At 37.5% G+C, this 65,580-nt stretch overlaps 1 protein-coding gene, 1 long non-coding RNA gene and 1 pseudogene across 3 annotated transcripts; 2 read left to right on the top strand and 1 right to left on the bottom strand.

Moving 5' to 3' along the window:
* Positions 1 to 5,548: 5,548 nt before the first annotated feature.
* Positions 5,549 to 12,782, bottom strand: LOC123651738. The gene is made up of 3 exons (XR_006740616.1): positions 12,687 to 12,782; positions 12,041 to 12,133; positions 5,549 to 5,747 (listed from the first exon to the last, which is right to left on the bottom strand). It is a non-coding gene; the product is annotated as an uncharacterized LOC123651738 (long non-coding RNA).
* A 114-nt stretch (positions 12,783 to 12,896) lies between these two features.
* HPGD (15-hydroxyprostaglandin dehydrogenase) lies at positions 12,897 to 43,828 on the top strand. Of its 2 annotated transcripts, XM_036423768.2 has the most exons (7): positions 12,908 to 13,105; positions 13,449 to 13,572; positions 17,035 to 17,141; positions 21,367 to 21,463; positions 37,070 to 37,146; positions 40,453 to 40,616; positions 42,026 to 43,828. In XM_036423768.2, the coding sequence occupies exons 1-7, from the start codon at positions 13,013 to 13,015 to the stop codon at positions 42,162 to 42,164; spliced, it is 801 nt and encodes a 266-aa protein (XP_036279661.1). In that variant the 5' UTR covers positions 12,908 to 13,012; the 3' UTR covers positions 42,165 to 43,828. The 2 variants fall into 2 exon arrangements, with proteins under 2 accessions (XP_036279662.1, XP_036279661.1); XM_036423769.2 differs by lacking the exons at positions 37,070 to 37,146; positions 42,026 to 43,828 and having other exon boundaries at positions 12,897 to 13,105; positions 40,453 to 40,577.
* LOC118710936 lies at positions 32,842 to 34,345 on the top strand (annotated as a pseudogene).
* Positions 43,829 to 65,580: the final 21,752 nt, after the last annotated feature.

Below are 65,580 nucleotides of genomic sequence, written 5' to 3'. Positions count from 1 at the left end.
CCGTTAACTATTTGCCTGCCTGCCTGCCTGATCACCCCTAACCATTTCTGCCTGCCTGCCTGATCACCCCTAACCATTCTGCCTGCCTGCCTGGTCATCCCTAACCACCTCTGCCTCAGCCCTGGCTGCCATGGTTTCATTTGGAAGGATATCCAGAATGATGTCTAGTCTAATTAGCATATTATGCTTTTATTATTATAGATTTGTCTATATTTACTTCTCTCTCTTTACCTTTCCTCAGTCTCTTTCATGTGTTTGCTTCTCTAATGTTTCCTTTTTGTTTCCTTTGCCTACCTCTGACACTAGGTAAAGGATATGGGGAGTTGTTGTATTTGACCATCACTATCAATGTTGTACTAATCAACTCAAGATAGTACTTACATGAGATTTGAAAAAAAAAAAAGTTAATGGGGTTTACATGATCATTAATTTTTTATTACACATTTATGAATTCAATGCTCTATGGGTATTTATTCACAATGCTTTTTGTTTAAAGGTGGAAAATCTAAGTGTCTGGAGAAGCCTACAATCTAAATTAGTGTTTCTTACTCAGGTTGGAGAGTGGATAATTGAAGGGCTTTGAAGATTTTCCAGGCTCTCAACCACAGAAAAATGAATGTTCTGGACTTTTTCTCCATTCTTAGGAGACAGAGGTGCAAATATATAATTGATGAAAAGAAAATTACCAACAGCTTCCGTAGGGCTTAATCCAATTAGCTCTTATATGGGCAAGACCTAGGTGACTCCTTAAAAAGAGAAACAAATCTCTCCCTTAATATTTTAGGGAGTTAGAATAAGCTACAATAATCCCTGAACAAAAGAAAGTTAACTACAGGAGTCAATATATATATTCCCTTAATTTATACATGTAAATATAATAAAAAATGATGAAATATTGGCATAGCATTCCTAAGAACTGAGCACATAAATGCATCAGTATATTCCCTCTTTCCATGAAAACAAATAAAATTTGACTGCTATTTGACACCACACATTATGTACACAGATAATTTAATAATTTAATAAAAAAATAAGGGGAAAAATAAAAAATAAAATTAACTAAAAAATTGATTAAATATTTGAAGACCTGAAACTATAAACTATATAGAACAATTACAGGCATCAACTTCTGGGTCTTGATCAGAGAGGGTTTTTTGTGAACTTGACTCCAAAAGAAAAAAATGAATGGGATGGCATCAAACTCAAAGTTTCATTAATAAAACAAAAAGGCAACCAAGTTACTGAAAGGAGATATTTACAAATGATACCTCTGATAAGGGGCTAATACCAAAAATATATAACTAACCCATACAACTCAACAACAACAACGAAAAAAAAAAAAAAACAAGAACAAATAATCTGATTAAAAATGGACAGAGGACCTGAATAGACATATTCCAAACAGGACATACAGGTGGACAACAGGCAAATAAAAAGACACTTGTCAGCACCAGTTTGGCTCAGTGAAGAGAGCGAAGGCCTGCGGACTGAAAGGTCCCGGGTTCGATTCCGGTCAAGGGCATGTACCTTGGTTGCGGGCACATCCCCATTACGGGGTGTGCAAGAGGCAGCTGATCGATGACTCTCTCTCATCGATGTTTCTAACTCTCTATCCCTCTCTCTTCCTCTCTGTAAAAAATCAATAAAATATATTTTTAATAAATAAAAAGACACTCACTAGTTATAAGAGAAAATGCAAATTGAAACCATGAGGAGATACCACCTCACACCTCTTGGAACAACTGATAAGATAAGAAATAACAAATGTTGGAGAGGATATGGTGAAAAGGGGACACTCGCTTATTGCTAGTGGGAATGTAAAATGATGCAGCCACTATGGAAAAATTTAAGAATAAAGCTATCATATGACCCAGGGATCCCTTTTCTGATTATATACCTTAAAAATCTGAAAACACTCTTCATAAAGAAAAGTATGTACCCCTAAGTCCATTGCAGCATTATTCACAATAGTTAAGACATGGATACTATCTGTCTGTCAATGGATATTTGGATAAAGAAGATGTGGTACATATAGACAATGAAATACTAGTTAGCCATAAAAATGATGAAATATTGCCATTTGCAGCAACGTGGGTTTGCAAAGAAATTTAATAGGACTGTTACTCTAGGCATGTCATTGGGAATTAAGAGTGTAGAGAAAGAAAATCATTCTTTCCCCTATAATCATTTTAAGTTCATTGACTGAGGCCTTATAAATCAAAGAAAAATTAACAAGAAAGAGGCAAGCAGGAGCTCATTAACATGTACATTGTATATGCACATGGGAGCACCCAGTAATGAATCACTCCAAGTAGTGATTAGAAGTTGGGTTTACATTGCATCTTAACAAAAGAAAAATGATTTTGTGGAGAAGTGACAACACACATAAAAAAAATATTCTGAGCTTTTAGAGGCAGCAAATTGTGGATAGGCAAATAAATACATGAGGAAACTAATGATAGATAAGGGCTAGTTTTAGCAAAGTTCTGCCTATGGACTGATAAGGGTCTGGAGTTTTCTTTGGTGATTAACCGCTGTTCTTGGGAGAGATAGGAGAGGGGGCACCTTTACAAATGTATGTCCTGTTTTCAGCAAATACAGTGTAGAGAACTTTTTAAATATTTACTTCATTGCTTTAGCCAAAAAAAAAAAAAATCCTTTTGCCAAAGTAGTATATTCTGGGTTGTCATATTCTACTACCCTTCAAGGTCATCACAAACCTTCTTCAATGATGCAATTCAAGAAATGTATTTCTTCATTTTATTAAGGTCTTTGCATGGAAAAAAATAAATTTTATTCTGTGGGTATTTAATTCATGGAAGTTGTTTTAGATTTAAATAAGGAGATAAGCTGCATTTTTTCCACACTTTGCCAAAAACATAAAAAATAAATAATTTTACAGCACCATTCACCCTGAAAGGCTTGTGTGAGTTTTATTTTTCATGTGTATTTTTAAGTATTGAAAGAAAAACATAATAAAACAAGGCCACTCATGATTAATATGTACTCTATGGAATAGCAGATGTTACAAAGTATCCTGAGGGCAAAAGAAGCTGCCAAAATTAAACACATCAGTTTTAATAACTCTGGAACACATTTTTTGCCAAATGTTTTAAGTACAGGAAATGACTTGAGCCACTCTAAACTTCTTTTTATTTAAACAGAGACTAAAGGTTGAGTCTCTAAGAAGATTTGAGGCTACTACCCAAAATTTATAAAGAACTTATAAAACAACACCAAAATAGAACAAACAAACAAAAAAAATCCCAAATAAGGACTTGAGTTGACCATTCTCCAAAGAGGACATATGGATGGCCAGTAGACATATGAAGATATGCTCAATGTCACAAATTATCAGAGAGATGTGAATTAAAACCACAATGAGATATCACTGATAAACTGGGATCCATGTGTATTGCTCTTTCCATTTAGGAAGGCTTACCTTTCCCTTCTTCTTTCTAAAACTCAGCCCCCCAAAATCTGGGTAATCAGCACCACCTAACCATACAGTTACTCAATGCCCAGGATCTTATTCCAAACAATTCTAAAAATTGCCTAAATATATCAACAGTGTCTTCTAGAAATGTTACTCAATGCCAACATAAATCAGAAAAAAAAGTAGTAGGTAGTAGGTAATGAGCATTATACAATGTGGCAGACTTTCAAATGTACAGCAGAATAACATAGCAGCAATGCACAGAATGGTGTCATATTCGACAGCTCTGTCATTTACTAATGGTGTGAAGTTGGATAATTGACTAAATATCTCTAAGCCTCACTTTTCTGTAAATCAGAAGAAATCATAATTGCAACTTCACAGCATCATTTTAGGGAATAAAAGAGACAATGTGTGTAAACCTCTATAAAGCCTATTATAGAGCAAGCCCTTAATAAGTAACTACCATTTTCATTATCATCACCATCATTGCCACTAGTTTGAAAACATGTTCCAGGAAACTAATGCACATCTATTTAACCATATCAAGCCACTGTAACCCTAAACAGAAAAATACAGTCCTCTTCCTAGTCTAATGTGAGGTTTATGGGTAACTTTCAGTACCCATAAATCCCATTAATTTTCTTCAGGAAGATAGTATAAAATGTACTCCCTGGAACTGTGGATATAGCTGATAGAAATCTCCCAGAACAAACAGTTCTTTCCTGTCCTGCTCTCACTCTTTGTTTCTTATTGCAAGGAATTCTAAGCTTGGATGAGAGAGAGCAAGAGAAGAAGAAAAAGAAGAGAAAAGGGGAGAAAAAGTAGGAGGAAGAGGAAGAGGAGAAGAGGAGGAGGAGGAGGAGGAGTAAAAGGAGGAGGAGGAGGAGGAGGAGGAGGAGGAGGAGGAGGAGGAGGAGGAGGAGGAGGGGGCAAGGGATTGGGGAAGGGAGGGCAAGCAACTTCCTTTGAGAGATACATGGGCTCTTATTAAATCAAGCCCCCAAGTTACAGAGAGGAAACCTGAGGATTTCATTCGCAGATGCCCATGTAGCTTGATCTCGTCAGCCTATATTAGGGCAAATTCCCTTGACTTCCAAATCACAGAAGTTCCAATTCTAGACATTCCAAATCTGGTGTTAGATTATGTATTCTAATTCTCAGAACCAAAAATAGCTTCAATGATGAGAGTTTTTCTACCTTAATTTATAAGGGCTATTGCTTTTACTACCTTAATAACACTAAGGATTTATGAAACATGGAAAAGCATGTATTAAAAAATATCTTCAATGCCTAGGCAATGAGCCTCTGAAACTTTGCAGTACCCTCTTCCCTCCTCTCTGGATTGCTCCTAAACTGCTCTTATTCAGGAGAAATAGCACCTACTACAGGAGCCTCCTCTCTCCTCACCCACCTCACTCCATATGTCTTTCTGAATCACACTCCCATACACCTGTCTAGGTCCAAATTATTGTCTGCCTCCCCTAGATTACAAGTGCTATTGAGTGCAACCATTTGTTTTACTTACTGCATGGCTTCACATTCTAGTGCAGGACATATCTATTCCTAACCCTAACCTTAACCCTAACCCTAACCCTAACCCTAACCCTAACGCAAGAAACAGTTTTTTGTATAAATAGTACAACTTATATATGCTTAACATATGATATGCAAATTACTTTGGAGCAGTTGCCACATGATGTGGAAACACAGGTGTAGCAATTATTCAGAGGTTCCTCACTCTCAGTCCTGGGGTCACCTGCAAGAGAGGAATTTCTTCCCCCCACCTTCACCCTCTGTCACATGTCACTGCCACGTTTTTGGCAACTGTAACCTTCAATTCAATTCTGTTCTTACTTCCTTTGCCTTCCACTTCTTACCACTCACAGGAATATATTGTTGTTATGGCAGCCCTGGCCGACTAATACATCATGAAAAGTTAAAATATCTCACCTGTACTTTGGAACTATAAATCTATCCTTATCATCATTGTCTTTTTCATTGCTAACTAAGTGTTTATCTCTGAGTTTAGATATAAATATAAATATTCAGGAAGAATCTAATAATAATAATTTATCGATCACCAAGTAGTGCCAGGCACTATACTGGGAGTTTCATGGAATGTCAATTTATTCCCCACTTAGCAGGAAGCGTAAGAATTAGCCAAGAGGAGGAGACTGCATTTAACAACCATTTGTCTAAGACAGCTGAATCTAGTGGAAACAGCAAAGGCTTTGGAACTGCATGAAGTGGGTTTGAACCCAAGTGTGTCACTAAATTTCAAAGTGGCTTCCATGAGTCTCATCGTTAGCTGTAAAAACAAGAATAATAATATTTACCTTGCAGGGTTGGTAAAATGATGATATGAGATAACATGCAAAGAAACAAAAACATAGAAATAATCAAGAAATAATAGTCAGCTCCTCTGTTGTAACTTGTGGAGGCAAAGCCAAGACAAGAATCCTGCCCTGATATTAGAATAAATTGCCTTATTTATGCAGGTTTTTTTTGTTTGTTTGTGTGTTTGTTTTTTGTTCATTTGTTTCAATAAAGAAAAAAGCCTAGCCCAGCCGGCATGGCCCAGTGGTTGAGCATCGACCAGTTGGATTCCCAGTCAGGGCACATGCCTGGGTTGCAGGCTCAATCCCCAGTATGGGGTATGCAGGAGGCAGCCAAGCAATTATTTTCTCTCATCACTGATGTTTCTATCTCTCTCTCCCTCTCCCGTCCTCCCTGAAATCAATAAAAATATATTTATAATTTTAAAAAAGCCTATTTCTGTATTGATTTATATGTGATTATTTAAAGATTTAAAAAGCTTATGTTTACTAAGTAACTAATGTGTCTGTCTGAGCTGGGCCTGTGCCTAGCTGACACTGGGATGTTGTGCTCACTCCTGGGCACAGGATGAAGGAAAAGCAAGCTCTGCCTTAGCAGGTCAGAACTGAGTCAACTGAGAGTAGCGTGTTTGTGAAAATATATATTTGATCCAGAAATTTTATTTTTAAAAAAAAAGTGCTACTCAGGAGTCAGTCGTATGTTGAGTCAAAGCCACCTTCTTCAATATTAGATAAGTGACCTTGGCCCAACTCCCTCACCTCTTTAAACCTGTCTGCCTTATCTATAAAGCAACCTCAGTAAGAACTACCTTGCAGTTGGGTTGTAAATGCAACTATATAGGCATAGTGCTTAGTGATAATAGCATTTACATAACATTTGCTGTGTGCCAGAAACTGGTCTAAGCACTTGACTTGTATTTATTTAATTCTGTATAGTCTTCATAACACTGTTATGAAGTGGATACTATTATCATGGATGAGGAAGCTGAGATTCAGATAGGTTAAGTAACTTGCTCAAGGTGACACAGTTTGGAGGTGGGGGAGCTGGATTGAAACCCTGGCGGTTTCTCTGAGCCAGGCTGTGCTTTTAACCAGGATGTCTGCTCCTGAATGTTCAACACCCAAGACCTGCAATAGCATGGCAGAACAATCATTCCTCTTAATTTGTCTGTCAGTTCATTTTGCGTAATGTTATTTGTTTTTATTTTTAAAAACTTTAAACAACTAAATAAAATGCAACCTGTAAATAGGAATGCTTTCACAAAATTATATGGATGGTGGTTTGTTTCAGATTTAACTTAGTTTTAGCTAAGAATCTTGTTTTTAATAACTCTAATCATGTTGGGGATAGAAATATATATCTAATGTAAATGAAACTGAGCAATGCTGTAAGAAATGTATATCAAACTCTATCTCTCCCTTTCTCTTCCCCTGCACCTCCCCAGTATGCCCAGCTGGTGTAGCTCAGTAGTTGAGAGATGACCCATGAACCAGGAAGTCATGGTTTGATTCCCAGTCAGGGCACATGTCCAGGGGTTTGCTGGCTCCGTCCCCAGTAGGGGGTGTGCAGGAGGCAGCCAATCAATGATTCTCTCTCATCATTGATGTTTCTATCTCTCTCTCCCTCTGCCTTCCTCTCTCTAAAACAAAAACACACAAAACCCCTTGGTGTGTGTGTGTGTGGTGGTTAGAGATGTGTTTACTGGCATACTATACATAATGTCCTGTAGAAATTTTTAAGTCAATATGGACATTTAATATAAAATATAACAAAATATCAAAACATTCTTCTTCATACCAATGAATTTTTTCTTTTTTCTCTTTGGCATTATACTTATGCTTACAGTGTTATTATAAAGGATACACATAGGATGATGTAAGGCAGGGATGCAGGGCTTCTGTGCTCTCTTCATGAAGTTAGGGCATATCACTAATCCAGCATATTGATGTGTTCACCAACTGTGAAGCTCCACTGAGTTTTGGTGCCCAGAGTGAGGTTTCATTATATAAACATGATTGATTATATCATTGGCCCTGTGATTGAACTCCATCTTCAATACCACCACCACTCCCCAGAGGTAGCACTGGCCCAAAGTTTCAACCCTCTAATCATGTAGTTGGACTTTCTGGTGATCATTTTTGAGGTCCACCTTAAGTCACCTCATTAGCATAACAAAGACATCACTCAGGAAATTCCAAGGCCTTTCCAGTGGTCCATGCCAGAAATCCTGGACCAAGAGGAGACAAATCCTTTGTCATAGCACGGTTGGGAAGATTGCCTGGAAGTTCAGTAGATAGACATTCCAAGTGAGTCACTATTTTAATATGACTGAGGAGCCACTGCCAGTCCTGGCTCCAGGAATCATCTCTCCTCACTCTAGCTACTGACCTCTCTGTAAGCAAAGTGTTGTCATGTGAACAAAACAAGCCCCTATTTCTCTGAGGCCCTGTTAATTGAATCTTCTGTCATATGCATTTGGCCCCTTTTCCTAACAGATATGAGATTTCTATAGGTCTAGAATTCTAAATACTTATTGAAGAGTAATAATGTATAAAGCATTGTGTTCAGTGCACAAATATTGTTAAATATAGTCCTGCCTTCCAGGAATGCACAGCACTGAGAGGAGAAGAGCTCAGGATCCATGGGCATGTTGTATTGTTTGTGAAGTCAGAATGTTTGAATCCAGACTCTGTAACCTTGAGCGAGCTCCTAAGCTTGGTAATCTCATTCACAAAATGGGGGAAATGATACATTCCTTATTGTGAACTGATGTGTGGAGGGTGAGAGTTAAATCTTTTTTAAATTTTATTTTTAAAATTAAATTTATTGGGGTGACATTGGTTAATAAGTTTATATAGTTTTCAAATGTACATTTCTATGATATGTGATCTATATATTTCATCGTATGCCCACCAACCAAAGTCAAATCATTTTCTGACATCATATATTTGGTCCCCTTTACCTTCCCTCTGATAATCATCATATTGTTGTCTGTGTCTATGAATTTCAGTTTTATATCTCACATATGAATGAAATCATATGGTTCTTAGCTTTATCTGACTAACTTATTTAGCTTAGCATAATATTCACAAGGTCCATCCATGTTACTGCAAATGGCAGTATTTCATTTTTTCTTATATCTGAATAGTGTGCCATTGTCTTTGAGAAGATTTTATGAATCTGACCCCAAAGTTAAAAGAAGTAAAGGGAAAAATAAATTAATGGGATTATATCAAACTAAAAAGCTTCTGCACAACCAAAGAAACAGATTTTTAAAAAGGGGAAACCAAACAAATGGGAGATAGTATTTACAAACAACAGCTCCAACAAGGGGTTAATATCCAAAATACTGTATATAGAACTCATACAACTTAACACCAAACAAACAACACAATTTAAAAATGAGGAGAGGACCTGACACTTCTCCCAAGACATACAAATGGCCAACAGATAAATGAAAAGATGCTCAACTTCATTAGCTATTAGGGAAATGTAAATAAAAACTATGATATGCCACCTCACACCTGTTAGAATGGCTGTGGTCAACAAGACGGATAATAGCAAGTGTTGGAGAAGTTGTGAAGAAAAAGGAACTTTCATTCATCGCTGGTAGGAATGCAAATTGGTACAGCCACTATGGAAAACAGTATGATGATTCCTCAAAAAATTAAGAATAGAGTTACCATATGACCCAGCAATTCCTCTTCTAGGCATTCACCTGAAAAATTCGAAAACACCTATTCACAAGGATAAAAATTTGAAAACACTTATTCACACTTATGCACCCCTATGTTCATTGTAGCATTATTCATGTTTCTAAGACATAGAAACAACCAAAATGTCCTTCAATAGATGACTGGATAAAAAAGATGTGGTACATATAGCCAATGTATTTTCTTCAATCTTACTTTTAAGTCACATTAAAAGGAACCACAGTATACAGAAAATCTCATCATCTGGTTCAAATTTTCTGACTTGTCTTGATTGAACATCTATCTTATGTTTAACTGAACTTCATTCATCAAGTACAAGCACATACTTTGAGCTGGATGCTGGGGACATCCAGAGATAAAAACAAAGGTCTCCTTGCAAACATGCAAGAGATAGTGAGATAATTACAATGTGGTTAGTGTAATCACTGTAGAGTTTTCCCAGCTGAGTTGGAAGACATGTGAAGAAAGTAGGAGATGAAGGAAGGTCAGGTGAACAGATGCTGTGAGACATAGGCCTGATCCTGGGAGAGTGGGGAACGTTTTAACCCACGGGGTTTCCCAGTGTGAAAAGAGGGGCTATGGCAAAGACATGGGCATAGAATGCCTCCCAAGTTTAAATATCTTAAGGATTTAAAAATGAATATGTCTGCATGTGATCAGATCTATTTATGTTTTAGAATATCTACTTGGAGGACTTTGGAAACCTTATTTGGTTTAAGAAATTCAGGGTTTAAAACTCAGAAGGCTCACTGCTATTGCTATCATCGCAGGAAAATGTCTAAAGATAATGGGAGTGGAAAATGAAAAGAAAAGGGTTAAGAGGTACAAACTCTTCCTTAAATTCCAGTATTTTCTATGCGCTGAAAACAAAATAAAACAAAAACAACAAACAACCAAAACCTCCCACATTTTCCTCTATCTCATATTTTTTATATGAATCCAGAAGTAATTAGTTAGCATTAATTAATATGGACTGTACCTTGTAAATTTTCTAACACTAATTATTGTCATGAAAACTTCAAAGCATTTCTTTTCCTTATGTTCTTTGGAGCACTTTGCATCATTAACTGCTCTTATCTTCTCAAGACTATTTCTCCCATATGTACTGCAACCCTTTCCTCTCCCAACATGTTCCTTCTCTCTCTCTCTCTCTCTCTCTCTCTCTCTCTCTCTCTCTCTCTCTCTCTCGTATGCCCATGTTATTTTATTTTTTCTTTATTGATTAAGGTATTACATATGTGTCCTTATTGCCCCATTGCCCCCCTATCACTCCACCCCCTCCCCCCTGCCCCCCCCACACTCATGCCCTCACCCCTCTTTGTCTGTGTCCATTGGTTAGGCTAATATGCATGCACACAAGTCCTTTGGTTGATCTCTCCCCCTTACCTCCCACCCTCCTCTACCTTTCCTCCGAGGTTTAATATCTGATTGATGCTTCTTTGTCTATGGATTATATGTTGGTCATTATAATCCACAAATGAGTGAGATCATATGATATCTATCTTTCTCTGCCTGGCTTATTTCACTCAGCATAATGCTCTCCAGTTCCATTCATGCTATTGCAAAAGGTAAGAATTCCTTTTTTACCACAGTGTAGTATTCCATTGTGTAGATGTACCACAGTTTTTTAATCTATTCATCTGCTGATGGGCACTTAGGCTGTTTCCATTCTCCTGTCTCTTTTGTTAGTTCGTTCCTGACAAAGAAACTGTTCCTGTTCTTCTCCTGTGGTCTGTGCATGTGCTAGAGGTGTTGAGCTTTGTTTGTTTTCTCTTATTTTTGTCCACTGCTGTTCCCTTTCAATCTGATACCTCAACTTACTCTTCATATTACAAATTTAATTACATAATAGAAAAGAAATCTCTCTCCTTGTCTTCATTTCTCTATTTTTTCAAGACTCATTTTCTTACTCTTTTAAGATAAAAAATATTTGTATTTATTTCAAAAAGAAAGGGAAAGACAGAGAGAGTTAGAAATATCAATAATGAGAAAGAATCATTGATCAGCTGCCTCTCCCAACAGGGGCACATGCCCTGACTGGGAATTGAACCCATGATCTCTTGGTTCCTAAGTTGAAGCTCAACCACTGAGCCACACTGGGCTGGGCAAGACCCATTTTCAAAACCACTTTGAGGACCTGCTTCAGTGGCTTACTGACAACACCCATCTCTCTTACACAGCATCCCAAGCAGCCTTCTCCACTGAGCCAATCCCCTTCCTTCTGTTTCCTGTAAGCTGCAAAAAAAGTACACAAAAGTCACTTCCACAGCTGCTTAGATTTCTTTGTCCATGAAAATAAATGCCAGCGGGTATTAGACTTATGGAAATAAAACTGAAGCCTGCTGGTGTTAACATGGAACAAAGGGAAGACAAAGAAAGAAAGAAAAAAGTGACTGGATCATCAGTATAAATAGCCCTGGCTGAGCGCATCTCAGCACACAGCTCCCACTCAAGTTCCTGGAGGACAGGGAGCTTCTGTCCCATGCTTAAGTCTGAGCCCTGAAGCAAGCATGATTCAGTGGGTAAGCATTCCATCGGACCCACAATTCACCAGGCTGACAGCGACCTGGAAGTCCTGCGCAAGGGAACGAAAGATGCACATTCTTGCAGGGAGCTCTCAAGACGACCAACAATTGATACTGATCTGAAACAAAAGTGCCAACAGGGTTCTTAAAGAACCAGCCGTGAAATGATAGATTCAAGTTTGTCAAAAACACAACGAAAGTGAAAAACAGTGGTGTTACTTAACTCGGCTCGCCCCCTCCCCACTCCTCCAAAGGCTCAGAATTCAGACAAAAAAAGTCTATTGGGACAAAACTTTTGCTTTGTTTGCCTTTTTCATTATTTTGGGGGGACGGGGGCAGTGAGGAGTGGAGAACCTGGTCTCAGGAGGGAGGGGGGGGTAGGGGGTGAGGTGGGGGGGGGAGGGACGAAGCCCCCCCAGCCCCTTCCCCCACGTACTTTCATGAAGGTGGTCTTTAGCTCACTTAAGGGTCAGATTTCTATTTTTGTTTTCTTTTCCAATGACAGTTGACATTCACTATCACGTTATCACGTTGTATTCACTCCAGGCGTACAGCAGTAGAGTGGTTGACAATCCCATACTTTACAATGTGTCTCCTCCCCCTTGTCCCCCCCCCCCCATGGCCAGCCCAACCCCCCCCCCCCCCCCCCCCGGCACCATACACCGCTATGACCATATTGGCGATGGAGGGCCATCTTATTCAGAAATAAATACCATTTCTGCTCTCCCGGTCCGCTCGCTCGCGGCCAGGAGCGCAGCAGCCCGGGGTGGAGAGGGAAGGCGGCGACCTGGGTTCAGCGAAGAGTCAGGAAGGCAAAGAGCAAGATCGCGCGCGCGGCTGGGCTCCGGAGCGCTCGGGGCAAGGTGACACAGCCCGGGGCCGGCGGGGCTGACGGCTTCCTCCCCGCCCACTCGCAGGCAGGAGGGCGCCGGCCGGGGTGCAGCGCGCCGGGACCATAAAAGCTGCGGAGGCGCGGGACGCCCAGCAGCGGCCGCACCATGCACGTGAACGGCAAAGTGGCGCTGGTGACCGGCGCGGCACAGGGCATCGGCAGGGCCGTGGCGGAGGCGCTGCTGCACAAGGGCGCCAAGGTAAGAGCTCACACTGGCCTGGCTGCGGGAATTTTCTCTGCTCCCCCTCAGAAACTCACCTCCCACTCCCCGCCATCCCGCCTGCCAAGCAAGCGAGGGGGTCCCAGGGGAGATAGGGACGTTGCGCCCCCAAGTGCCCACCGTGCCAACTTCCCAAAGCTGCCTGCGAGGAGGCCGGTGCCCTGTGGAGTAGACCTCCAGAGTGGCTGGAGGGAAAATCCGACCTTGAACCTCTGAGTGTCAGGTGCCCATGGGGAACGTCCTAGTGTTTATTGACTGTTCGCCTGCGCCTCTCCTTCTCCGAGCTGCAAGGGGACCTGGGCTCCTCTTCTTTCCCCCGCAGGTAGCGCTGGTGGATTGGAGCTATGAGGCGGGCATCGAGTGCAAAGCGGCTCTGGATGAGCAGTTTGAGCCCCAGAAAACTCTGTTCATCCATTGCGATGTGTCCGACCAGGAAAAACTGAGAGGTAAGCTAGAGGAGCTCTGTACACCGACACGGGACGCTCCTTCCTTGAACAAGCGATAACCTGAAGGCAGCCCAGCCGGTGCCAGAGAGTCCGCGTGGGGCAGGCAGGCAGCTGGAGAGCAGCTCCCTCTGAGCTCCAGGGGATGGCTTGGAGTGGTATGCTTCCCACGGACATCCCAAGGAGCTACACACACACACACACACACACACACACACACACACAGAGAGAGAGAGAGAGAGAGAGAGAGAGAGAGAGAGAGAGAGAGAGAGAGAGAGAGAGAGAGAGAGAGAGAGAGAGAGAGAGAGAGAGAGAGATAGGGAGCCCAACCCTGAGAAATCCTTTTATTTTAGTCATTTGGCAGCGCATAATGTAATCAAAACCCCTTTGTGTATTCAGAGACAGTGCTGGCGAACAGTAATTATTAAATGATTGAAACTGCAGCTGGAACTTGGAAAGTTAAACATGGGCTAAGAGGCTTCTCCCAGAAAGTTGGAAGACACAGATGACAAGTATGGCCAGTGTCTCTCTTTTAAAAAGTACTAGAGTGCAAGGTCGAGGGTCATCATCACAGACATACTAGATGCTGTTAACCACGTGTTTCATTTGGTTTTTCCCCTATGAGATAGCAGTTTAAAAACAATAATAGCTGCGCTGCAGTGTTAGAATGGCAGAAGGAAAGTTTCTATCAGACTTTTCCTTCAATGCTTTCCTGTTTCCGTCTACTACTCACTTAAAATAGAACAATTGACTTGTGAAATAACAGGAACGATTCTGGCATATGAACGGATTTGGTTATATAGAGGTCCAATAGATATGCCTGGAAAAATGTTTTTCTGGAGAACAAAAAATAGAAAAATAGATATTTGTCTCTCACCAAGTTTTATTGAAAGACTGAGTAAAAAAAAAAAAATCATAAAAGTCACTCTGGCCCTAGCCAGTTTGGCTCAGTGGATAGAGTGTCAGCCTGTAGACTGAAGGGTCCTGGGTTTGATTCTGGTTCGATCATGGTTAAGGGCACATGCCTGGTTGGCTCAATTCCCAATGAGGAGGCATGCAGGATTCTCTCTCATCATTGATGTTTCTATCTCTCTCTCCTTCTCCCTTCCTCTCTGAAGTCAATAAAAAATATATTTTTTAAAAAGTCACTCTGCTACTCCTGTTTTTAAAGGAACACTGAAGTATGGCTTTTTTTTTTTTTTTTTTAATGTAGGGCTATTCTTTAAGAAATTAGAAATAGATAGCATGTTAGGAAGGAGTGTTCCCCTACAGTTAAGGAAAATTGTTTTAAAGGAAGATATGTAATTAAAATCTGAAAATGCTAAGAAAGATTTACAATATGTATTAAAGCGTGAGTAGAAGTGAGCTATAAACACAGTACTGGTGGAACATATTTTGCCAGAGGATAAAGGTTTGTTGATTGCACGTGACATTTTGGATCAAGAATAGAGGCATGTCAAATCTCAACATCCAGGCAGGATGGACTAATCCTTGGTATAGATCATCTGGAAGCTATTTCTGTCTGAATTTGTATAGTTTCCCATGTGACATTTAACCTTCATTGTTTTTGCTTTTCTGTATTTAACATAAGTACCTTGGCTGTAAACACATTCCTTAAGGATAAGTGATTGTGGAGGAGGAAACTTAGACACATAATGAGTGACCAGGAGAAGGCATGTGGTCATGAGAAATCCACACGTTGTCTGGACAGCAGCACGTATCTGCACTTCAGGAAAACACAGCATTGACCCTTCCCGTTTCAGGATTTAGTGCTGCCTTAACTTTTCAAATGGTCTAGACATGTGGCCCAAGGAGACTTCATTGAAATCATGCAAATACAGAGGTGAAGATGTTCTTGGAGAAGAACAAGACAGAACTCATTGTATATATGAATAAATGCTACCCCATGGTGATGGTGGGGGGGAGAGTAGGTACATTATAAAGAGTACCACAGCATATAAACATCACCAAAAGTTAGACTGTAAGTTGCTTGGGCCCAGCATGTAGTGGTATGTCAGAAAGGAGATGGTGTATTATACATTGTTAAGGGCAGAATATAAGAAATGCAGTGGAGACTAAAATGAGAAAAGAAAATTAAAGAAGTAATGAGATATACATATTTTTGTTTATTTTATGATAACTCTATAGACAGTTGATTTATTTTGAAAAAATTCAGTACTCTATTAAAGAGTGTCAATACATCTTAGGATTTTAATTTACTAACTCTCTTCGTACAAAACACTGGACACTTTATACATTAGCACAATTTCACACAATGATGACTAATAGATATACATGTTTAACAACCTAATTTCCTATAGGGTGGATGTGGAGTTCTGAAGGGAACATTCTTAGGATGGAATGCAAAAATAAATAAGCAAAAAGAAAAGTTCTTAAGTGTTTTCTACTAGAGGATCTTTCCTAGAATCAATTTGAGATCTTAAGAATTATTGTAAAAATTCCATGAAAAAGGAAACAGTTTTTATTTTGTTGTTTTCCATTTCAGTATGGTAAAAGGTACTGGAAAGGGCACACATTAAAAAATCATGTCACTATTTTTGACAATTAAATTACATAAGGAATTATCTTTTGGGGGAACTCAATATGCCTAGTGGTTGTCAACAATTCTATGATTTTACTTGGATATACTTTTTTTCAAGAAACTCATAAGTTGGCCTCAAGACCTGAGAACATCTACTGTCATTTGGAAGAGAAACTACAATTGTTTTCATAATCTCAAGTAATAGAACTAGTGCCAATGATACAAGGCCCCACGAAACAGTTTAAATCAATAGAACTACTTAAAAGTCAACTCTGAGGAATGTGTTTCTCACAGAAGAGTAGGAAAACCTAGTATGAACTGGCTAAGGAGGGTTTTCAAGAACTGGATATCTAATTGGACCATGGAATGAGTGACCTTCAGGCTTCAGAATCTATACAAATTAAACCTTGCTTAAACACAGTGGAGATTTTGTGTGTGTGTGTGTGTGTTCTAAAAAAGTATATTTTATTGATTTCAGAAAGGAAGGAAGAGGGAGAGAAAGATAGAGATAGAAACATCAATGTTAAGAGAGTATAATTAATTGGCTGCCTCCTGCACGCCCTGCACAGGGTATTGAGTCCACAACCTGGGCATGTGCCCTGACTGGGAATTGAACCTGGGACTTCCTGATTCATAGATTGATGCTCAATCACTGAACTACACTAGCTGGGCAAAATTAAGGTCCTTGATTCAGTAGATCTGTGGTGGTCATAGATTCTGCCTTTCTAATAAGTTCCCAGGTGATGCTGACTAATGCTGCTGGCTCACAACCACACTCTGAGCAGCAAGGCATTGAGTCACTAATAGTGTAATGTTCACTATCAGGGTGGATACATAAAAATGCATGTCATTGCATAGGATATGACTTACATGTATATGTGGAAAGTAAGAACATACCTGTAATGTCTCTTTTTTGATATTAGATGCTTTCAGAAAAACTGTAGACTACTTTGGAAAACTGGACATTTTGGTCAATAATGCTGGAGTGAATAATGAGAAAAACTGGGAAAAAATGCTGCAAATTAACTTGGTAAGCCATCTTAGACATGTTAATTGCCTAAAAGTGTTTAATAATGTGATTTTTTAAGAAAAATTATTCTTATATTCATAGAAATAATACAGTAACTACAGAAAGCTAGAATAAAAGCATTTTCTTTTATAAATAAGAAGATATTTGAGATTTTTAATTATGAAAATATATGTCTTAAAATATAAAGGAAAATATGAAAGGGAACATAATTTATTGCATAACTCAGGAGTTGGCTGGCTATGGCTCACGGGACACACTAGCCTGCCACTTGTTTTTGTATGGCCTGCAAGCTAAAAATGGCTTTTATATTTTTAAGTGGTTGAAAAAAGTGAAAAGAAATGTAAAAGAAAAAAAGACAGCTGTAGTTATTCATTTACACACTAGAGGCTTGGTGCACAAGATTTGTGCACTGGGAGGTATAGGAGGGTCCCTCAACCCGACCTGCACCCTCTCACAGTCCGGGACCCCTTGGGGAATGTCTGACTACCAGCTTAGGGATTTGGGCCTAAGCCAGCAGTCAGACATCCCTCTCGCAAAGAAATAATTTCCACTCAAACAAAATAGAAATATTGCAAGAAAATAAAATTATAAGCTAGAATCATGTATCTATAAGTAGAGACACAAATACAAAATTAAATTAGTTACAACTAAGCAAACTCAATGGTGCATTAAGCATTGATATGCCATGATAAAGTATTATTTATCCAAGAGATATAAGCATGTTTCACAATTAGAAAATATTTTGTTTTACTTTACTTTCACTAAAGGCCCTAGTGTATTCATAACAGGCACCTACTGTGTCTGACCTCTGAGAAAGCAAATGTCAGAAAAGTGTGCAACAATATAAGAAACATAGAAATAGTAAAGAGATTGTCAAAGGATTCGAATTGTCTGTCTTCATCTAGCTGAGAAAGCATGTTTGGTTGAACATAGCCTAGGTGAATAAACATCTGCTCCAAGCTTGGAAGTTTCCTAAACTTCCTGAAAATAGGAAATTCTGGAAGACCAAGGGCATTTTATTTGACTCCTTTAGTTACAATTCACTCTCCTGGATTCTTCCTCATTGAAATTTAGCTGGCCTGTATTTTTTCTTTGGACTCTTCTGACATAAGCCACTCCTTGGCTTAACATCAGAGGCTGGTAGCATTTGTTTAATCTTACATAGAATAGAACATAACCTTTGTTACCCATATATTACTAAAAACATGTTACTGCCCCACCTACTTAAAACACCCATTGCAAGAGGAGATTAGAGTCTGACCAATCATTGTCCTTCCAACTTGATTATCTCTGTTGGTATAATGCAAATATTTGCGTGTGTTTTATATAATAATATTTTAGACACTGTTCTGAATGTAATTTGCCACACACAACTCTGTGTGTTCTTCTGTACATTTTTCTATATCCTTGTAAGAAAGTAACCACTTAGTTAAAGAACCTTACTACATCTTTCCCTCTTCTGAAATTCCACACAACATATTTATATGATGTACCAATTTTAATTTTTTATTATTTTATTTTAATTTTTTAAAATCTTTACTGTTGAAAGTATTATATATGTCCCCTTTTCCCCCTATCAACCACCTCCTACCCCCTCCCCCAAGCCCTCACTACCCCATTATCTGTTTCTATGGGTTATGCATATATGCATACAAGGTCTTTGGTTGATTGCCTTCGACCCATCTTCAAAGTATTCACTCAATAAATTGCTTTTCTTTCCAAAGTATAAAAATCTACATTTTCTTCTTTCTCACTGTCTCATTTCTATGTGAGTCGATTTCCTCTCTCCTACTCTACCTCAAAATGAAGAGTTGAAGAAATGGATAGAAACATTGTCGTCAAATGCACTCCCTTTTCTTGGTTACCAAGATGTTGATTACCAAATTAAATTAGTGATGACTTTCTATTATTACTACTCTATAATTTCTAAAGATCCAGTTGAACTATTATCATAGTTAAGCAGAGCTAGCTAAATTGTAAGTATTTCTGCAATTGGGAAGACAATAATATTTATCCCCTAAACAAGCAAAAATGGAAAACTATTGACCATAAAAAAAGAATTTCAGGGGGTGGGAGGTGGGAAAGAAAGATAATATATATTACTATATTTCTTGAGAACTGTATTGGAAAAAAGACAAGAACCTGAAAGCAAAGTATTAGACTTTGTCATGTAGAGTTAGTCCAAGAGTGTTTCCATTTGAAAAGTTACTCCTTTCATATCCAGACAATGGATGGGAAAATTACCCTTTGTGCTCCTCCCCCACCAAAGATGTGGAAATCAATCTTGCTTTTTAAAAAAAAATTTACAATAAAACTTACACATTCCCAACTTTTCTAGCCGACTGCATCTTGTAAATGTTGAAAACACAAATGTGAGGTGTCAGCAGAGTATAAATAACTGAGGAAAAGCATAGTGCCAATACGCATAAACAGAAATTCTGCTCAGACGTGCTGGAGGCTTGGGCAAAAGCTAGCAGCATCTAACTAACTTCAGTCATTTCAGCCATTCACATTTTTCCCTTCTTATATAAACCATTCATGTTTTGTTTTTCCATTTTAAGGGAATCATGTGGAGATTATACTCATTATTCCTAAGCCTACTTAATAGCAAAATGATACCTGGCTTATGTGAATAGGACCTTCAATTTACTTTTTTTGTTCTAAACTCCTGTTAGGTAGAGAGGCAACTGTGAACTTCTCAAAAAAAACTCCCAAAGGACTTTTTAAATTAAAAGAAGGTAAACAGTAATAGGTGCCCTCAGTTCCAGACTCATAATTGTATCATTTTCTTTGCTGTATTATAAGGAATGAAAAAGGTAGGCATTAAGATCTCAAAAGAAAATGTCCACCTTTTAGAAATCTGAGTTGGAAGGAAGAGAAGTTCTTAAAAAGGAAAATAAGATTTCAAATATAAGTTTCACATCACAAAAGTGAAATGCTTTGAGTAGTGATGAATTCTTAAATGTTAGAATACAACAGAAAGGGTGTCTACCTATGGCGATGAGCAGGGAAGCAGAGTCAACCAGCAAAAGCACATTGTGTGCCATGATGAGGACAAAAGCACACTGTGTGCCATGATGAGGACAATGACAAACATTATTGAAGACCGTGTATCCCAAGTGACAAAATCTCCCATTGGAAATGGGTAAAAGTTATGTGACCTCACACATCAGAGTTGTAGTGTCAGGACTGTTTGATGTTGCATCTCAGTGATTTCATAAGAACCCAGTTTCTTATCTACTCTTCCACCTGCCATCCTTTATTCTAGTTTCATCATGAGGAAGCTAACCATCGCACCTATAGAAAGCAATAGAAAAGGAATAATATAATCATTTCTTTCTGGTTTTCTTAAAAGTAACAGACATTTTTCCATTAGTATCTTCTCCTACCACCCTTCTCCAACCCAACTCCTTCACTTCCCTCCAGCCAACTGCCCCCCAGGTCTTACTGGCCAGATATGGGTCATATGCCATCTCCTAAACTAGTCTCTGGCAAGGAGAATGGTATTTCCATGACTGAATTAGGTTAATCAGTGTCTACACATAACCTTCAAACACGTGGTATCTACAGACGTGTGAAGTGCAATTAACAAGTTTTGCTTGAAAAAGTTTGTGTTTGGTTTGGTTTTTGTTGCAAAACTAGGGCTAAGAAGATGGCGGATGAAGAGCATATTCGGCACTGCATGCTGGGAGATCACCTTTCTCCGTATTTCCTGGAGGAGGGGGGAGGGAAGTAGATACAATGCAAAATAGAGTTTTTATTTTCTTAAATCTTATAATATATAATAGTGGAAATTAAGAGAATTCGCTATTATATATTGCAAGATCCAAGGGCATTAAACTGAGAAGATGAATGAAGACTCCCCAAGCATGAAGACCATATGCTTCTAATAAGGGTAAATGAATTTTATATCCAATCTTTAGAAAAGAAAAAGAATATATAGAATTCCTGATGATGCTGAACATTGAGTTAAAGTTGACAAAACACCATAAGGTTACAATCTTTATCATAAACTCTCAGATTGGGCAACTAAGTGAAGTTTTGCAGAATGCGATAAGCTCAACTTCACACAAACAAAAGAGAATCTAGGTCAATGCAATTTCAAAACCCTTCATTGATAACAGTTGTTGAACTCTGCTTGGGATAGTAACAAATACATTGATGTATGATTCTATGACAGAGTGTAATGTCTGTGTTGCTTTTCCCATTCACGCTCCTGGGTTAGGTTTCTGTGATCAGTGGAACCTATCTTGGCTTGGATTACATGAGTAAGCAAAATGGAGGTGAAGGCGGCATCATTATCAACATGGCATCTTTGGCAGGTAAGGACACCTGTTTTGCAAATAATAATTTTTTTTAAATAAGTTTTTATTGTTCATATTATTACAAATGTTTTTTCCCCCCACCATTGCTCTCCTCCACCAGGTTCCCACCCCACCCTCTGCCCTTTCCCCACTCCCCATTGTCCTCATCCATAGGTGCACAGTTTATGTTCAGTCTCTTCCCACGCCCCCCTCTCCCCTTTTCCCCAAGAATCGTCAGTTCACTCCCCTTCCATACCTCTGATTCTATTATATTCAACAGTTACTATTGTTCATCAGATTTTTTTTTTTAATTTCCTTGGTTTTTAGCTTCACTTGTTGATAGTTACGTATTTATTGTTCATAATTTTATCTTTGTTTACTTTCTCTTCTGAAAGAACCCCCTTCAGCAATTCATATAATTCTGGTTTGGTGTTGATGAACTCCTTTAGCTTTTTTTTATTAGTGAAACTCTTTATCTGACCTTCGATTCTGAGTGATAGCTTCGCTGGATAGATTATCTTTGGCTGTAGGTTCTTACTATTCATCACCTTGAATATTTCTTGCCATTCCCTTCTGGCCTGCATGGTTTCTGTTGAGAAGTCAGCTGACAATCGTATAGCTGCTCCTTTATAGGTAACTACCTTCTTTGTCCTTGCTTCTTTTAATATTCTCTCTTTGTCTTTTGCTCTTGGAATTTTAAGTATGATGTGTCTTGGTGTGGTCTTTTTTGGATTCCTTTTGTTTGGAGTTCTGTGCGCTTCCTGGACTTGTAAGTCTAATTCTTTCACCAGGTGGGGGAAGTTTTCTGTCACTATAATATTTCTTTCAGTATGTTTTCGATATCTTGCTCTCTCTCATCTTCTGGGACCCCCATAATTCTGATGTTGGTTCGCTTGAAGTTGTCCCAGAGGTTTCTTACATTATCTTCAATTTTCTGGATTCTCTTGCCTTCTAGCTTCTGTGGAGGAGTGTCTTCTGGCTCTTTATGTTCCAAATCTTTGACTTGATTCTTGCAATCTTCCCTTTTAGGACTCTGTAAAATATTTTTTTATTTCAGACAATGTATTCTTTATTTCTTGTTGATCCCTTATCATTTCTTGATGACTCCTTATTAATTCTAGTTGATCTCTTTTCATATCCTCATAGGTCTTATCCATCTTTTCTAGGAAATTCTTGAAAAACCTTATAAGCGTAGATTTGAACTCTATATCCAGATGCTTTTTGTCCTCCATTTCTTTCGTTTGTAATCTATTTCGTTGTCGCATTTCACAGTTACAGATGGGAAGGGGTTTCAGGGTGGAGCCTGCAGCTTTGGCTTCCATCAGCCCCGCCCTATGTGGGTCCTTCAGTGATCGCTGCTGGGCCTCTGAGAGAAAGGTGCCCTCGAATTTCGCCTGCTGCCAAACAGTCTATGCTCTCCCACAATGAGCCCGGTATTGGGGTTCAGTTCAGTTGGAAGTGGAGTTGGAGGTGGCGTTCAGAGCAGTCTGGAGCCCCAGTCTCCTTCCAGCCAGGGCAATCCCACCGCACAGCTGACTGTCCCTTCTCTGCGCACAGTGTGCGTGCCTCCGGGACCTCCTTTCGCCTCTCCCCAGGGTTCCGCCTTACAGCTCGGCTCCCTATGGCTGAGCCTGAGTCCCTGGGGTCTGGCCTAGAACTGGGGTTCAGAGCAGTTGGGGGCCCAGCACAGTCGGAGTTTTATCTCCTTCCCGCTAGGGAACGCCCGCCAGGCACTCCGCCTCCCCCTCCTCTCTGGCTCCGTCCTCTCTGTGGGCCGCGTCTCTGTACCTTGGGCTTTTCCAGCTCCTCTGCGCCTCCTTCTGGTTTTCTCCTTGCTTCTCGCTGTAGAATTTCCAGTCAGTCAACCTTCCTGTAGTTCTGGGCAATTCCGTTTTATATTTTAGTTGTTTTTTAGTGAAATTGTTGTGTGCGGCTGCGGCTAGGTGTTTACCTGGGCGCAGCCATCTTGGATCCTAATAATAATAATTTCTTATTGGTGATTTGGACCACAGAAGTAAATCTTCAAAGTTTACTTATTATCATCTCAGGTTTGACAATGAAAGATTGTTTAATTTTTCTTTGTTTTATCAATGGCTCTATGGAATTTTCTATTGCATAGCAAACGTCTGAACTATATGTTTACTTCTATTATTTTAAATCGTGACTTCTTAAGTTATCTTACTGAAGTACTCTATAAACACACACATGTGTATTTTCCCAGAGTTACTGTTTGTCAAAGGTTATTGTGAGATTCAGTAATATATGTGAAAGCACCTTTGACAAAGTGAAAAGTACAAAAAAAGTTAAGGTATCTCTATGTGATTTTGATCTCACTCATCTAGGGAAAATGGTGAACAACATAGATTGATGAACAAGAACAAACCCAGGGATAAGGAGCATGGGTCAGACTGTTGGACCTCAAAGGGAGGGTGGGGATAAAAGGGAGAGATCAACCAAAGGACAAAATCAACTCATATGTGCATACATATGAGCCTAACCAGTGGTCAAGGACAATAGGGGAATGGGGTCATGAGTGAGGGTGGGGATAGGGGATTAGAATAGGGGGCTGAGGACAAATATGTGATACTTTAATCAATAAAGAAATTTAAAAAATAAAATAAAATGCATTATTTGTAGAAAACATAACAAACAAACAAACAACAACAACAAAAAAAAACATGAAATTTTAAAATATAGCAGAAGTAGTGGTTGGGATATGCTGTTAGGAGGCCAAACTTTACCTCTACTTTCTTAGGGTCTCTAGCTAGGCATGAAAATTAAGCTGACATGAAATAGATTCATTGGAGAAAAACATCCAGACTTTTACTACAGGTACATGGGAACCTCCAATGGAAAATGAAGAGCCAAAGAAGTGGCTAGTCCTAAGCATTTATAAACGAGGTTGAACAAAGCATATCAATTGTGGACAAGTAACTAAAATATACAGGAAGGCTAGAGGAAGATAACAGTTATTTTATTTTAACAAGGTCTGCTTGTGGCATAGTTAGGGGTGGCCTAGCCTGCCACCCTTCAATGCTAATGTGCTCTAATAAATAGACTGAAGCACATAATGCCTAAATATAGGACACTCAGTTCAGGGTGAAGTTCTTTTTGCAGGGAACCTCTGCTGTAGGCAGTCATTTGGAAAACAAAGCTGGCAGATGCTCCATCTTCACTATGGAGCCTTAAAGGTTTTGGTGGCATTGGTGGCCTCCTCTCCAATAGAAAGAGAACAGCGAGGAGGTGTAGGTGCTCTTTTGAACCCCTCTTCCTCATCATCCCTCTCACCCCCCGCCACCCAGAGATGGCAAACTTCACTCTTGCTCACATTCCAGTCTGGATTTGCTCTCGTAGCTCATCTAACTCCTAGAGAGTCTAGGAAGCACAGTCTAGCTGTGTGCCAGTAAACAGTTCATGGTCTCTACCACCACGGGCAATCCAAACTGCTGCACTCAGGGCAGTAGGATCTACTATTAGATGGTATCTTGTTACTCAAAAGTAGCTATCAGCTGTCGGCCAGAACTTTTGGAGCTACTTAGCCAAATCCCTTACTTTTTAAAATTCTAGAAAAGAAGTGAATGGTTCTTAACTAGTTCAAGGGATATTATGAAATTTTAGAAGTCTGATCAATAGTGACAGCAAGTCTAATCTATTCATGTCCACAAATAGTGAGACTTCCTTAAATTATCTGGTTGGTTTCCGTTGGTGTGGTCATTTCACAGTAGGTGCCCTCCGACCTTGTCCCCACCTCCCAGCTCCAATAATATTTGGGTAGTCAAGATTGGAGGTACCTATGACCATACCTATGTCTGATGGTCCTTAAACCACCAAAACCTGCCACCAGTGGAGATTTAGGAATCTTCTTTAGAAGTTCTAAAAAAAAAAAAAAAAAAAACCACAAAAAACAAAACAACAACAAAAAACACCCATTGCTTAAAGACAACATGGCATCTTTAAAGCTATTATAGACCTAATTCTATAATTTGTTCAGGATAATCTGGCTGTAATTCCTAATATGACATCTACTAATTTCAATTCTAAGGCTAGATAAAGAGGTAAGAGCACAGGCCATATGTAAAATATTTTACCTAAAAAAGGAGCAAATTTCAGTTTCTGGGAGGCTAAAACCTTAAAGGTAAATTGTCAAGGCTAAATCTACATGATTTAAAAATAAAGCCATAAGAAATATATAAATGATAGGAAAATTAACAAAAATAATTAATTTTTATTAAAAATGTAAATGTGAATAAATCTGGGCAATGGTCAAGAGACAATGGCATGGACTCTCTCTCCAGCTGGGAGGGTTAGCAAAGCTTGAATCAGGAGCACCATCCAGGAAGCCCCTTGCCTTGTGTCGCTGGGGGCACTGATTTCTTCTTAGGAAGGCTGGAAGCCTCAGGTTGGATCAATTTAGGACTCTCTGGAAGACATTCTGGACAATAAGAGGAGGTTTCCTTCCTTAAAGACCATAAATAGAGAAATGTAATGTATACTGCTTTTTATCCAATAAGAACATTCATTGAGCACTCACTGTTTCCATGATACTAGTTTAAATATTGTGCATGCAATTATCTCATTAATATTCACAACAACCCCATGAAGTAGATTTCATAATCTCCATTTGGTGGATAAGGAAACCTCAACAGGAGAGTTTAAGTTTCTTAAAATAGAGTTTAACATCAAGGAAGCAGTAGAGCTGGAATTCATGTGTAAGCAGCCTGATAAAAGATCTCATGACTTATCTGAATTATCTAATTCTTCTATCTATGGTGTTTCTCTTAATCTCTCTAACCATGTCCATCTTAGCCCATGAAATAAAAATTTTTTAAAAATAATTCTTACAACATGATTAAGCCAGTGTAATTTGCTAGTATCTTCAGGCCTCTTGGGCACTGCTTTAATATATTTTCAATGCATTATTGATATATTGGTGAGATATATTTATTAACAAGAAAATAGTGTAGCTTTCTTTTTTTGGATAATTTTGATATACTCATATAATGAATACTGATCAGCAATAAAATGGAATAAAGTACTAATAAGAAGCAGCAACATGAACACTGGACCCAAGAATATACTAGTACAGACAGTGAGTCTGTTCATATGAAATTCTAGAAGCAATGCTAATCAATGGTAGCAGAAATCATATAAGTGGTTTCTGGAACAAGAAAGGTGTTGGGGTGTGGGGATTGCCTGCAAAGGGGTACAGAATTCTGGGGAGGTAGAAACACACTTTATATTGATTGGGATGGTAGTTACACAGGTGTGCACATACATTTGTCAAAAACATTTAACTAATATGCTTAAAATATTATATGTAAATATTATTTCAAGAAAGTTGACTTAATTAAAAAAGACAATTGGCTTAGAAGAGGTTATGCATTGAGAAAAAACAAAAATTCCTCCATCTCTGTTTCCCTGCCCCCCAAAATGTTTTATTTTACAACATCTTTCTTAAGGTCTATGGATCTTTCTTGTGGAGCAAATATTTCAAATAAAAAATAAAAAAATATTAATATATAATGAGTTAATATGACTGATGATAAACCTCTATATTTTAAATTAAATGGGCAAAAACATAAACCTACAATTCAGAGAACAGATAGAACAAAATGGCTAATAAACAAGAATAAATGGTCAGTCTCATGAGTAATCATGATGATGCCAATGAAAACAAAAATAAAATTTAATGTGTTACCTATCAGATCAAATTGTCCTGACTGGCCAGAATGTGGTGAACAAGGATTGTCAAATACTGCTAGTGTATGTAAGCCACTGCTTTCATCTTACAATTATGTTACTAAACCTTCAGTGGAATCTTGAATCTCCCCCCCCCCATTTCACCCACAGAGTAAAGCCCTGAAAATATTTGGGGTGCTTACCAAAGTCTCAAGTCAAAACATGCCATTGAGAAGAGCAATTTGGGGATTACAATTCAAGTTCCATTTGGCTTTCTTGGCTAACAGCTTGGTTTATCATATTACCCATCCCTGGATGTTAATTCTCTTCTTACCTATCTAAGAGCCAATATTTGAAACCATAATAAACAGTTTATCTTTTTTCTCTTCTGCTTGACTCAGTACCTTCCACCAGTATGAAGGGAGACACCCTCCCTTCTTGATGCTTGGCCTTTACACCTGGTGCATTTACAGTTTCCTGTTGCCAGGACCAACCTGGACAGCCTCTGCTACCTCTCTGCTCACCCAGGGCTTTGTCACTAAGGTGCATCTCAGAGAGAATATTAAAATGTATTATCTTGTATTATGTCTGCTCACCAAGAGCTTCTATTCTCTCCATAATGAGATTAGCTTGACAAAAAAATTCAGAATGTTATAATAGTAGAAGATAAATGTGTGGACCTCTCTGGCTGCACACTTTCCTCAGAAATATTACCAACAATTTTATCCCCTTGAAGTCATAGCACGTTGGGAGAGGTCAGCCAACCAAAAAAGTCTGTGAGAAGTTCTGGAGTCAAATTATTTTTTCACCCAGCTTTATGGGAGTATATTTGACAAAATTGTAGAAAAAGTATTTCCAATGTTTGCTTCCTTTTGTTTTCCGAACTTTTCCTTTCTCACAGACTTGTCCTGTGCCCGTCCTTATGCCCTTCCTCCCCGCCCCCACTCCTACTCCCCGCTCACTCAATTAAAGGCATAGCTGTGGGTTACATTCAACACAACCAGTCTATCATTATGATCTCTTGCATAGATTCAGTGAAGTCCTTCACTGTCATAGTAAAAACCTTGACACACTGGTTTGGGCAGAGAAGTTAATGAGTAATGATCACTGACGCAGAGTATCAAATGCAATTAATAAGTATAACAAACAGAGGAATAAAGTGGAGAGTGATTCCTCAGCATGTTGAGGGAAGGGAGTGCTCCAGTCTGGAGGCCCAGAAGTTGTTTTGATAATCGTAAACCACATAGATGTTTCGATATGAGTTTTTATTTGTAAACATAATATGTAAACCTGCCCTCATTTAGCCTCATTCATCCTTAGCAAAAAAAAAAAAAAAAAAAAAGTTGGAAGAAACAACAGAAAAGAGTGAAGCTGGTTTAATGAGATAATTAAATGCTTGTGTTCCCATAAAACATCCCTTATAAGTCAAATATATTTCTTAACTACTTAGTTGCTAAAATTGGTACGAAGGACAGAGTAGTTGTCACAGGAAAAAGACTCTGTAAACCTGCTTTCATCTGCCTCCATATTCAGCTACTAAGGTCTTGGTATTTGGGGGGCATCCTCTATGCCTCTAAGTCACAAAGTGACATTTTGGAGGAGATCTCATGAAAGTCTTATTTACTCTGAGCTGAAAACATTAGAATCTCAAAAAAAAAACACTTGAAAACCATATATTTTTTTTTAGCATGTCTTAAATATCAATCCAGGGACATACCCACTTGTGCTATAAGTTTTACCTGAAACCAGAGGCCCGATGCATGAAATTTATGCAAGAGTAGGTGTCTCCCCCCCACCCCCGCCCCAGCTGCTGGTACTGGCTTCTCTCTGGCACCCGGAACAGGGCTTCCCTCACAGCCCCAGCTTTGTCCGAAAGGCCTAGTTTAATTAGAATATTATGCTCTAATTATTATAGATGATATCATTAACTTGCAGTTTGTATTAAGGTGGAAGTGCTAAAATTACTACTTTAAGTAACAAATTCAAGTTAAATGTATGTTGAGTATTTACAGAAAGAAAAAGGAAGGGGAGGGCATAAAAATAAGTAGGCAAAGTTTCCACACCAAAATCTATGTAATCAGTATCTTGTATCAATATGGCAGGACGAAAAAGACTAGCACAGGCCATTTAAAGAGAAACAGGACATTGAGTTGCAAGGTCCGGGGACCATAGCCTGAAGAGCAGTGCTTGGACTCACAACAGACCAGAATTTTCAGGCAAAAAATATTGATCACTTTCCTTCATCTCTAGGCTGAAAATAAATCATGCAGTTCCACCTCTGGATATATACCTGATACATGGCACAGGGCCTAACAGAGTTAGCAACTGCTGAGTCCCAAGCTTTATGATAAACTGTTGGCTCTGTTATATCACACTTAACTTTTCAAGTCCCTTTAATAAAGGTCAGTTTAAAAATCTTCAACATATAGTTAAACAACTAATATCCAACCAGCTTCATAACTTGGAAAATATAGTGAGAATTAGCAGTAGTAATAAAAGTAACTTTATTCGCTCTATTTTAGTGTATGTAATGAATGAATGGGCCTATATTTCTGGATCTTAATTGGTCAGATGCCAACAGTTATGAATCTGTGAGCTATTTTTCTTGCTTAGTCCTGGCACAGTTCTCCATGGTGCTCACTTTGTAGTCTTATGGCATAACATTATTAAGAAGACAGACTAGAAGGAATAAGTAAGAATGATTAAATAGTTATAAATTGACATTTTGAGGAATGGATAAATGATGTGGTTTCCTAGCGTGGGGAATGAAATGACTACTAGGTAATATCTTCTAGGACTTACGCTGCATAGATAATGCCTAAGGACATTGTTTGTATGCAGATTCTGACTCAGTAGGTCTGGGAGTGTCTCCTAAAATTCTACTCCTGAAATTCTGATTCTGGTCCTTGAACCATACTTTGAAGAGCCAGCCTCCAATTTGTAGAGGGATCTTCTTTGAGGGGCTAGGAAGCTCATCTCAGCATAGGCAATGACTGAATTTTTAGGAAGGTGGATTTTGGTGGAACATTAGGAGCAATTTTCAGGGAATTAACTATGTTAATTCTTAAAATTACCTTTCTGGAAAGATTTTAATTATAGAAATGTAGTTTTATGAAAGCTTTGTCACTTCTTATGTCAAGTCACACTTCAGACCTTATGGTATTGGTTATGGTGAACATGAGATTGAGGGTAAAAGCAGCATCAGATAACGTGTCCTGTTATGTGGGAAAATCACATAATGGGGAAGTCCACCAGTTACTTTGGTCAGCTTTCTGCATGAACGTTGATGAATAGATTTTCAGTAGTTCTCCTTTTTTCCTCGTATTAGAGAAGTGATGGTTAAAAAAGGAAAGATGGGTAGACTGTTTAGTGTATGTGGAAGGGTTTTTTGGAGACTAAAGAAATGTGAAGGATTAAAATTTCTGCTTTCTGGCACAACAGCTGAGTTTGAGTTGTCAGGGAAAGATCGTTATCCTTATATTCTCAACTTACTTTTCTAAGTTGAATTTCTTTTGCATTTCTATATAGTCTATTTTTTTAGGGCTTCTCTTTATTTAAAAGAAAATGATGATATAGTACACTTGTCCTATCTGGGAAGATACCAGTTTTTAAGATAATTTTTTAAGCTTTTTATCTTCTATAAGAAGTAGGGATTAAAGTTGTCTCTTTTAAATATGGGTAGAAAAAATATTAAAGATAGAAAAACAAATATGGAAATTATGTTTTATTTTTCAAAATGACTTCCTTATTTCTCCTATAATTACACATGTAATTTCCAGGCATTTATTTGTTTATAATTATCTCATTGGTCTGTGGCCATTTGGTGTTATTATCATGAGTGGTTATAGAAAATATGTCTCTGTCTTATGGGTAGACTCTCTCCCTCTATTGATATTTTTTTCTAAATCTATACTTATGATAGACATACACTTGTTACTAATTAGACATGTTATAGTTTTGAAAGCCTTTATACAATTCTATAAGTAAACTTGCACCATGATGGGCCTAGAATAAGTATTGAAAAATGTGTACTTTTAAAATGTAAGTTACTCATTTTTAAGCACAAATAAAAGATTTTTCACAACATTAAACAAAATTATATTTCTTTGGAGACTACTTTTTTATTGTCACAATCCTTTGCTTTGTTATTACCCTTAAGACCTTTAACAGTAAGACAAATAAGTGCCCTGTCCATATGGAAATTAATTTGCAAGATTTAAAAAACCCAAATTAATTCCAGCAAATAATTGGTCCTGTGTTATTCTACTGGCAAACCTTCCCTAAATTTAGATAGAGTTGATCTGGCTTTTCTATCAATGAAATGCTACCCTACCCCTGTACCTGGGATCCTCCCATTGGTTTTATACATTTCAATAGAGTATATTTAAATACTACTTCAGTATACTTTGTACTTGAAAGGTACTATACATAGATCTTAGATAAATGCACTTCTATAAATCCTTTTGAACTACAAGCAACAATTCACAGCTTGCCAATATCCAGTAACTATTCCAAGTTAGGATTTTCTACCAGATTTTAGTGGCATTTAATTAATATTTTTATAAAAAGAATAGCAAATAACAATGCTGATTATTTGCCAGACCCTGATTTCAGTATTTTATGTAAATGATCTCAAGCAAGACTCAACAGTAATTACTATTCCTATTCCAATTCACAGAAGTAAAACACAGTGTTATACAGCAGTTACCCTTCCAAAGCTAACATAGCTCCTTATGGTGGATTCAGGATTTGAACTCAGCCAGTCTGACACCCAAAGTCCAAAACCACTGTGCTGTAATCCCTCTTGATAAACTTGATTGAGAGGACATTTTAAAATGATTAAATATTATAAGAAGTAACACTCTGGTGAAATTTATTGGGGTAACATTGGTTAATAAAAATATATAGGTTTCAAAATGTATAATTCTATGATACATCATATGTATATTGAATTGTGTGTTCACTACCCAAAGTCAAGTCTCTTTCTGTTACTGTTTGTCCCCCTTTATTCTCTTCTACCACCCACCATCCCTCTTTTCCTTCTGGTAATCACTATACTATTGTCTGTGTCTATGAGGTGGGTTTTATTTTTCTTTCTTTCTTAATCCCTTCACATTTTCTCAGTCTCTTTTGCTTAGTCACTTTCCTTTACGGTAGAGGACTGCTCTGTATAGTTGTGTAGGTTGTAAACTGCACACATTAGGGGGCACTGTTTATGCAAACTACCACATGAATGGTGCCCCCAGAATCCATAGCATACACACTTGGCACACTTAGTACAATTCTCCGTGTTGACCCTTATTACCAACACCAGAACACATTTTGTTTGAAGCACATAGGAACATTATATTTTGGTGTGTGGTTTAAGGTAAATAATAGAAGTATGGTTAACCAATATTGAAACTAAACCACAATAGCAATAATGCTATACTTGTAAAGAAAAAAATGTGTCTTAAGAATCAATAGGAGCCGAAACCTGTTTGGCTCAATGGATAGAGTGTCGGCTTGGGGACTGAAGGGACCCCCGGGTTCGATTCTGGTCAAGGGCATGTACCTTGGTTGCGGGCATATCTCCAGTAGGGGGTGTGCAAGAGGCAGCTGATCGATGACTCTCTCTCATCGATGTTTCTAACTCTCTATCTCTCTCCCTTCCTCTCTGTACAACATCAATAAAATATATATTAAAAAAAAAAAAAAAAAGAATCAGTAGGAAATGTTTGGTTTCTGAAAATTTTTCACCTAACTAAAATTTTGGATCCGGTTGATCTGGCTTGAAAAAAGGCTTGAAAACAAGTTTTTCTTCCTCCGTTTATTATACCTTTTCAAAGCAGCAGACTGAGGTAAATAGTAAATCTCTCAATTGAAAGTCAATTGAGCTGCTTAAACCTTTCACCTTCCTCCCCAAACAACATGAGCTTCAGCATCTGCTCCAGCTTCTCCACAAACTACTGGACCGTGAGCTCTGTGCAGTTAGTTGCCAAGCCATCCGGCCCAGCCAGCCAGCAGCCTGTCCAGTGTCTATGCAGGTGCTGGGAGCTCCAGCTCCCAGATTCTTATGTCCCACTCCACCAGCGTATGGGGTGGCTGGGGGCCTGGAGGGTTGGCTTCTGGGATGTCCAGGGAGGGTTATAGGTATCATCCAGAGTGCGAAGGAGACCATGCAGAATGCCTGAATGATCACCCTGCCTCACAACTGGAGAGGGTAAGAAGTCTGAAGGCTGATAATCAGAGACTAGAGAGCAAAATCTGGGACACCTGGAAAAGAAGGGACCTCAAGTCAGAGCCTGGGGGCATTATTTCAAGACCATCGAGGACCTGAGGGCTCAGATCTTTGCAAGTTCAGTGAACTAAGCCCACATCACTCTCCAGAGTGGCAATGCCCATCTTGCTGCGGATGCCTTCAGACTCAAGTATGAGATGGAGTTGGCCATGCACTGGTCTGTGGAGAGTGGGATTCAAAGGCAGTGTGATTGATGATGCCAATATCACTCCACTGCAGCTGGAGACAGAGATCGAGGCTCTCAAGGAGCAGCTACTCTTCATGAAGAAGAACCACAAAGAGGAAGTAAATGGTCTACAAAACCAGATTGATAGCTCTGGGTTGACCATGGAGTTGGAGTTGGATGCCCCAAATCTCAGGACCTCAGCAAGATTATGGCAGATATCTGGGACCAGTATGAAGAGCTGGCTCAGAAGAATCGAGAGGACCCAATCTGGTCCCAGTAGATTGAGGTGAGCATCACAGTGGTACCTTGCAGACCACTGATTTAGGTGCTGCTGAGACTGGTCAAGAAGCTGAGACATATGATCTAGTCCTTGGAGGTCAATCGGGACTCGATAAGAAATCTTAAAACCAGCTTGGAGAACAGCCTGAGGGAGGTGGAGACGGGCTATGCCATGCAGATGGAATGGGATCCTGCTGCAGCTGGAGTCAGACCTGACCCAGCCATGGGCAGAGGGGCAACCGCAGGAGTATGAGGCCCTTCTAAACAAGGTCAAGCTGGAGGCCAAGATCACCACCAACCAGTGCCTGCTGGAAGAAGAGGAGGACTTCAACCTTGGTGATTCCCTGGTCAACAGCAACTCTATACAATTCCATCCAAAAGACCATCACCCATAGGATTGTGGGTGGCAAAGTGGTGTCTGAGGTCAAGGACAACAAAGTTCTGAGGTGTTAAGGCAGCAGACATGGGGCACCCCTTGGGGAAACAGGAGGCCAAGAAGAAGTTTATATTATTGGGGAGTGGGAAAGAAAGTCATTTGGCAAGTTGGGGAAAAAACATTGCAGATCATTAACTCACCCTACCTACTGGACATATAAAAAGCAACAACTAACATCTACATGTATGAATTTATGGAAATAAAGAAAAGCTCTCTAACTAAATTAATTGCAACTTGCCTAAATAAAATAATTGAAAAATATAATTCTTTTTATTTATCATATCCCCAAATTGGAAAGATCTCACATATCTATCAGCAGGTGAATGTATATATAATTAATAAGTTTAACTTTACAGTGAAATACTATTCAGAAAAGAAAAAATGTGCTATTGATACACACTACCATGGATGATTCTTAAAATTATTATCCTGAGTGAAAAAAGTCAGACAAAAAAGAATTTCACTATATGACCACATTTATATCAACTTCCAGAAAAAGCAAACTAATCTATTGTGACACAAAGCAGCAGGTCGGTGGTGGCCTAGGAGGAGGGGAAAGGCAGGAGAAAGAGATGACAAAGGGACATCAGGAAACTTAGGGAATGGGTATGTATGCCTATTATCTTGATTGTGGTTGTGGTTTCATGGGTGTATGCATATGTCAAAACTTATATTGTATGTCAGTTATACCTCAATAAAGATGCAAAAAATATAAAGAGAAAAGGATGCACAATCTCTGCACATCTGAAATTAATTTATGCAGCTTTTGATTTGTATAATATCAAAAAGTGAAACAGCGCAAGAGTAAACGTCTTTGCAGGATAGCAGTGAAAATGTCATCGAAATGTTACAACAAGATTCATAAAATCAGGTGGCATTTTAAAAATGCAAACAAATCCCTTTTCTTTCTGGCTGCATGCTCTGTTCTACCTTTAAAGGAAAGTGTATGTCTTGTGCTTGCTTGCTCCTTAACCAGAAACAACACAACAGTACTTGACATATTGCCCGTGTGTGACTCCTTGAACCGGTTTGGGTTCAGAAGTTCAGTGCCTCCGCTTACGTAACAGAATTTCATTCCAAACTCAACTCTGACAATACTAAGGAGAAGCATCTCTGTGCTTTTTGTGGCTGTGTCAACCAGCCTATCTCTGATGCAGGTTTCACACTGCATTTCCTGCAGCCCGTGACCACCGTCCCACAACTGCACTGCCTTTGTCTGAGAAACACTTAAGGAGAGATTAAGACAGCCACTAGCTTCAAAGAACAAGACGCGGCAACGCCTGGTGCGACTATTTATTGCCTTCGTCTCAACTCCTAGTACACCTGTGTACACGGTGCAGGCATCGTGACTTCTTGGTGACGGATGTCGCTGAACTTAACTTACACATTTATTTAACCTACAAACAAAACAAAACAAGGAGGGAGCCACCTGCTGCAGTACTTAGAGATCACTGGGCGGACGCACAGTGTGTGAATTATCCTCCTCAGTATTTGAATTGCTCTTGGCAGGCACCCAGGGAGTGATTAAGGTCTGCATTTATTGCTGAACTTTGGCACAACATGCTCAATGGATTGGTGGTGCTCTGGGACTTGTTAGCTGGGTGGAGATGAGCACGCCTCAAACAGAATAATTGAACATTATTAGCATGACTTTTGATAGTAATATCATTACAGTAATCAAGGATCGCTGTCTCTTGACTCAGAAATCATGGATTTTAAAAATGTGAATATGAGTTATTTCAAGGAATTAGATTAAAAAATAAAATATACAAATAGCTGTAGCTAAAAGGCTTACTGTTGATTAGATGGAGAATTGACAAATAGGAGAGTTGGCTTGATAGTAATAGTTACTATAGTAAAATGAGTTTTTCTTGCTGTTTTATTGGGGGGAGGGAGGGAAGAATTGGACTAGATACTAGAAGGTAGGGGAGAAAAGATGCTATCCATGCTACAGCACTGCTTTTTCTTCAGACCATGAATTTAATTATATTTTTGATTAGCTCCTATTGCCTACATGTGGAAAGTTAAGCAAATTCTAAAATAGTTTGAATTCTGTACATGATTATGAAAGGAAATGAATTAAAACCATAGATGCTCTAAATTCCGCTTAAGCAATTTAAGCCTCGTTAGCTATTTGGAAACCTTTAAAAATATAGACTATGTACTTTTAAAAATCCAGGCTTAAAGACTGAAAATGAGATGGTAATTTACTATATTTAAAGACGATTCTCTCTAAGTGTTAGGTAACATTGACTTCTCTTGACAGAAAGTCAGGGAGACAGAAAAAGTTATATATTGCTTTTGATTGCATCCCTCAGCTGTATCTTACCTACAGTGCATTCTGGGCAGTGCAGTAGAGATCATGGAAGGAGTGACCATGCTAAGATGAGTGAGTTCTACAAAGTGTCTGGTGATTATTTTAGTGTATTTTCTAGATTAATTTAAAAATGAACAGGCGGCCGAAACCGGTTTGGCTCAGTGGATAGAGTGCTGGCCTGCGGACTGAGAGGTCCCAGGTTCGATTCTGGTCAAGGGCATTTACATTGGTTGCGGGCACATCCCCAGTAGGGGGTATGCAAGAGGCAGCTGGTCCATGTTCCTCTCCCATTGATGTTTCTAGCTCTCTATCCCTCTGCCTTCCTCTCTGTTAAAAATCAATAAAATATATTTTTAAAAATAAAAAAATAAAAATGAACAGGCACAAATTATTCATTTGCATAGCAATTATTGGGTTTTATCTGCTTATTGTTTAATAAAATTGTTTAAATTTGTTGTTTGTTTCAGGACTCATGCCAGTTGCACAACAGCCTGTTTACTGCGCTTCAAAGCATGGCATCATTGGATTCACACGCTCAGCAGCGGTGAGGATGTAACAACCACAATTTCTCCTTTTCTCTCTGTATATATGTGTAGCATGCATTCTACACAGTTGAGGGGAATGAATTAAGAATTCAGTGCATCTGCCGAAACCGGTTTGGCTCAATGGATAGAGCCTCAGCTTGGGGAATGAAAGGTCCTGGGTTCGATTCCGGTCAAGGGCATGTACCTTGGTTGCGGGCATATCCCCACTAAGGGGTGTGCAAGAGGCAGCTGATCGATGACTCTCTCTCATCGATGTTTCTAACTATCTCTCTCCCTTCTTCTCTGTACAAAATCAATAAAATATATTTAAAAAAAAAAGAATTCAGTGCATCTGAGTAAAGTAAGAATATTATAGTTCAGTCTTTATTATGAAAAAGCTAGAGGCCCGGTGCACAAAATTCGTGCACTCAGGTGGTTCCTCAGACCAGCCTGCACCCTCTATAGTCCAGGAGCCCTCAGGGGATATCTGATTGACAGCTTAGCACTGCTGTGGAGGCTGGAGAGGCGCCCACCACTGCTGCTGTGCTCACTAGCCATGAGCCCAGCTTCTGGGAGCACACTGACCACCTAGGAGCAGCTTCTGCATTGAGCAGTGCACATCATAGCAACCAGTCATTCTGCCATTCAGTCAATTTGCATATTCATCTTTTGTTATATAGCATAGTTTTAGATCACATAAAAGACCAAATAAAGGTGAGCAAATTGAGAGCTCTGCAAGGTCATCACAGACCTTCTCCCCTTTCATGGTGGCTTTTGGGGTTTCCTTGACAACGTGTACATTGCTTTTTCGGCTATGATTGTACAGTCAGTACTATGAATTTTCTGTTTTGAATTTTTTTGTAACTTTGTAGCATTTTAGATAATGTGTTTATACTTTGTTGTGTAGAGTAAAAGAATTGTATTGAATAAATCTAGGAATTGAATGCAAAAAAAGAAAAAAAGAATAGATCATTTTATTTTTTTTAAACATTTTTACTGATTTCAGAAAGAAAGGGAGAGAGAAAGAGAGAAACATCAATGATGAGAGAGAATCATCAATTGGCCACCTCCTGCATACCTCTTACTGGAGATTAACCCGAAACCTGGGCACGTGCCCCTGGCCAGAATTGAACTGGAGTCTGAACGATGGCACTCTATCTACTGAGCCAAACCAGTTAGGGTAAGAATAGGTGATTTAAAATGAAGTAGATTCTGAACATAGATGAGTTATTAAAAAATATTCTAAGACTAAATAACGGGAAGATAGTTCTTAATTTCAAAATTTACTCCAAATCTAAAGAGTATTAACTTCAGCTTTCCTTAAAGAGAATTTGCAGTGTGCTCCAGCCATTACCTGTCACTGTGTGAGAACATAGGAATGAGCAGAAGGGGTGGGGTAGGATTCACTGAGTAGTCAAGTAGTCAAGTAGTCAAGTAGTCTCCATGGAGCCCTAGCATGTAAAGTGTACACAGCTTTAAAAAAATTTTTTTAGACCTAATTGACCATGTGCATTGACAATGCAGCTGCATGGCTTAGTGGTTGACCTACGAACCAGGAAGTCATGGTTTGATTCCAGATCAGGGCATATGCCTGAGTTGTGGGCTCAATCTCCAGTTTGGGGAGTGCAGGAGGCAGCCAGTCAATGATTCTCTCTCATCACTGATGTTTCAATTTCTCTCTCCCTCTCCCTTCCTCTGAAATAAAATTTTAAAAAAAGATAATGTAAAATGCCTTTCATAATAACTGGGGGAAAAAGGTAGCTTAGATAAGCAAGGGAAAGTAGGATGAGAAATGATTAAAAATGTAACAAGAGCTAGATCAAGAGAGTTTATGTGTTGTAGTGAGATTTTATTGAAAGTGAAACCATCAATGTATTTTTTACATATAGGAGTGACAAGATCGGATTTCCATTTCTACAAGATCACTCTGACTGCTATTTAGAAAATATGTTGAGAGGACAAATATAGAAGAGATGAGGAAATTGGGAGGTCTCTGCAGTGGTTAGTCTAGATGAGATATAGAGAGAGTCCAGACAGATGAAGAGAAAAATATTAACAACAGAAGAAATATTAATACTAGGATAAAGAAAACAGATGTGTGACCAGAAAACTTTCAATCAGAAAAGATAAGAAGCTCTCACAATCCTAATTTAAATTCACTGGAAATTTAATTTGCCAGGCTTAGTCTTTAACTCAACTTTGAATGAACACATAAAAGTATTAAAAATAAAAATAAAAATAAAAGACCAGAAATCTCATATTTACAATTACAGTACTTGGAACTTATATAGTCAACTCTTATTTCTGATAGTTATGGTCTATAAGGTCACTTTTAAACACTGAATTAGAATTTCCTTAGAGCCTCTGGTCACATTTTGGTCAGTTAATACATATGTGAATTTCTGTGTAAAGATACCTTACTTAATATGTATTGTATTGATGTATTGTATTCACTATACCTCACGTTTGAGTGAAGCTCATCTGACACACGTATTTTCTCTGTAAGGCCTGCTTGGGAACACTAGACATCAGTTCAGCACTATGCTTGGGCGAAGGGGTATTTTAAGTAGTAAAATCACAAACAAAAAGCACAAAAATAAGAAAACATGGACTAAATGCACTGTGAAAGGGAAACTTGTTTATAGTTAGAAGAACTGAAACAAGAAAACAGACTATTATTCTGCTGAACCTCAGTTGGAGCATTGGCAATGGGCAACTCAAGTTTCTCACTGCTCTGTGGCTTGTCCACAAATGACCCCAAAAGCTCTAGAGAATTTGGGGGCTACAGATTAACTTTACCAAGTAAGAAAATGGAATCCCCAAATAATCAACTACATTTTGTTTTACAGCTAGTTCCAATAAATCAATGGGGTGAAAATTAAGCCAAAGATTGTCAGTCTGAAAATACTGAAATTTGTCTTCTAGATAATTGAGTATCTTTAGAATCAATCAAAGTCTTAAAACTTTCCACTAGCAGTATTATTTAATCAATTATTCTGTTATACAACCCTAATCTTTGAAAGAAGGAATGTTCACTAGATAAGAGCAGTTTAGATAATTAAGCATTTTCAAGGGTTTTCCAGTAATATTCATTTTAGAAATTTAATTAGGTGAGGCTTTCCGGAATTAATTCAACACTTTAGATACATATTCTTTTACTTTCTGCTATGAACCAACTTTAATATTGTCATTTTTATAAAGCCAGAAGGATATCTAACTAGTATTTTTCTCATCAGAGCCTTTGAATAGCTTTAATTATCAGTTTTTCCTATGCTGTGCATTTGCAAGTTTAACAAAAACTGACACTTTCTTCTTCCAATTGGCAGATGGCTGCTAATCTTATGAACAGTGGTGTGAGAATAAATGCCATTTGCCCAGGCTTTGTCAATACGCCCATCCTTGAAACCATTGAAAAAGAAGAAAACATGGGACAATATATGGAATTTGCATGCCATATCAAGGATATGATGAAATACTATGGGATTTTGGAGTGAGTAAAGCTATACCTTTTTTAATTTGATGCAGCAAAGCACTGTCTATACTAATAAATGGATAATATGCAAATTGGTCAGGATGCCCTCACATTAACAACTGAACAGCAGGCTGCATGGGGCGACAAGGCCAGCAGGTAGGTTAGTGAGGGATGACCAAACAACTGAACAGCAGACTGCCTGGGGTAACCAGGCCAATGTGGGGGAGCAGTTAGGGGCGACCAGGCTGGCAGGGGGGGGGACCGTGAGGTGTGACCAGGTTGGCAGAGGGTGGCATTGAGGGGTGGCCAGGCCAACAGAGGGAGGCCATGAGGGGCAACTAGGCCATTGGGGAGGGGGACAGTTAGGAGCCAGCAGTCCCAGATTGTGAGAGGGATGTCCGACTGCCGGTTTAGGCCTGATCCCTGAGATTGGGCCTAAACTGGCAGTTGGACACCCTCAAGGGATTCTGGATTGGGTCCAGACTGGGCTGAGGGGACCCCCTCCATGCACAAATTTCATACACCGGACTTCTAGTCTACATATAAACAATAAAAAGGGGGAGGGGGAATAAAGTTTTAAAGTTGAGAAACTAATGCAAACTTTAAAGTTTGGTTTTGGCATACTCTGTGAAAGAATATATCTTTTCTGGATTTCTGAATAGTGTGAAAAGGTGATGTTTAGCTATCTTTGGAAGCAGTAATTCCTTATCTGCCTAAATTCCAAGCCATATTTACTTAAACTCTTTGTGAAATTTCATATGGCCCTCTAACTTGAATCATTTTTATACTAAACAATGGATCAACACATGTGTTTGGTGAACAATGTCTGAATTAGAGCAGTCAGATTTCACAGTCATAGCTATCATGCTGATGAAATCAGACCATCTGGGATCAGATCCCGACTCCAGTTCTGACCATGAACTTCTCCATCAAGCTCAGTTTTCTCACATGCAAAATGGGGATAATATTAAAACAAACTTAGAGGATTTTTGGAAGTTCACAAATAAGTGATCCATCTAAACTACTTAAAACAGCAACAGATTCAATAATAGACATGCAATAAATGTTAGCTATAATTCTTTCTATTTTCACTCTAATAACATTTCTGTCTAATAAGTCTAACATGTATTGGTAGGATAAAGATGAGAAAATAATAATTTTGTCAATGTAAATAATAAATAAATATTCATAAATCTTTCCTATCAAAATGATAGCAGGTTAAGGCTTGGACATCTACTAGTTAACTTATTGTATAACTTAGTTAATATCTAATTGAATAAAACATAAAGAAATGTTTATCAGCTCATTGATAAACATTCACTTATTACATTTTAAAGGTAGTAAATTATTCAAAAGTAACTAAAAGATAAAGTGAAAACCATACCTTCATCTTTAGTTTAAAGCACCAGTGTTTCCTTTCCTTTTAGCCCATCAACGATTGCCGAAGGATTAATTACACTCATTGAAGATGATGCTTTAAATGGTGCTATTATGAAGATCACACATTCTAAGGGAGTTCATTTTCAAGACTATGAAGCAACTCCGCTTCCTGTAAAAAATCAGTGAACATCTTATAGATCAGCCATAACTGAAAATAAGCACAAGTGACTTGTCTTCAGACCATATCTTCATTTGAATACGACTTTCAAGGTGAAATGTTAATGTAGGACATTTTCCTTCATGCATTTGATGTTTATTTTTTTCCTAAATGATTGGTTAAATATATAGATTAAAAAAATTAGGAGCTGTCAAAAATATGATGTGAATTAAAGCTAGATTTTGACCCTATGGTCTAGAAGTAATGATTAAAACAAAGGATTTTCAAGGAATATTCCACTTTTCAAAAAAATGTATTTAAATTTGTGGTTCATAAATACTGTTTTTCAGAACATCATTTTAAAGGGGATACTTGAATTGTTATTTAAATCTAACCAGATGTAAAAAAACAAAAAACAAAAAAACACACCTCATTTTGTTTCCGTATTAAAAGAGGGAGGCCACTGACAATGGCAAACTTTAGTAACAATAACTTTTCCTTACATACCAGCTTTCAGCTGAACACATCAGCTTTTATAGTTGTGGCATATTTAGCAGCAGGAGTTAAGGAATAAATTACAGTGTGCATACAATCCTAACTGAAAATCTGATGTACAGAAAGATGTCAGATCGTAACTGGCTAAGTTGCTGATCCACCGTTCAGCTTCCCATCTGGGAAAAGCGTTTTTTACCCTCCTTGGTTACTTTAAAAACTTTAATTGAGTCCAAAAATCTCAGGAATGAAATTTGTAATAGCTACAGCAGAAAAGATAGTTAGTGCTCCCAGAGTGTTATATTTAAGATACACTTATTAAGAAAACAAATACAGATGTAATTTTTTTTTCAGACTACTTCTCATTTATTTTTACTAATTTCAAAAGTGCCTTCCTTTCAATGACACTTCCCCCCTCCCCCATTTCCAGAAGTTGCTTAGTGTTCTATGTATAGCTAAGAGAAGTCAATTTGTTGCAGCTTCAACTGTAAATGTTTTTGAATGCTCAGAGCCATTATCACAAGAGGTAAAAATAGCTGAGGTGTATTTCTGTTTTCACTGTCAGGTCTTTTAAGATGGGATCATTAAGTGCACCTGCTTTGGGTAACCCTATTTACAAGCAATAATTAAAGCTAATAATAGTGAAAGCACAAGATTTCTAATTCAATCCTTTCCTCTTATAACTTAAACAAAATGCAAAATGTAAATGTTGTATGAGTGATTCACTGTGTCTGCTGACTCCAGAGCTCCCAGCTTGGAACAAAATGTATCCACTTGAAATTAATAAATATTTCCTAGAGGTCCTGAAGTGTTGCCATATCCTGCTCTGTTTTAATTCTGCTATAGAATACAAGTGGCCTTCACTTTCAAAAGGGAATTTGAATATGAGTAACTGTTGTCTAGATCTTCACATAATGTATTTTAAAAACCAGCAAGAAATGAACATCAGTGAATGTCTAATAGAGATAAGTTGTATAATTAGCAAAACTTTGTTCTTACCTTATGGCAGTGACCAATCAGTGAGCAATGTGGGTACTATATGTGGTATGTCACTTATTGTGTGTATTTTTCTACTGTGATGTTTAAAGTTGTAGCTTAAGCTTTCTTTTTATGGATAATTCTCTGTATTGCTAGCCTTCAGTATACTTTGTACTTTGATTTTTTTTTCAAATTAATAAACTATGAAGACATTTACAACTGAGTAGAACTAAAAAAATGTGATTTATTATTTTAAAAGTTCTTTTACATTAAAATGTATCTTCTATAAATAGCTTTAAATAAATCGATAATGTTATGTGATATCTCTATATGCTGGTTGAGGAAAAATATAAATATTAAATTGGGGGGAGGTTTAATTCCCTTATTTGTATTTTTCAGTGAAAATCATAATGTGACTAATATATATTTTTAAAATGTCTTTCTCCTATAAAAGAAATAGAGCCCGCAGAGCAGCAAAACTAAAAATGTGTGGACACTGAAAAAAGATTATTTGCTATTGACATTGAAATGTCCAACAAACTTCTTTTTCAATATGACAATACTCTTAGATACTTAAGTATCATTTAAGATACAAGTGATGATGATTGTAAATGATTTCCATCTATGCTTTATTTATTCATAAATTTAGGACACAGAAGAGGTCTGAAAATGTACATTTTTAATAAAATCTAAAGTCATTCATATACTAAATATCATTTGATGGGTAGCTTTTTTCTTACATTAGAATTTCAAATGGCACATTTACTGGTGCACTGGAAAAGGTGATTGGAGCCAAGGTCACAAGGGATGTCATCCATCCTCCATTTCTGTCCTCTGGTTGGCTTCCCTCCTAGGCAGCTTTCTTCATATGATGCTTCCAGGAGCTACAGCTTGAACCTCTCCGACCTCCAAACTGGCAAAACAAGAGCTTGTTTTTGGCAACAGAGCTCATTTGCCTTTCTTAGCTTATGTGCAAATTACTGAGACATTCTGTGAGTCAGAGAGATACCAAACAACATGCCTTCCCAAGAGCTGGTAGAATTGGAGGATGCTGAGGGACACGAAACATGGGCTGGAAAGCTTTCTTAGTCCAAAGGGCTTGCATCCTATGGACTAAGAAAAGGAGAGGAATAATTTTCAAGAGAAAAAATGATGCTGCCATTACCAGAACAAAAACCAGAGATAGCCTCTGTAGAGGAAGACAGAGTGAATAACAGATTCGTTAGGCCTTAATCCTTTAGATAAATTTTCACAGACTATCGGGGTTCCTATAGCATGCCTAGATCCATATGTATCACGTTGGATAGGATACGACAGAAGAAAATGAATAAAAAATGCAGCAGGCATACATGTTCCTGCTCATGCATATTTGTTCATGCTCATTCTCCACGTAAAATATATTTCTTATTGTGGGCCTAAGCGAAAATGGTTCAAAAGCGACTTATTTTAACATTGACTGAAATCACTGCCTCTAGACATCCTTCATTTCTTAATTTTTGACTGTTACCATTTTAATTCTCTAGTTCCATTCAAACTTATTAGCACCACTTCTAATTCTTTTTACTAAAATTACATCATCAGCATGTAATTACACTAAATTTTAATAGGGCTTTGTAAGTTTAACTTTGAACCATTAAACTATGCCCCATCCCCAGTTTTAAAATAACACTGACACACATATATCCACTCATTCAACAAATAATTATTGAGCAATTTGGGGGCAAAATTTATATACACAAGTTTTAGTGTAGGGTGTCTTACATACATTTTAGTACAGACACTTACTGATTAAGGTCTGATCTGGAAAATGGCACCGAAGTCTGAAAGAATCTATTGGTTACAAAAGTATTGGAGCCTGGCCAGTGTGGCTCAGTGATTGAGCATTGTTCTGTGAAACAAAAGGTCCCTGGTTTGATTCCCCCTCAGGGCACATGCCCCTGTTGCAGGCTTGATCCTCAGTAGGGGATGTGCAGGAGGCAGCCAATCTCTGTTTCTCTCTCATTGATGTTTCTATCTCTCTGGCCCTCTCCCTTTCTCTCTCAAATTAATTTAAAAACACTTTTAAAAAGTATTAGAAGAGAACTAAAGAGCCAAACATGGAATGATGGCATAACCCAGTGTCAACTGGAAAATAGAAATAACTAGGTATTCTATTGCTGAAAATGATTTATTCAGGAAAAAAAAAAGGATTGCACTCCAGGACATGCGGACATGGGGAGCCACTTGCACATGCTGCCCCCAGACAAAGATGCAGAAGGAACTGATAGAAAGGAAAAGAAAGTCAAGAGGAGGGGTGGTTACAGCCACAGAGCTCTATTATAAACACTGAGTTCTTCCTATACAGTTCTCATGATGACATAGACTGCTCTTATCTGAAATTATACAGGATGGCCTATTAAGTGCAATCAGGCAATGAAAAGAAATGGCAATGTAAAAATTGGAAAGGAAAAAAACTATCATTATTTTTAGTGGACGAGACTATTAATACATAGAGTGTCCCCCCAAAATATATACACACTTTGAAGGATTATAAAGTCAGTGTTTATTAATATACAGTTCATTTTCAAATTTTAAAATAATCTACAGAAATGAATAAATTTTTTTGGTCAATGACTGCTTTCAAATCAATGACCATTCTGGTCCAGGCCCTGCTGGTCATGTGAAGCAATGGAAATGCAAACATCAACAATCATTTTGTTTGGTATTTGTGGGCCCTCAATTCATCAACTATAGCTGGTTTTATAAGCTTTATCATTTATATATTCTCATAAAATAGTCTAGTGGATAAATTTTCTTTGTTCAAAGCTTAGTCTGGCTTCAGCCATTGTTTAAATCAGTTAAATCTAGAACGGAGTGAAAATTGAGTTATCAGCTTTTAAAGTGTGTATACATTTTGGAGGTGTCCCTCCAAAAATGTATACATACTTTGACTAAATATAAAGGCAGTGTTTGTACTTCGACTGCATTTTCAAACTTCCAGTAGCATTTTAGGATAAATCTCCTTTGTTCAAAGGTTAGTCTGGCTGAAAAGAAAGAAACACCATTTGAGCCATCAGCTGTTGAAGTGTGTATATACATTTTGGGGACACCCTGTACAAAAGTACAAGAGGTTTAATATTAGAATTCATGACGACTTCAGCAAGTGTTATAGATTAAAAACATGATAACCATTCTTTTTTAGTTTCTCCAAACAAGAGGTGGAGTCTATTTTTCCTCTTGAATATGGGCTGGCCTTGTGACCTCCTTTGTCAAAACAATGCAGGAGAATCAATATTGCATGGTTCCCGAAGAAGCTTTTGTATGCATGTGTCTGCTTTTGTGCTTGAAATCCTGCCACCTCGTGAACAAGCATGAGGAGAGCCTGCTGATGGATGAGGGACCACATAGAGAAAAACCAAAACACTTTTTAATTGCCAGCTCCTAGCCAACCCAGCGGCCAGCAGCAGAGATTGAGTGAGCCCCATAGGAGATTAGAGAAGGCTGACTCACAGCAGCAGAACTAAAGTCTCAACTGAGCCCAGCCCATATTGCCAACCCACAGAGTTGTGAGATACTATTGTATGGGTTCTTTATAATGCAGCAATTGCTAACTGATGCAGGAAGGCTGTGAAAACACAAGATATTATAGGAAAAAAAGGTGAAAATCCTAAAACAGAAAAAAAAGACATTTATAATAGAGCATCGCCGAAACCGGTTTGGCTCAGTGGATAGATGCAGGGAGGTATAAGGGGTCATGAAAAAGGAAAAGGTGTGAGGAAATAAGATTTCGTATAAGAAGCAATGAGAATCATGACTTCTAGGATTAGAAATATATGAAAACAAAAAATCAAGAGGGAGCAAAAAAAAAAAAGCATTCTAAATTATTTATATTTTCTGGGATTTGGTAAAAACCACTAAGTAATGTTAACTATTAAGAAATCAATAGTGTTTAATGTAATATATAAAATAATGTATAAACCAGTCAGAGAAAGACAAATATCATATCATCTCACTTATATGTGAATCTAATGAACAAAATAAACTGATGAACAAAACAGAACCAGAGAATGGATATCTGGAAAAGACTAAAAGATGTCAGAGGAGAGGCGAGTGGGAAGGACTGGATGAAAGAAGATGAAGGAATTAGCCAAAGAACATATATGCACAGCCCAGGGACACAGTCCGTGTGGTCAAGGCCAGAGTGGGGGGGAGATCAGGGCTGGGTGGAGGGGGCAAAGAAGGAGGGAATGGGAGAATCTGTAAGAGCATCAACAATGAAAATAAATTAAAGAGAGAAAAAAATTCAAATAATAATAGTTAAGTCTAAAGATTAGAAAGAAGGAAAAAAAATCAGTATAATGAGTGACCCAATAGAAAACAAATAGGTGCATAAGTAATGGAATTGTAAATGCAATCATCTTTACCTCTCTCCACAACCCTCAATGGTTTCCCATTGCAGTTGGAATAAAATCTCACCTGTTTTCACTCCCCTTCTGTCGATTTCTCTCTAGGCTTAGCAGCCTTGCTGACCCTGGAATGTGTCAAACTTTCTCTCCCCTGCAGGCCTTTGTGCTCATTCTTCTAATTAGATGGGTGTTTTCCCACATATTATTGGCTCTAATATAACCTCAGTATGACCTCCTTTTACCACTACTCTAAATTAACCTATTTAGAAATTCTACCCTAGGTTATCACATGGCCCTTGTTTTTATTTTTATCTTTGTAAGATCGATTCTCTGAATTTATCTCTGCTATTTTTTTTAACTTCATATGATTTTTCTACTCTACCACAATATAAGCTCTATTCAAACAAGGACTTCATCTGTTTCAATTCATAGAACTTGGTGTGCATGAAGTAAAACGAATGAGTAAATGAATGAATGAATTGTTAAATGAATGAGTGAATGAATGAATGAAGTATCTATTAAAAGGCTAAAGATACTTAGCTGCCTTAAAAATATATAAATTTTCTGGTTTATGATTTTTTAGTAAAGATATTTTTCTCTAGTTAAAAAAAAAATATATATATATATATATACAATATATATATATATATATATATATATATATATATATTAAAATACATATACACACACACACACACACACATATATATATATATATTCCCTGCCTGAATGGTATAGTTTAGAGGTTGAGTGTTGATCTATGAAACAGGAGGTCACAATTTGATTCCCAGTCAGGATACATGCCAGGTTATAGGCTTGATCCCCAGTGGGAGACATGCAGGAGGCAGCTGACTGATGATTCTCTTTCATCATTGATGTTTCTATTTCTCTCTTCCTTCCTCTCTGAAATCAATAAAAACATTATATATATATATATATATATATATATATATATATATATATCCCCAAATCAGATGTTAATATTTCCACTCTTCTTTGTATTGATCAGATGACCTCTGCAATATTATGTTTGAGTTTAAGTATCACATTTTAAGAGGGCTTAAGTATCTGGAGTTTACGTTTTGTTTTAAGTGCAATGGGAGAAGTATACAAAACTTCAAATTTTGGAGTTGTTGTAAAGAAGACAGAATTAACATAGTTTTCTCCAGTGAATAGAATGATTAGTAATTGGAGATACAAGGAATGTGGTATGAAGTACCACCAGAATTAGTATACTCTAAATGACATTATATTTGCCCTGAAAGCAGAAAATTCATTGATCATTGAAATGGTTGAGGCTGACAGCCACCTATTATGGATATTGTACCAGTACACAGCATATCTGTGTAAGTGGAAAGTTTGACCAAAGGGCTTTAAATTACTTTTAATTTTGTTTCTATTCAAGTACTATATAATGGTCCTTGCAGTTAAGTTTATATCAAGTTAATAGCATTCACAGTAATTCTTCCCATAATCAGAAAAGGTCAGTATGGTTTTCATCCACTATTTTGCTTTGTTCTAACCGTTAATAATATCCAGTTTCTCCTACTTAGTTCATATCAGGGAATTTTGGTAGAAGACTTTTCAGAACTGTGTGGACCTACTTTTCTGCTTCTGCACTTGCTACCTCATCTTGTACAGCCACTAAGGTATGAACTTCCAGCCTCTGGCAAGGACATCTTTAAAGAGTCACAGAGGCCACCCAAGTTTGGATCAGTCCAGTGCTTATTTTATTTAGATTTTGTGTCAAAGAGCTTACAGTATGTTAGTTGATGAATGGTCTGGGCCATCCTTCCTGTCCATGGGAATGGGTGTGGGGAGATTTCCTTGGTAAGGAGGATGTTTGGAGTATAAGTTTTCTTAAGTAAATTTTATCATCCCTATCTGATGGCCTTTAAAGTGTTATAATAAGACTTATCTTTTTTTTCTTGGAAGGGGTCTTCTCTTCCTATATCTTATTTACAAAGGATTTTGTAAATGTACAGGAGTGATACAAGCAGACTCCTATGGTTTTATGAAGGCAAACATGCCGCTATTTATGAAATTGAGTCAGAAAATTACATCTTTCTTGCCTAAAATCTTTTATTCTTCATTGTCCTTTTTCTCTGATCCATCCAAAGTCGAGTTCTCACAACATCTCACATGTGCTAAATGTATTTTGATTTTTATCATAACTGCTTTCCAGCTCCCAGCGCCTGTCCTAGTCAATTAACCCTAAATACTATGTTGGTGTAATCTAACACATGCCTCTAAGTGGGTCAGTCCCCAACTCACTTCTGCCTCCTATTTCCAAAGACATAAAGTCCAGCCCTCCAGACAATCATTCCAGGCCTTACACAGTTAAACCACAATTCACCAGCCCCACCTTATCAGGGCTAATCCTTATCAAATTACAGGATCCCCGAATTCCAGCTCTAGATTTTTCTTACTTTATCCCTCTTTTATCTTTATCTGTAAATTTTCTTGATAGATAGTAGGAAAAAGTGCAAGGGGGATGGGTAGGATAGAAAATCTGCACATGGAAGAAAATTAATATTAGGGGTGGGGTAGGGGGGTGATGGGCCGTTTAGGGTAAAGATAGTAGGAAGAGACTTGGATGAATTTCAGGGAAATATGTTTTTCTTATTTTGCCTAGTATAAACACATAAGGAATACATTTTTTAAATTTAATTGTATGCGTACAGATGTTTGCAATCATTGTTGATTTGGACTCAATGGAACAATGAATACATTTTTCATATGATAATCATAGTACCTAACACAGAACAGCAGGCCTTTCCAGGTTGCCAATAGCTCATTGGTGCATAGTAAGTGCTTACTTATTACTTTCTGGTTGATTTGAACTGTTTTTGAGTGTGTGTGTGTGTGTGTGTGTGTGTGTGTGTGTGTGTATGTGTGTGTGTGTGTGTCAGGGTATCAGCCATAATTCCAGCCAGTTCTTTTTACTTGTGTTCTAAAACATCACACATCAGGCCCCAAGGTTGCTGGGTTTCTGGGTTGCTCTGTGTCTCTCAGTATCATTTTATGCACAATACAACAGAGCAGTGATTGATCTCTGCTTTCCATTATCTTTTTTCATCTTATTACAAGTTGTGGTGAGTGACTAATGAGGAATGCTGAACTCCAAACAGTTCTGTTTCTTGTCATTGCTGTAAAATATTCAAAACTCTAAAAACTAAGCAAAATAACTCTATTTGGAGAGCTCTTCACACACCTAGACAAACACAAAAACATAACTTGATGAGTAGAAAGCCAGGCCATTTCTAATAAAACTTTCTTTTTTAAAAGGCTACCCATTTTTTGAGGTTTCTAAGGCAAATGTTAGTGTCTCTTTTCATTACCTCCTCTTGAGCATTTTAGAGTAGACAGGAAAGGCTGAATCATCCCCATAGTCATTTTTAATCATGAGCTTCACTGAATCCATCCCTATTGGTGTTCTTCCCCTTTAACATGGAAACAGACAAGAAGAAATAGGGAAACTAGCCCTTCTTTAAACTTAAATATAGTCAATCAGCTCTTGTATTTCAGCTTATGAATGACAAATCAAATTTTTAAAAAATATATTTTATTGATTTTATACAGATAAGAAGGGAGAAGGATAGAGAGCCAGAAACATCGATGAGAGAGAAACATCAATCAGCTGCCTCTTGCACACCCCCTACTGGGGATGTGCCCGCAACCAATGTAAGTGCCCTTTACCAGAATCGAACCTGGGACCTTTCAGTCCGCAGACTGACGCTCTATCCACTGAGCCAAACCAGTTTCAGCACAAATCAAATTTTAACGATGTATTAAACTGCATGTTAAAAACGAAAGTAATGAAAAACATTTTTTATTCTTCCCTGCCCTACTAAGGAGACAAACTTGTTTTACTTTAATTTAGTGATCTTCTAACCTAAAACAGTCATTTCCCCCAAAAGAAGGAAATGTTGTGAGAAAACTTAATTTTGTTGAAGCTGTTATGCAGGGTATTTACTGAGTTAAGTTTTAAATTTGATTTAGTTTTAAATTTCAACTACATTTAATATTGTAAGTTCTAAGGATACACAATAGTTCTACCTTCGATTTCCCATACATTTATTGAATAGCCATCTTGTGCCAAGCACAGTACTAGACACCAAAGAATTAATGATGAAATAGTCCCAGGCCTGATTTCAAGAGGCTCACAATCATGTTTGGGAAACAAATATGTACAGGGGGGAAAGTCATCATTCCATGTTACAAAGATTATGAAATACTTATGGGTAAGGATGATGGAAAAAGCATAATGGAAACTCTGCTTGAGGGGGGTTAAGAAAGGAAAGGGCTTCATACAAAAAGGAGACACTTGAGCCCAGACTTGAAAGATGTTTAGGAATTTGGGGGGAAGGTGTTCCAGGGAGAGGAAAAATGTATAATCAGCTCAATAAATGATAATTATCAGTTCACTATACAACTTAGGGTTGAAGTTGTCTGAAGCTTTATAAGAGGCTCGCACTTTTGTTGGCCAATAGGGAAACTTCCATGGACGTTGATAAAAAGTAATATGAACAGGTTGGTGTTTGAGAATATAATCTTAGGGGGTGGGGAGGGTTCAGAATGGAGTAGGTTGGCCTGAAAGTCTAGATAACTCAGTGGAGAAATATTTCAAAATTCCACAGGAGAGATGGTAGAGGCCTCAATAAATGCAGTAATAATGGAGATGAAGAGATGAACATGGACAGGACACAATTAGGAATCAGAATCAGCACTGAGACATGAACAACGAGCAGAGGAAAGGAGGGGCCATTATCTGGTTTTCTAGATGCCATGTACAAAGTTTTACAGCAGCAGCAGCAATAATATTTATTGAGGACTTACTCTGTTCTAGATAGCAAGCCAAGCACTTCCTTTCCAATCTTATAACAATCTTATGAGACAGACACCATTATTATCCCAATACTACAAAATAAATGAACTGTAAAATGCTTTGGGGAGATTATTGAAATGTAACTGCAATTCCAGCAACCTTGAACTAGGATTATTATTTTCAAAAATGTTTGAAGTTCATTATTTATTTTCTCCATATCCACATGAGGCAGGGGTCAAATATAAAATCCACCTTGTTTTAATAAATGGGGAAGTTGAACTTCCTGGGGTGAGGGGAGATGATAGCTCAGGAATGAATCTGTCTCCTCACACCCATGCTGGAGAGATTCTCTGGCTCTTCTAGAATGACTATGACTAGAGAAGGTGTTGTCTCCAGTTTGCATTTCACAAATTACATGTCTACAGAAGAGATTCTAGGAAAAACGTAAAGGTGTGCTATCCAGGGAGAGTGCTTGTCTTGTCCCCTGAGCTGCTGGAAGAGGCTCTGGTCACCTGTAAACATGAAATGAGGAGGTTGGAAAATAATCTTACTTATTTTGACTGATCTTTCTTTAAATGTATGTAGAACTCACATTACTGTTTAATATTGAAATGGGGTCTTTAAAGACTGGTGATGATTTTGTAGCAGAAATATGCCATAGGAACTTCTGTTCATATAATTAGCCTGGTAAAATTGATTTCATTTGACACCATTTTGCTTAACGTAGTCATTTCCAAGAATCTATTTACAATGTTAAGTGAAGATTTGTTATACTAAAGTATTGATTTGATGCTGTATTTCATTTTAAATCTTTTCAGTTTTGTTTTTCAAAGAAAAATTGGTATTGACATCTCAGTGAGTTAAAATTACTTTTGATCTATGATTTGGGGCCAGGATGAAAGACCTGGGGCTGTAGACATACAGATTGATTCTGCTTCTGCCTCGGACAACAGGATTCAAACATTTTTTTCCCTAATATTTTCATCTGATCTGAATAAATGAAATTCTGCCACCAGAGATTTTACCTGACAGTTTTCACCACTTAATTGGATTTTTAAAAATGTTTTCTTTTAGATTTAGGTAACATCTATTAGAGCTTGCATCTCTTTTATGTCTTTGTTTGATTTAAATATCACACTAGTTTCTGCATTCTGACTTGTCCTAATCACAAAGTAAAATACTCGTCCCACTAATGGCTTCTACACTTTTACCTTTGTACCCATTTTCCTGACATGCTGACAGATATTTGCATTCATTGTAAAACTCTTACAAGAATTCCAATTGATTTAGGTGAGTTATGGTGTCTTTCTGTGAACAGGACAGTGACAGGAGAGAGGAATTATAGAGCCAGGCTTTGATAGTACCCATGAGAATGAAGAGTGCTGAGCAGACAACTCTGAAAATTTTCTTATACATAGGGATTAAAACTCATGGGACGCAATATTTACATTGCTGTGAGTTGATTAACAGAAAATATTTAAATTATCAGCCCAAACAATAGATTATTTCAGAGTAGTAGTCTTCTCAACTCCTTACCCAACATGTATCCCATGAGTTTTAATACCCTCTCCTTAAGGGCCACTCTTATACACTCATACCTATCTTCTCCACAGCACTGTCTCACCAGGCCTGCTTTCTTAGGGCAGCAAACTGAGCTATACATCTTTCTCCTTTCACCACACGTAGGTGAAAAAGACATGCAGCCAAGACCGGAAGGGCAAGAGCCAAGCATTTCACATTCCAAGTTTGACATGGTGATTTAACCTGCATATTAGTAGCATGTTTTTCTATGCACGCTGTATTAAGCATTCTAAAAAGTAACTTGTCCAGACAAGGTCTGAATGCAAATCAGGAATGATCCTACAGATAAAATTTCTAGGCATCAGAGGAAGGTAAGGAGATATTTTTGGATAGAGAGACTCTGGTAGAAATCAAGTTGGATGTCAGAACAGGGCTGCCATAGGCCCATATGTCAATACAAAGCAGAAAAGTAATTATTTGCTACTTTTTGTCAATGGGATTGTCCTTAAATATCTGAACATGATTATCTGAAAGTGAAGAAATTTGAAGATAGATTTATTCTTTATTTTTCCTTCATTTATCTAAAAGAAACCCCTTTTTCTTTTGAGATGAAGTATCATAAGGACACCAAATTAAAATTTCTAACTAGTGATTGTTAGAAAAAATAGCAGCCACAGAACTAAGAAGAGAGATAAAGATAAAAAAAAATGATTCCTAGCTAATCCTTTAAGTGCTGAATTGGTTAATTCCTCAGAAATCTATTTTCATAAACTAGATATTCATGCATGCCCTGTCTTCAGTTCTAAACCTTACACCAGGCCATGTGGAACTCACAACTTTGGCTGGTACCATCTTGGTCATTTTCCTCATAAGTTCATTGTACGTGGTCTCTTAGAACTCCTCCACATGTTCTTGGGGCTAAAAGTGCCATTGAATTATATAGTATTTAGAATCTCTCACATGGTTAGATATGTATATTCATTCTAAGAAATGAATAAAGATATAGTCACTATAGACTAGAAAGGGACTTTCTTTGCCAAACTAAATACGAGTCACATACAATTTTCCTGTTTAATAAACAAACCTCTGTATCAATGTTTTCCTATACTTTTTTCAAAGATTGAAAGAATAGACTCCACATAGAGGAACTTTGTGAACCATAGTTGGTTATGTGCTCAGAATTTATTTCACTTTTACTAACTGAGTTTAGATTTTTCCTTTGCAAACACCCCTCAACCCTTGTGCAATAGCCATGAATTTTGAATGGATTGATTCCATTCAGGTTCCAAGCTATATTATTTTTTTCCCTATTTAAAACAAAAGAATTGGTCCCTTTCACACAAGCCCAGATCTATCAGCATTTGGTTCCTTTCTGGCCACAGTGATTGGTCCAATCAGAGTAAATCTTAAGACTTTTGTTAAATGGTTATAGGAAGTGACAATCTCTCTCCCCCTGGGTATGAATCATGTAACATGTGGCTCTTGTTGCTACTGGCAGCCATTTTATGACTATGATCAAGTCAACCTGGGGATGAAGCCAGACTACTCGAGGAAGGTACAGCCAAAAGAATCATAGAAAACTGGGAGATCATCTTAATCAAAACATGCCAGGACTTTTCAGATATGTGAGCCAATAAATCTGGTTTATTACTTATGCTAATTTGAGTTGAGGTTTAATTATTTACAACCAAAATAGCCCGACTAATATATGAAGCATCTGCAAAGGTGGACTTCACCAGGAAATGAATACAAGAATATAGTGAAGGTTAACTGGAGCAATACTGTTTATTTCCATCCACTGTAGCATTTTATGAACTCAAAAATTTCAGATGGAAAAAAATGTAGTTAATTAGGACCAAACACTTTTCTTATATTGTATAATATGTAGTAGTCAATTCAAGTGCTTTTTAACTATGCCAACTTTGAAAGTACAGTTGCTTCAGCTAAAATTTTCTCTCTACTAATAAGCTGCTCTATTGCAAAAAATAGCCAACATTAGTCATGCTTACAAGATAAGACTTTGAAAGATCTTACTATTCAAAATTATAATCTTAGATGGGCAAGGTAAAAGCAATCATTTATTATTAAACAACTCAGCAGGCATTAGTTTATCAGACTAGCTCCAGCAGAGAAATAACCCTCAGGAAATCAAACACAAATTGTATTAGGTGGAGAAAGAAAAAGTTCTGGACCATGATAATTTACAGAAGAAAGTAGGTATAAGTGGATACCAGACCATAATGATGGCTAGGGGTGAGGAAAAAATAGGAAATTGATAAACATTATTTAAAAATCAGCCTCACTTACTTTAATTTACTCCAGAGCCAGTCTATGTATTAATAGAAATGTTAATAAATTATATCCTAATGTTTGTGCAACGTATTTATATGAGTATGAACCCTGACACCAACAGTTGGCAAAGTAGTAGGAACATTCTGTAGAACTAGAAGAGGGTTCAAGCCAGCAACCTGCTACAAACAAATGAAATAGTTGCCAAATTTTAAGCGTTACAATTTGTCTTCTTTGTCCCTTTCCATCCCCACCTCACCTTCCCCAATCCTGCCAGTCAATGCTTTCTTGGTAGTCTGTCCTTACAAGGTATTTTCATGATTTCTCTGCTATACTATACATCCAAACTAAAAATGACCTAGCTTTGAGAAAAATTTCTACTTGTCTCACTGGGAGAAATCAATGATTAACCACTAGACTTGCATCTAGACAGAACTGAAGCTGGTTCTGTTCTTATTTAATAAACTTTGCATTTCTAAAAGAAATGGAGTTGTTGTTTTTTTCCCTTCTATCCTGCCATCTATGTGCTACATCTTTAATTGCCTTTTCTCTAACACATCAAATAAAAGGTTATTTGATTTGGGTTTCCAAATACTTATGGAGTTTCTTGAAAGAAAAATCTTTATAAAAGCACTTTGGAAAATACTTTTTTCTTAAAAAAAAAAAAAAACAACTAAAAAATATGTTTTGATTTCTTTTAACAGAGAGTGAAAGAGAGAAAAAGAGAGGGAGGGGTATTATTATATTATTAAGGAGTAAAACTACCACTTGACTGCTTGGTATTGAGTTAATATTTTATGAAAATTTATAATACTAAGAAAACTCTTTGGTGTGTAAAATTGCAATCTTTAAAAAAACTAATGCCATGTACTATTGTTTTGAAGAACAAAATCTTGCTCCATATATCTGGTTATGATATGCTTTCAGGGGACAAAACATACTTAAGTCTCATTTAGATCCCTCATGGTACAGTGGGGGTTCACAACAAGCCACCCCAAGATGTGCCTCAATGGGATGTGGAATATTTTAAGCTAAAGGCAACTGAAACCCTGTGGGCTCAAAAGAAACTTCTGGTCCCTCCCCCAATATCTAGAATTTGAATGAGGAGCCTTGCCCATAATAAGAGATTATCAGAGATAATCTCTTTGGCCTACGTGTATGGCAGGGCAAACTACTAATTACTGAACATGTGCTCTCACTGCAATGACCTTCTGAAGCCAAGGCGCATTAGCTCACCCCTAACTCAAAATGGTTTACTAGTATATACCTCATTTTCCCTTTCTGTCTCAGAACTCTCATGTATGTGTGGTCTCTGACTCTCTCATGTATGCGGTGCTCTCGTGTGCACAAAGTTAACTTGGATTTTGTGTGTGTGAGTGACTATGTCTCTTGATTTGATTATTTAGCCAGCCAAAGAACCAGAGGAGGCATACTGGAATTTTTCCCCTTCCCTACAGTACCAGTTTACCAGGGGGTGAATGCCAAAACTTTCTGTTTCTTGATATTCTAACCTTTTACTTTTATTTTGTTTAATCGGGAAATATTTAAACTTACAGTTCATTTTAGGTTTCTGAATTTCACACCAGCTCATTTGCCAGCAGCTGTCCTTCTCTCTATATGGGACTTTGGCAGAAGTAGACTAAGACGGGTAGAATATCAAAGCTTCTCAAACCACAACATCTGCAATGTCTTAATTTTCCTCATTACTCCCCATCCCACATACCCAGTCCCACCCTAGAAATTAGTAATACAATCCAGAAAGGAACCTGCAGTTACTAAATCAAATAGAGTGTAGCAGAGAATCCTAGATTTAGAAGAAAGGTCAATTTAAATTTGTTGACAAATTTATAATCAAACATTTATAAGTATGATGCCAAAAACTTAAAATTCAGAAAGTCCACTTACATATCATTCTCACTATGGTCCTCATGATGAGCTGATAATTATACATCACTCTTACAGCCAAATAATCTGAATCCAATTTCCAGAAAATATGCAAAGTACTTATAAAAAAATTATTGAAAAAAATGGCATGAGGCAAATTCAGGAACTTAATTTTTAATTTCCTCTGAAAATCTCTACCTCAAAAATAGAATCTTAGCTTAAGAATATGGCTATATTTTCTAAAAGTCTTTTTTAAATTAAATTTATTGGGGTAATATTGGTTTATAACATTTTTATAAGTTTCAGATGTGCATCTTAATAATGCATCATCTGTATATTCCATTATGTGCTTACCACCCAGAGTCTAGTTAAAATCTTAAAAAATTAAATTCTCAATATGATTTCTAACCTTAAGTGTACTGACATATTTTCAAGAGGAAAAACAACCAAAACAAAACTACAAAAGCCACTAGATTCTATGTGAACAAAATACTGAATATATTTATATTTTTATAAAAATCAACATTTTCAACAAAAGTATCTACCATAAGTTATTATTCTGACTTTCCTAGGAAAGAATAATTATTATTCTAAGAATAATAATCCACCAGCATTTCTTTTATATTTTACATTTTCAATCTAAAACTTGCAGTTGAGTTACATATCCTATATAACTGATGAAATGTAGTATGCAATGTAATGAAAGTGTAGTATGCAAATTGTACCCTCTAACAGGAGTTCTTCTGGGAGTTCGGCCAGGGGGCGGAGCTAGCCAGAGGATGTGAAGGAGTACTAGGCCACCACCAGCCACTAGAGACCCTACTAGTGAACAAATTCTGGGCACTGGGCCTCTAGTATTATATATAATATTATTTTAGATTTATAAGTGATCTATCTACTAATGTTTCATTTTCCTACTTTGGATGCATGGACCTACCTTCTCTATTTCTCCTCTGCCTCTCCCACACATTTTAAAGGAAATGGGCCAAAACATTCATTCAATATTTGAAAAATTAAGCTCCAGCTGAAATATTTTAAGATTGTCCTAGCCAGTGTTGCTCAATGGTTTAAGTGTAATCTATACACCAAAAGGTCATAGATTTGATTCCTGGTCAAGGGCAGGTACCTGGGTTGCAGGTTCCATCCCTGACTCCAGCCAGGGCCAGTTCTCTCACATTGATGTTTCTCTCTCTCTCTTTCTCTCTTCTCTCCCTTCCACCCTCAAAAAAAAAAAAAAAATCAAGGTAAACAATATCCAAAAAAATAAAACCACAAAAAATATTTTAGGACTATAGCAATAAATGTTATTTTTGTATTCTAATAATAATGATGATAATATCTTGAATTTAAATGTCTTTCTTCCAAAGCATTTGAGCATATTGCTTTTGTTTTTATTATTAATAGATTACCTAATGCTCCTGTGTCATATTTAAAGACACCTGGCTCACTGGCAGAGTTGAGACTATAACCTGAACCTCCCACTAATGTTTAATGTTTACTCCACTAGATTATATATTGGCCAATTCATAAGATACCCACTTCAATGACAGAGTCCAAAGGCCTCAAAATAAAGAAGGAGGTCACACCAGTTATGGTTACTTTCCCTCTGAGAGTGATCTCTGTTCCTTTGTAGTAGAGCTCACGTTTATTTTTAAAATCAGCTCCTTGCTTTTTCTTGAATAATCACTACCTAATGAAAGACCTATCTAAGGTGTTTGCCTTTGAGTCAACTATGTACATATACTTTTGTTAAAATATAGTCAAGAGGTTTTAAAAATACTAAACTTTACACTGGAAAGACATGTCTTAATTTGTAGGGGTTATGAAATTTTATGAAAGAATAAATCCAATTTATTCCAAGTAGTATGTGTCTAGATGTTGACAAATGTATGCCTTGGGTAAGCCACCTTGGTCTTGGCTTGCTTATTCATATTGTTTCTTTTTTCCTCATAGCTTAAACTTTAAATGTGGCCTTTTTGTTGTATTTTATAGCAAAGACTTTAGAGCACGAGCTGTTTGCAACTATATTGGATCTGTGATGACCTCAGGGGCTAGAGCTCCATATAATTCAGACTGTGGTAAATCAAATAAACATTTCAGCCTTTGTTTAAAAGAAGTCACTTTTATTACATGTCTTTTTTTTTTCTTTTTTTCTGGGCAGAGTGCCTTTACCTGCCCTGTTTTCTTCTGTTTTATCAGTATTCTCTATTTACATAATAGTTTCCTTCAACTTTACAGCTTACAATTGATTTGACATGAAGCTGGTTCTTTCTGGATCAGAAAAATGAAAATATGTCATGTAGTATTATCCTTCTTTTAATCAAGCCATCTGGACATCTGGAAACAGAGTCCAAACCTGTCAACTTCTTAGGATATAAAGCAAATGGGCGTTATTCTATGGAAGAAACTAAAACAGAGGTGCTCTTTTCTCATCTCTCCACCTCATGGAAAGAAGTTTAATTTATGGGGATTTTGTGGAGAGCGGTCTGTGCCAGAGAGGAACTGCCTAGCACTCCCCACCCCCATCCCCCCCAAAAAAACAGTTTCATCAAAACACTCCCAGGTCTTTGAAAGTTTGTTCAAACCTTATTTAATTTTTGACAGGGGCTTTAGATGCATAGAAAGAGGAGGAGAAGCTTGCAAGCCAAAATGTTCTCAGTGGATGCCAACCACGGAGGAAACAATGGTGTGTTGCTTCCTCCGCCACTCAGCCAAGTTTGTGTTGTAAGACTTCATCAACAAGGAGTGTTTACAGCATACTGTGACTGTGAGGAGCCAGGTGGTATGTTAAGTGCAATCATACCTAGCTAAGGTGTTTCACTTCCTAATTCACCCTCTCAAAATAACAGGGTTACACCCTGGGTAATGCCTCTGAACAATTAAGAGCGATAGATGACACTGTGAAGGATTTAACCTGGTTCCGTGTTTTCAGTCAGCTGCTTTTGCACAACCAAAACAATGCATTTCTGGGTAACAAGAGACTTAAAGGGACATAATATGCATTAAGGGTTTAGACCACTAAATCCAAGGCTCAATTATCAAAGTTTCAAAGGATCAGTAATAGGAGCTAAAACAGTAAGTGGCTTTCCTTCTCTATTCTAACAAAGAATTGTTCTCTACTGAATAATCACATACAACACCCAAAACAATGATTTTTTTTTTATTATAAAGCTAATATCTCCACCTCACCAATAATATTTTCATAAATAAAAACAGAAGAGTTTTATTGTACATTGCACAAAGCAATCTGTTTATGAAGCATTCATATCCAGAACGTAAACGCATAGACAATATCATTAACACCCTATTCATCGGGATAATTCTAAGATTCTCAGAGTTGAGTCAGAATTTTTATTCTAGTCATTTGTACAGAATCAAAATACACACCAAAACACTCCTTGAAGAATCTATCTTAGCTTTATTCATCTCTATGGACGGATGTTCTCTTTTCCACTCCTGAACAGCTTCTTCTCCCTCCAACCCCAGCCCAACCATTTCTAGGATCTAAGGTGTATTTGGGATTCTCTGAGGACCCATTCTATAGATATGTCTGTTGTATATCACTCTTCACTTTAAGGGGCCTCCAGACTGCTGTTCATGCTATAAAAACAAGACTTGGGTTTAGGAGAGTCTGTAACCCCCTCATTGCAATAGCTTTCCCTGATAGCTGGGCCCAGGCCCTGAATGACAGGTTAAGTCTTGTCAATCTCTGAGATTTTAGACTCCCCTAGGCTAGATTTCTAGAACTTGGAAGCAACTTTGAAAGAGTGATTTCAATCCTTTGCTCTAAGGAAGTACAAACAGAGTTTCCCATTATAACTATTCCAACGTGCATCTTTAAAGAACCAAAGCCAACTGATTTTCATCCAAGTCAAAAAAAATATTGCTGCTTTTCAAAAATCCATTACAGTTCTTTTACAGCTCAACTCTTTTCATTAGCGAAGAAAAGCTTATTTAATTCTCTGGATTGTATCTGGAACCGCCGTAGACAGACTTTTACATCACAGGTTGGCTGTTTTGATTTAAGTGAAGACTTCCCACATATGCTATAAAACAAGATTTATCATTCTCATTGAATCTTTGTATGTGAAAATAAACTTTATTTTAAGCCGCTCCTTTCTGAGGTTTGACAAAAGAAGGCAGCCAGATTTGGGAAGCTATGAATTCTGTGATGGAACCTGATTCATGGCTTCTAATAAAGACATTTTAATGTTCCTGCCAAGTTCAGCATCAAGGCTTGCCAGAACATATAATCTCTAGTAAGCTTAGCCCTTAATTTTGTGTGAGAGAACAGGCCCGACAGCAACCGGACTGGATATGAGCTCATGTCATATCTCTAGTGAAGACCAGCTATACTAGCAAGAAGCAACACATCAATAATATCTGGTAGTATTTAGAGCCATCAGCAAGAAGAGAGGGTTTCTGATCAATTGAGTACCTATCTTCATAGGAAAACCTCTCATTTGAATTACCCATTGAAATATGTTTGTTTTCTGCATTACACAGAGACAGCTTTTGATTATTCAATAATTGGAGTGAGAAGGAAAAGGGGGGAAGAGGAGACAGAACCAATTAAAGTGACAAGTAATTTAAAAATTCAAAATTCAACAGCTATTGACTTTCAATTTTGTTTCTGTACTTGTAATGGAATATGGGCATGCTCAACATTCTGGGAATTTGCATTTCAAAGTAATACCTTTAGACCATAGAGACCTGACTCAGAAAAGCTGCAAAGTCACTTTAGCTCTTTCTCTGCTCAGGATCTGGTAATCTCCATTTCTGAGGATGGACATGTCCACATCTTCAGTTACCACTGACTGAAGAGTAAGTGGAGTGGCATGTTTCCCACTTCTTAACCAGAAAACGCAAGCATGGTTTTCCAAGGAATGGGGCTGTGAAAACTTGAGCAATAGAGATTTCCCTGTTTCTTAAGAAAATTAGTGAATTACAGTTAATTTGCTTCTTAAGAAATTATAACCTGAATAGATTTCAGAGATATTTAGCCCAATGCATTTGATAATTGCATACACTTTGCAAAATGGGATTGTTTCTGGAACTTTTACTTACCTAAAGTCACCTCCAGCTCACTGTCCACACTACCCTACACACATATCCCTGAGACTGACTGAGAAATGAGACAAACATCAGGTGGTGGTGCAGAACAAAAATCCAGGAAATACCAAAGGAGATTTGTCCTCTAGCAATGGGCCATCAAGAGATGACATAAGAACATTCTTCAACCCAATGCTGGGTTAGAAATATTAATATTACAAAACAAAGAATATTTAAAAATTTATTGAACCTATACATTCTTTCATTTTCAAAAGGGTAAAATAAACATTTATATATTTGGCAGATAGGATATACTTGTAGAGATACTGCCATTTCTGTGGCTTTTAAATTTTTAAAAATATATTTTTATTGATTTCAGAGAGAAAGGGAGAGGGAGAGATGGAAACATTAATGATGAGAGAGAATCATTGATCGGCTGCCTCCTGCACACCCTCCACTGGGGATGGAACCCACAACCCGGGCATGTGCCCTGACTGAGAATCAAACCATGACCTCCTGATTCATAGAACTGTAACCTCCTGGTTCCTTGTTCAATGCTCAGCCACTGAGACATACCAGCCAGGCTCTGGCCTTCTTAAAAACAAAAAGTTTTAGCACATGATTTTGATGTTTTACAGTCATTTCCCTATTGCCAAATCCTTTGAATTATTCTTTGTAATTAAACAAATAGAGTGTTCAGATGCCTTAAAGCTGGGAAAATTGTTCACCAGAAAATGTTTCATTTTAGTCAGAATTGTCTCAGGAGGACAGATATCTCTAAACAATGTTAATTCAGGGACTTGGCTAACATATTGGATATGGAAAGTACTGCTTTATTGCCAAGTTTGGGAGATGTTTGAACAATATCTAGATTGAATCATATACATGGCTAATCAAAGTGACAAATATCAGTAATATAACTTAAATTTATAATGGTATCTAATGATAGGACATTTAAAAATTAGGAATTTATCCCTTTCCTAAAATGAAAGAGAAAAAAATAGCATTTCTTGTTTTATCAATCTATGCAAAAGCAAGTAATGTAAAATATTGTTAAGCTGGCAAATTATTAATTTTATGTTTCATGCTTTTGACTAAAATCTTCATTTTAGGACTTGTATGTGTTAGTCAAGCACTCATGAGATTATCAGTAAAATGCAGCTTACCTCAACCTGGCATTTTTACTCAATGTAAAAACATTTTGTTCTGAGAAAAAAAAAAAAAACAGATAAAGAAACAACAGAAATGGCTAAATGCAATTGCATATTCATAAGCCAACATTAGATTAGAAATAAACAAAAAGAAACCCAAATGATCTTTGACATAGTTGGCATAAATAATGCCTGAAGCACAAGTCATAAGTACACAGTCAAGATAGATGGGAGAGTTTATAGAGAAAAAAAGCAATATTTCTTCAATAATGCACCTAGAACTTACTGTGATAGGCTTTAGAGAAATATGTTACAAATAAAAATAAAAAGTGGGCATTATTTTTCAAAGGATTTGAGCTTAGTCAAGGGTGATGCACAAATTACAGAGCATATATTATGGTTTGTGGTTTTTTTTTGGTTGTTTTTTAGAAGATACTAATTTAGATTATTCTTTCTTAGATTCTTCAGCATCATTACTTTGGAATAACTGCCCTGATACTATAAATTTACTCAGTAATAAAGCAGTCAGAGCCACAGATAATTTTGAACGACTTGCTCAGGACTTTGTAATTTTTTATAAGGTTTTCTGCAGGTTCACAATCCTCATTCAGTTTTGTATGAACAAAAAAAGGTGTGGACAGAGTCAGAGATCAGTAACAAGAAAAGGATTCCAAAGTTCCATTTTTGGCTTGAAGATGCAGGAGCAATGTGTCAAGAAATGTGAACAGGCTCTAAACGCACAGAGCAGACCTTGATGCTCAGCCAGCAAGGAATCAACAACCACAGTTCTATAATCACAACAAACTGAATTCTTCCAACAACAAAAATGAACTTGGAAGGTAGATTTTTCTACCCTGGAACCTCC

This window comes from Pipistrellus kuhlii, unplaced genomic scaffold, assembly GCF_014108245.1.
Source record: "Pipistrellus kuhlii isolate mPipKuh1 unplaced genomic scaffold, mPipKuh1.p scaffold_m20_p_8, whole genome shotgun sequence".
In the NCBI taxonomy this organism is placed as follows: domain Eukaryota; kingdom Metazoa; phylum Chordata; class Mammalia; order Chiroptera; family Vespertilionidae; genus Pipistrellus; species Pipistrellus kuhlii.
Note: the sequence above shows the minus strand (reverse complement) of the source record. Positions and strands in the feature narration are given on the sequence as shown.

Bases quoted from the DNA above. Each gene is read 5' to 3' on its own strand.
- HPGD (XM_036423768.2), top strand. From the start codon at position 13,013: ATGCACGTGAACGGCAAAGTGGCGCTGGTGACCGGCGCGGCACAGGGC. The intron at 13,573-17,034 runs GTAAGCTAGAGG...TTTTGATATTAG, and splicing joins CGACCAGGAAAAACTGAGAG to ATGCTTTCAGAAAAACTGTA. The intron at 37,147-40,452 runs GTGAGGATGTAA...TCCAATTGGCAG, and splicing joins GATTCACACGCTCAGCAGCG to ATGGCTGCTAATCTTATGAA.